The sequence below is a fragment of the Cryptomeria japonica genome, chromosome 7 (assembly GCF_030272615.1).
Source record: "Cryptomeria japonica chromosome 7, Sugi_1.0, whole genome shotgun sequence".
NCBI lineage: Eukaryota > Viridiplantae > Streptophyta > Pinopsida > Cupressales > Cupressaceae > Cryptomeria > Cryptomeria japonica.
Window position 1 is genome coordinate 418,922,784 of NC_081411.1, and position 72,089 is coordinate 418,994,872.

The 72,089-nt window shown below is 36.5% G+C and overlaps 1 protein-coding gene across 1 annotated transcript; it reads right to left on the bottom strand.

Moving 5' to 3' along the window:
- Positions 1–1,009: 1,009 nt before the first annotated feature.
- On the bottom strand, positions 1,010–39,822 carry LOC131856808 (protein ZINC INDUCED FACILITATOR 1-like). Its single transcript, XM_059208738.1, has 8 exons — positions 39,655–39,822; positions 4,707–4,832; positions 4,450–4,537; positions 3,119–3,204; positions 2,843–2,950; positions 2,304–2,446; positions 2,121–2,169; positions 1,010–1,108 (listed from the first exon to the last, which is right to left on the bottom strand). Exons 1-8 carry the CDS (start codon positions 39,820–39,822, stop codon positions 1,010–1,012), a joined length of 867 nt encoding a protein of 288 aa, XP_059064721.1.
- Positions 39,823–72,089: the final 32,267 nt, after the last annotated feature.

A 72,089-nucleotide genomic window follows, 5' to 3' on the forward strand; every position in this document is an offset into this window, starting at 1 on the left:
TTGGCGGTCACTGAAAACGTAAAACGCTTGCCCGGCGGTATGTTAATCGCCTCGCCCGATGTAACCGTAACCGTCACATTGCGGTGACAACGGCCGGGAAAGTGTTAACCGCGAGGAAACTTTTCGTCAAACGCAGAATGGCAACATCATCCATGTCATCGCACCCGCGAATTCCTCCATGTCATCTGTGGGTCCCAGGAACGTCACTCTGATGGTCCTGACATACTTGAATGGTATGCCTTCGGCATGATATCGAGGCATGCCGTTTTGGAGCCAGAATAGCTACAGCCGGCTGTTGCTACATCCTCCCATCGACCATACTAGTGCACGGGGTTTTTTGACAGTGCTTAAGGCAAACTGCTGTATGTGACACTGGTGGCATACTCCTTTTAAATTCCGTCCGCTACTTTCATTTCAGGATGGTAATTTCATAGAGCTTATGGCTTTGAAGCTTCTTCTTGGTTTGGCAATGGACAGAGGAGTGGAAAAATTAAAGGTCTTCAAGGACTGTGAGATTGTCTTAAACTGTATAAAGGGGGTATATGAAATGGAAAATCTAGACCTCCAACCTCTATTCCTCCAGATAAATCAAATGCTGCATTCTTTGCTGACATTCCTTTCTTTCATATTTACAGGGAGCTGAAAACCGTGGCTGATTCGCTCTCCAAGGAGGGGTTGCCTTTGATAGCAGAGCTATGGGTCGTAAATGAATATGATTTAGGGGAATGTGTGAAAGAGTTATATCTTTCTGTGCTGGAAGTGTAATATGGACCAGGTTTAAGGAGTTCTGGGGTGTATGATCTTTTATACATCACAGTTTGTTTCTGGTTTCTTCATGCGGTGGACGGACTGCAGTTACACATTTGGGTTGCTTTTCCAGAATGTGGCAGTGTGGAGGTCAGGGTGGTTGTGACCATTGTATTCATTTTATGGTTTTGTTACTTGGCGCTAGTTTTTCTCCTTTGGGAAGCTCCTGATAGCATTTACGATATTTAATTTCCTATATTCATTAATATGCAGTAACAAGCTTCTTCCAGTAAAACAATAGAAACTTCAAATGTGCACCTGGAAGGAAATCTGTATTTTGTCTCTTTTGTCCCCATGAAAACTGCAAATACATCATTGATAAAAAAACCATAAACTACATTTCATATTTGAGATGAATAAGGTTTAAATGAAAAGAAACATATATCAATTTTTCATTTATATCCCTATTCACTAGAAAAAAATGCTTTAATCTATAGTTAGTTAAGAATATTCTTAACTAATTCTTGTCTTCAATAATCAAATTAAAAATTAAAAACTATTTCATTTTTGTACAATGGAAAATTCTTCGTACCATTCTCTGTAATTCATAGAACTTCCATTATATATTATAAACACTTTATGAATTCACAGAATTACGGCCTTGAAGAACCTATGGTTAGTTCAGGTAGGATCCATTGTGAGTTTCTTTACAAGTGTTCGAAATATTATTGAACAATGACATAACTACGGAACTCCAATGGAAGCTTATCATATTAAAGTTGCATTTTGATTTTTACAATTTAAGTTATGACCAAGCGGAACATCAATTTCGCATATGAGGCCCCATCTCATAGAATCCATCCACATGATGATTTTTTTCCATTTACCTTACATATCTTGTTTAGATTTTGTATCCTTAGTGTTTGACCTCATGTAACGCTCACTTGAAAAAGACAATCCACCTACACCTAGAGTATATACTGCATCATATTATGTAAGTCTAAAAAGCACTATATTATTGACCTTTATTTTGCAGCAGAGTTATTAATTTTCTAACTTAATAGACTATCTTTGTACTTGTACTTGTCTAACAACATTGAAGCAGTAGAAAATAAGCTTTTCATAAAAACTAGTAGACTCTTTCCCCAACGGTTTGTTTTCTAATATTTATGGACTGAAAACCTTATATCTCAAATATTGAATTAGTTATGTTTTATCATATGACATCAGCTTTTTATCTCAATTATTGAAGTCTTTTGGATTTTGAAAACTAACGTGAGTAGGAATTTTTTGCTTGAAAAGTTACTTTGACATGGCAGCAACCAGTTTTTCCTTTTACCTAGCAGAATGCCTTAAATCCTATAATTACAAACAAGCAACAGAGCTATCTTGAAAACAATCAAATTCCAGCAACAACAGAAACTGAAACCAACAAACAAATTTCTGAGGAATTACTAGCAAATGCTTCAAAAGAAGCAATAAATCTACGGTAGCACTTCAAGGCATTTGCTGATATATGGAAATGAAAAGCAGTGCCAAATCTCATAGGTACTTACAGAATGCCTGCTGCTGCTGGTCCTATTGTCTTAAAAAGGGACATTGCACTCATCTGAAGCCCATTTGCTGCTGCTCTTTGATCTCTTGTCTGTAAAAGTGAAGAACTACATTGTTTCAGATTAAAAAAGAAATGAACAGCTGTCTGCATATATAGAACATTCAGATAGAGTTCATACCACAGCATTGTCATCACCTGTGGAATGTCTAGGATTAAGGATTAATTTTGAAATAGTTTTTCTTCTTACTTGTTACTGATCATGCAAATGCTACAGCTTTGAAGAGACTATCGGTGGCCGCAGAAATAGGGAAGCAAAACTCTACACTTTACGCCTTAAGATATACAATTCTCATCAATATAGAGAATGAGTTACAAAAGTTGAGTGCTCTTATAATTAGTAATATATTTTGAACATCATATTATCTTTTGTAAGGAAATATTTGTAAATTTTCAACTATGGATAAATTTTGCAGTTGGTGACATAGAAAACTCTATATACTGTATTGAATCGTGGGCAAATGAAGTCAATGATATACTTACACAAAAAATATATTTTAGTGATGATGCACAGTTAATGATAATCCATAATGCTCGATCTCTTAGCAGGGCTATAAATGGGTATGCTGTCAGTAATGGTATAGATATTATCTGCAATAGACAAATCAGTGTCCATAAGCATCATATGACCCACAGTAAAATCAATCTTCGTTTTCAAGAAAGACTCGTAAAAATCAGAGCAAAGTATCAATCTAACTCAAAATAGATATGTGGTATTGAAAAATAAAATGATGAAATATCAATGGATTTTTGACTTACAGCTGATGTACGAGTGACATGGATGGGTCCAAAGAGCTTAGCCAATGGTGGGAAAGTTGTAATTTGAAATACAAATAGTGCCAAACCTTCACATCTCCACAGATTATTCTCAAAAATATTTTCTCATGATATAACAAACATGGTAAGAAAATAATTGATAGAAAAATTATTTTTGAGCAAAACATTTGATCAAATAAAATTCAATTTTTTGAGACTTTAAACTACAAGATCAGGTATCAACACTGAAGTAACAAGGTTTACTTTCACATTCTATTTCAAAAGTAACAAAAGTTAAGAATATCAAGTTATTAACAAAACTGACAAAGACATTATAACAGTGTTAAACATAAATATTGTCAATTGGTTTTTGGTCCATTGGTGTTTTACCAAGCATTTCTATATCACTCTAAATATTGTTGAATGGATTTTGGTCCATTAGTGAGTTGACCAAACATTTTTATATCACAATAAATATTGTCAATTAGGTTTTGATCCATTAGTGAGTTGACCAAACATTTCTATAGCACATTAAATATTGTGAATTGAGTTATGGTCCATTGGTGAGTTGACTGGCATTTCTATATAACATTCAATATTATGAATTGGGTTTTGGTCCACAGGTAAGTTGGCCAGGCATTTCTATATCATACTAAATATTCCCAATTGATTTTTGGTCCATTGGTGAGTTGAGCAAGCATGTTTATATCACACTGGTGCTCCGCTCCGGCAGAAGGCTAGAATCTTGGCATGTGGAAAAGTAATAGGGCAGGTTGCAAGTCTTGGGTAAATTTAGCAGAATGCAAGTCTTGGATAAATTTAGCAGAACAATTAGCCCTTAGACAATGGGGTGGTTATTCATAGAGCCCCTAAGAGGACTGTTTCAAAAAGCTTCCACAGAAGGGGAGAAAGGTGAAAAATAGTCACTGCTTGAAAAGCCAAAAATAGATTTGATTAAAGTGGATGTAGGTTGGGCCTACATCTTGAACCTTATATCACTAATAGTTTCTTCCAGAAAAATCTGGAAAACGAGCTCAACACAAATTTGAAGCCTACCAAAAAGATGAGCAACAATGAAATGAGGAGAAAACAAGATATATTTCTTCATCAATATTATATGTTTTCTTTGTCTTCTTTTATGATATTATGCTTTTTCCTTCCCTTGGTCATTGTTAGACCCAATATAAAGTGAATATACATTCATTCATGCATACAGATTAAGACACACTGAAGGATTGGTGACTTGTCCCCATGGAAAACTGAGAAATATATTCAAAAGCTCTAAAAATAGCTTTTACAATAAAAAAATGATTAAAATGAATAACATAACATACCAGAGATGGCAAGGACCACACCAACTTGACTCGTAGTAAAACCCAATCCTCCTTGTCTTTTTGGGCTTACAGCCCACAGAGAGAATATCTAAAAAGATTAAAACTCTGTTATATACAGCAAAGTCATAAACCCAATAATTTCAACACAATTGTGCAAGTTTTACCTCTGAATATGCAATGTCATGAACAGAATAAATACAATTTATTATGATTGTTGACATTACTGGCCAGTTGTTTATGATTGACTTCAAAGTTACCATCTTTCCTTTCTTATATTCTTTCATGCATGCATTTTCATCTCGTGGCTCTTTCTCAATATCAATGCCAGCTGCATTGACGTCACAAATTTCCTCTTCCCTGTGAGGATGTTTATGTAATGTCTCCTATCAATGATAAAATAGACAGTTATTTCACTCTTTCTATCCCTGTGACATTTTTGCAAATAAATCCTTGATAGCTTTCCCATAAATGTCCTAATCTTCAATTATCTATTATCAATGGAAGTAATTTAAAATTACTTAAGTAACCACAGTATGGCAAATCATTATTTTATTTTTTTCAATAAAAGTGGATTATTCCACTAAACTTTTTTATTAATATTTTTTATTTTTTTACATAGGATTCAAAGAGCATACGGGAGGAAAGAACCCTAGGAAGAAAACTTTTGGTCACAGCTCATAAAATAAACCTATAGTATCTAATGGATCATTTTATACACCCCACCCAAAACCACATACAAAATGCGGTCACAACACATAGAATATCAGTTTTGCATAGAGCCCATATGACAATTTGCCAAAAAAAAACCATCGGATAATTTTCAAATGTAGACTCCACAGCTGCTATCAATGGAAGAAGACAGAATTTTCCAAAACCCTGTGCCAAATCCCATGAGCGAAAAACCTTTTTGCCAAAAAAGAAAGTATCAAAAAACCTTTGGAAAAACACTATTGTATCAAATACCATGAACTCGAACTCTCCTCCAGACAACAAACATGAATACTTGAAATGAAAGGGGAAAGCGGGAATAATTATCATCATAAAATTTTACATCAACATTACTCAAGAAAATCACATAACTATTGCTGCAAACTTTCCCATACCCTAGAAGGAATTTCCTCAAAACCCACATCTCGCTGATTAGCATTGCTATCAATGGCTAAATTTGCCAAATAATCCGCAATCTTATTAACTTCTCTGTAACAATGGGATACCAAGAAAGATTCCAACAATTCTAATTTTTGTAAAATGGGATCAAGTATATACTGCAAATTCCAACAATTCGATTTCTTTTTCATAACACATTGAATAATCAACATAGAATCACCTTCAATTAGTAAATCCTTAATTCCCAAAGAGATTGCCATATCCAATCCAAAAGACAAAGCATGAAATTCCGCATAGTTGTTAGTTTTAAAACCAATAGCATGACACTTAGCTCGAATAAAATTTGCATTGTGATTATAAATTACCATGCCTACCCCAGCTGGCCCAGGGTTACCACGAGAGGCCCCATCAAAATTCAGTTTAAAGTGCCCCTGCGGAGGAGGTTTCCATTTAGCAGAGCATCTCTTACCTATTGCATCATTCTTTTTTAAAATTGAACCATGAGAGGGTAAAACTGACAGCATCTTCCAAACTCTAGTAACTCTACTATCCCAGTGCGAAAAAAGAAGTAAGATTTTCCAAATTCTTATAAATAAATGACAAAGCAACCTCAGAGATTGAAGACTCAATTTTTAATAGAACCTCAGACACAGGAGACCTTGTTTTTTTAAATATCTTGTTGTTTCTCTCTAGCCAAACATTCCAAATCACAATAGATGGAGATATGATCCAAAGGCATGCATAAAAAGATGAGGCAAACATAAAGGGCCAAGATCTAAAATGGGAAATGAGATCCTTACCAATAACAAAGGATATATTTAACTTCTCAAACAACCACTGCCAACATTCATAAGCATAATCACAATGTAGGAACAGGTGTGAAGAAGATTCCAAATTTTTGTTACAAAGGACACAAGGGAAAACAACAGTAATACCAAGCCTGTCTAGTCTCATACCTATAAGGACTTTGTCCTGAACTGCCAACCAAGCAAAGGCTCCATCTTTAGGAAGACAAGCCGAATGCCAAAACAACTTATAAGGCCAAGATGATAAATCTTTAGCAACCACAAGAGAGTTGTAACCATCTTTAACAGTGTACTTACCAGAAATATTCTTTGTCCAAATAAGTTCATCCTCAGAATTAGAAAGAAATACAATTCTATCCCCCAAAATCTTCTCAAAATCTAATTTCATACTTTGATCAACATCTAAGAAATCAATTGACTTCCATCTAGCTAGCCTAAGGGGTCCACTAGTCACAATTTCAAAATAATCTGCTACAAAAACACCCCAAAGAGAGGAAAGAACAGTGATCAGATGAGACCAATCTCTAATATTCACCAAAGGTGTGTGTCCATTACATACTTCATCCTAGAATCTGACCTTTCTACCATTATGAACAATCCATGAGAGATGAGGCAAAATAACTGATCTACATTTACAAAGGAAATTCCAAATAGCAGAACCCGAAGGCAAATTTGAGACTTTAAAAATGTACTCTCTCAGTCCATTATTTAAATAATTGGCAAACATAATTTGTGCCCATAAAGAGCTAGGCTTGTCATATAATTTCCAAACCAACTTAGCACCTAAGGCTAAATTCTGATTCTCCAGACTCCGAATTCTTGTTCCCCCAAGTTCCTTAGGCAAACATACCTTATCCCATGCAACTAAAGGGAGTTTCTTCTTGCCATCTTTATTATTGTTCCAAAGAAAATTTCTAAGAGTATCCTGTAAACTAACAATAGCTGCTTTTGGAGACTTCAAAACAAACATGAGATATATGGGAACAACATTCAAAACAGACTTGATAAGAACAATTTTACCCGCCAAAGTTAACCATCTATGATTCCATGAGAGAATTCTTTTAGAAAAACCTAACTTCTCAAGGAATCCCAAGGTAAGTACATGGAAGATTTCTAGTCTCAAATCCCCAAAAGGATTGCAACCTATGCTGAACCAGTTGTGATGTATTAAGAAAAAAAATCTTTGATTTATCACCATTCACTTTCTGACTAGAAAACGATGCATAATTCTATATTATTCATTTAATCACTTTTGCCTCAACTAACGAAGCATGTCCAACTAACAGAGTATCATCTACAAAGAGACAATGAGAAATACTTTGGGGAATATTCTGAATCCTTATACATTTCCAAAGCCCCCCCACTTTAGCAGCCCTAATAGCCCAACTAAAAGTTTCAGCTAGGAGAATAAACAAAAAGGGAGAAAGGGGATCTCCCTGTCTCAAACCCCTAGAGGAAGTGAAAAAACTACAAGGAGAACCATTAATTAAAACCGAGAATTTTGCAGAAGAAATACATGCACGGATCCATTTGACCCAGGCCTTGGAAAAACCTAACTTCTCAAGAACAACACATAAAGCCCCCCACTCTACTCTATCATAAGCCTTCATCATGTCTAGTTTAAGTATCATGGCCGGGGTTCTTTGGGTGGAAATAGAATGCAGCACCTCATGTGCTACAATTGCACCCTCTGTCGTCTCCCTTCCGGGAACAAAACCACCTTGCTCCAATGAAATGATCCTAGGTAGAATTTTTGCCAACCTAAGGGAAATTGCCTTCATAAATATTTTATACAAAGTGTTACATAAAGCAATGGGGCAGAAGTCATCAAAAGTCTTAGTATCCTCTTTTTTAGGAATAATTACAATTATTATAGTATTAAGTTCTTTTAAAATAGACCCATTTCTCCTAGCTTCCTCGAGAGCCAATAAAATATCATTTCCCACAAAATCTCAACATTTCTGAAAAAATAAAGGAGTAAAACCATATGGTCATGGAGCTTTATCTGGATTCATGGCAAAGACATCACTCTTAACTTCTTCTAAGGAAAAGGGAGACATCAACATCTTATTGTCTTCCAAAGGTACTAAAGGAGGAATATTAGATATAATATCATTGCTGAGATTTCCATTTTCTGAAGATAATAATGACTTAAAAAACCTAACTGCCTCTGAAGCAATGTCCTTTGGCTCTGTCAATAAATTCCTATTCTGACACTGAATACAAGATATCCTATTCTTACATCTTTTAATTTTAGTTGAAGAATGAAAATTTTTTGTGTTCTTGTCACCATCTGAAAGCCATAACTCTCTAGATTTTTGTCTCCAATAGATTTCCTCTCTAGCTAACACCTCTTCAAACTGTAATTTTAGTGACTTCAATTCATCAAAAACTTGTGGCACCATACCATGTTGAAGCACATAAGTATTAAGACACTCAATCATATCTTGAATCCTTTGTTTCTCCTGAAAAATGCTCTTAAAATGCGAGATATTTCATTCCCTAATATTCAATTTCAAATAACTTAACTTCTTAGCAATTTGAAACATATGGGACCCAGAACAAAAAGGAGCAGAATTCCACCATTTCATAAGTAGAGGCAAAAAGGAAGAATCCCTAAACCACATGGGCTCAAATTTAAATGGAGATTTAAAAGAAGCCTTATCCTCAATAACTGAAAGGGAAATTGGAAAATGATCAGAACCCAAGACCAGTAGAATAGAGGAAAAGAATTCAAAATCTTAATCAATCCAACTCTCAGATAACAAAAACTGATCTAATCTCTCAGCAATCTGAGAAAAATCCCTTCTCATGTTTGTCCATGTGAAAACCCCATTCTGAGACTTACAATAAAAAAGGCTCATATCAGAAATGAAATCCCCAAAGTCATCCATAATCCTTTTATTAGGGAAAACACCTCCTCTTTTCTCATCTAAATCAGTGATAGCATTAAAATCACCCCCAAAGATAATAAAGGAACCATGTTTTAAGGGAGAAGAAATCTTCTTTAATTCACCCCATAACTTACTCTTCCCTTGAATTCTTGACGGAGCATAAATGTTAAAAAGCCAAAATTTAACCTTCGAAATCTTGCTTATAACTAAAGCCAACATCCAATTTGTAGTAGATGCCACTAACTGTACCTCAATATTATAATTATTCCAAAGCAGTGCCAAACCTTCTGAAGCACCACAAGCCAGAGAAGAAAGCAAATTTCACCTTCTCCAAGATGAAAAAACCAAATCAGCAAACTCCTTTGACAACTTTGTTTCTTGCAACATAAAAATATCACACTTAATTAAGTCCATCTGGGACTTAATTAAACATCTCTTGTTAGGGGCATTTAAGCCCCTAACATTCCAAGAAATAATTCTCATTGTCCTCAAGGGGAGGCCGAAGCTCCCCTCTTCCCATTAATTGGAGAATTTTTGGTTTCCCCAAAGCAACCTTGCAAATTACGTTTCACAGCCCCTGATCTTGTCACAGGAGGACTAGTCACAAATCTTTTACTCCTCTTTCTTTTTACACTTACAGGAGTTATGCATATTTTCTTAGGCCTACCAAGAGAGACCGAATGCCTCCCTTGCCCATCGGCAGGAGAAAGGGACAAAGTCTTTTGAATTCCAGCATCAATTTCCATTTGAGTCTTAAGATTATTTGGAAGCCTACCTCTCCTAGGAGAAACCACCGATGGTGAAAAAACTGGAGTTGTTTGGACAATTGGTAAACTCTTGCATGACTTTGGAGAAGCTAAGATAATTGGATTATCTTCAAAACCCAACTTTGTTGTAGCCAAAACCGCAAAAGGATTAGCAGATGCAGAAATTGGAAGGGTTGAGTTTATATCCCCCAAATCATTCTCAATTGAACAAACAACTCTATCAGTAATACCTTCATCTATTTGATGTGCATGATTGTTAAAAATATCATTTACTTGCTGAACCAGATTCTCATCTGGCATAATAATAGGGACAACCTCTGACGGATTACTATTCCCTAAGGAAGATTCATTAGCCATATTAATTTCAACATTCAAAGGGGAATTATTAGACACCAAATTCTTAATTTACTGAATTAAAGAAGCATCATTAGGAAAATCTATGGCAGGTACCTGTTTAATAGTTTCCATATCAACCACTGCATTTTTATCTAAATTCACATTCTTTGAAGAATCCAAAACCTCCTTTTGAGTGCATGAAGACAAATTGTCGTCCTTACCCTTTCTGTGATTATTTGGCATCTTAGGGCAATCTATCATCAATGGATGGTCTACTCCATTCATCGGGGGATTACCATCCACTATACCCCCGTTATTAGAAAATGTCTTCAGTAAAAACGAAAGTGAGACCGAACCCGAAGTGTGATCATTTGGTTTCCCAGAACTACGACACAATGGATTATTTTCAAGATTAATGTGACTTGTTTCTACCAATTTATGCGAAGAGACATTTCCACATCCTTCAACCGAAGGTCCCGCCAACAAACTATCTTTATTAAGGGATTTAGGGATAGAGCCAACAACCTGTTGGTTTTTCTTAAAATCCATAAGTAACGGAGCATCCAAAAGTAAAGGAGACTTAAGAAGTTCCGTATCTAATTTCTCAATTGACTGGTGCCAAATACCATCATGAGACTTGATATTACAAGTATGGGGGCAAACATTGTTAGGGTTAATAAGAACACAAATTTTTACCAGAACCTCCCCCTCCACAAAGTCCATTTTAGATGTTAAAAAAGTACCAATAGTATTTCCAATTTTCTCAAGAACCTCTGTGATGAAGAAACCCTCGGCAGAATAGGATCAATAGGTATCTTACTTACCTTTTCCGGGCTAGCTTCCTTGAGGTTCACATTTACTTTATTTCCCACCTGCTGTGAAGAAACAGTACCCTAGCCGCAGTCTCCTTATTTGCCAAGCCAACAACCCTAGCAAACATTCGCTGATTGCCCAGATCCAAAGACCATTTCCTCGAAAAGCCCTTGATTTGCTTCTCAAGATTCCCTTGATTCGCACCATTATTAAAACGCCCTTGAGTGAATCTCCTTCAATTGTTATTATGCCTCCATGCCACACTGTGTCTATTCCAAAGAAGCCTTGAAAGTATTTTGAAACTGGCCGAAAAACCTTGTTATTTCTGCTCTGGTTTACCTGTATCGCCATGTCCTTCCATCTGTCGTTTGTGTAGACCCACTGCGGAACATGAGGCAGGTCTTCCCAGCCCACATCTGCCCATGAACCCAAATGTCCTCTATCAGCCATGTCCGATCACTGTATTAAATTTCTACTGAACCTGAGAGATAATGATTGAATAAAAAAGCTCTGAAAATCTCTAAACTCTGTTGGAAAAAGTTTATCTGCTCCATAAACCCAACTCGGCAATCTCTGTATAAGGTTTCTTGAGTTGTATACAAAGTTAAATATGGCAACTTTCACAGCCTCATTGATGAAAAGACCGGAGGCATTATCAATAATTCCCTAAACAGTCTCATTAGAGATGCCATCACCAACAGGAAACACATCCAGAGGAAGACCATCATGGCTAGATGTTGTCTATGTCCTAAAAGACAAGGCATATTACTGAATAAGGAGGGGTTTTATTTTAATCTTTCCATCAGCATTTGCAATGTCCCAAATAAAGTCATATTGCATATTGTTGATCTTGTCTTTGACAGTTGTTGTCATATTTATCCTCCTGATAATGGTTGCCGCGCCCTGTCTGGATGAAAATTTTATTGAGAGGTTGGAAATAGTGCGAGTTGCTGGTATACATCCCTCAGACTGTTGGGAATGTGAAGCCCAACGCAGACAAAGCCTGATTCCTGGTTACCAATGACCGTCACCTGCAATTGGGTTGGATGCCGTCAAGGATCTTCAGATCTGTACAACTAGAATGCCAATCCAACTGTGAAAACACTTTGATTTTTGTTTCTAGCAGGGTGGCAAGGAGTCTTAGGACTGTAGTAACCTCACCCTTGCTGATTCTTGGTCTTTGAAGAAGTCTTCACTAATTGCACTCAACACCAAGATGGGTCACTACATTTGTTCTGCTACTGTTCTGATGCAGAGCATCCTGCCTACCTGTGGCAAAATGGGAGCATCGAAATAGAGTATGGATAATGGAGAGGGGAATTTATTTGATATTTAAAATGGGGAATTAAAGCAGTGAACCTTTTGTCAGAATGCCTCAACGAAATGGAATATATGTGCAGATTGGATTTGTAAAGAAGGCTTTAAACTTGGCAGGCATAACACCAAATTCCACAACCATTGCCAACATCCTTCGTACGTTTTGAAAGTCTGTGGCTGGCAGTTTGTAATGGAAACACCAACAATAGAAGAGAAATAAATCAAGGCAGAACAATAAAAGATTACAGAAGATGGCATGGAAGGAATAGAGGAGGGTGGGTCTGCATAGAGAGAATATAAACTATAAGTTGGAGCTGCGCGTGGCAAATGAGTAGATTGGGGGTAACATAACATCATTGAATGAAAATTTGAAGAGCTGCAGATAAATCTAAAATAAGAAGATAGGGTTGCGTTAATAAGAGGGAGGTGATTTGCATTGGAGGGGAGGAGGACTAAGGGAAGGCACCGGCCAATTTGTTGTATCAGCGAAGGAAGTAGAATGTGTGGGGTTTGGCATCGAGAGAGAAGTATTGTGAGGTTTAAGGGAGTTTAAATGAACATAGAGAAGACTGTGTTGACATGGGCCATTAGAATGTGGACTTTTGGCATGAGAATAGAGTGAAAGCAAGTGCCATTGCAAAGAACGGTACCTGAGGCTTGTGCTTAGTTTATGAAATGTTATGTAGGGAGGGAAAGAAGCCAATAGAAGGCCAATGCTTGTAAATTTGTGTTTGCAGAATTAATAGAAATAAAACTTTATTAGTTGTTGCAATCTAGTTTCTATTTTATGTTTTGTGTTCTTGAGTCTTAGACTTGTAGAGTTGAGGGAGTGTTTCCTACTGCAACATGTTCGCCCTTTTCACAGAATATACCCACTCAAACCGTGACCTGATCTGTATGATCAGCTGCAAAACTTGTCAAGAACAGTACCCTTGATTGACAATCTCCTAAAAATGGTGGCCAACAATTAAAAAAATACCTGTGCTGGGATAAAAAAATTCTGAACTAAAATGCAATCTTGGAGGGAAAGTTGATTTGTTGTCATGGCAAGCCAACTTATGAATTAATTCCCAAAAGCGTTTGAACAACATTAGGCTAGGGTTTCATGGAAGGCGGCTTTCTAAAAAATAGAATGGGTGCTAGTTTTTAAGAATTTTTTAAAGCGGGTGGTCCCATGAAATTTGTAGCTCTGCGTAAAAATTTAAGCTCCTAAATTGAAGGACGCTGATGGTCCCATGAGCAACAGTGAAAAATGAAATAATTTTTTTTCCTATTTTCCCTCTAAAATTTTTGGTGGGACTCATCCTGCTAAAAAATGGAAGCCTAAAAAGTAGGAGCTTCTATTTTTTTTGGAGCAAATTCCAAATAATTTTGTAGCCCAAAAAGAAAAATCTCCATTGGACACATCTCTTCCTTAAAAATAGAGCTTAAGCTCCCACCATGGGACCCTTACCTTATATACTTGTTAGCATGCTAGGACCCAAAAAATGGCACCTGTGTGTGTGAAAAGTGGAGTAAGAATCTGTATCTAAAATTCACAACACTTCAATTAAGTCATTAGATGCATGGTTAATAAATCAATAATCAATGAATAATAAACCATTACAAAGCAACCCATTGTCTTCTAGTAAATGCGAGTTTAGAATTGCTCCCAGATTTGTATAAGCAAATACCAGTGACTAGACTACACCTAAACGAAGGATTTAATGTATATGAGCATGAGCATGATATTAAGCTAAATGGATGCAAGATGGATGAAAGATTCAAGCAATATGGATTCAAGCAATCATTATTAAACTAAATATGCAAAAAGAAATTAAGCTAAGATGCAAAAATCTCAAAAAAGCACAATATATTCAATGACTCCAGAGCAAAAACTGTATAATAACAATAAATCTCCAGGATGATTTGAATGAGAGCTGAAGGTTGAATTTATAGATAATCAAAAGAGAGATCAAGAAAAAGCACAATGTAGGATTAACTGAAATAATTGAGAAATCGGGTTCAGTTAACCTGGAAATAGATTCTCATTATAGTTTAATTGAAATCCATTCAGATTATAAGTTTGAGTTTGCATTGGAAATAAGAATTAATTAATTCCATGCGCTTGAGATAAAAAAAGATAATTTCATGCAATATCTCTTTGATTTATTCAAGGAAAGAGTCTTTTCAATGCAACTGAACTTCTTTTTCTCAAAAGCTTTGAGTTCCAATTTTGGAGAATGATTAATAATTCAATTAATTGTTTTTCCTATTTCAAGTTATCTCAATTTAGAAGAAAGAAATAATATCTCAAGTTTGATTTCTCTTAGTTCAATTCTTTTATTTTATTTTCAATTTAACACTTGCTTTGTGATTAATTCCTCTTTTGTAATAAATTAATTCCTTTTTTTTATGATTAAATGACAAATTTATTAATTAATTAAATATGCTAGGATATTTAATAAATTAAATAAGATAATTGATCAAAATGATATTCTTGGAAATGATTCAATTAATTAAATAAATATTTAATTAATATTGAGTAATTGATTTGCCATGTGACATTTAATGATTGGAGGATTAATTAATTATGCTCAAGATTGATTTAATTGCCTTGGTTAGGACCTTGGTGATGTTGTTGAGATTAGGGGCCCATGGTTTAGATGACCAATTTTAGGGTATTACATTTACCCCTCTTTAAATTAATGTGCGAGCAGTGCGTTGGTTCAAAGAATAGTTAACGTCTAGGAGATACTAGTTTTGAACTTGATTGATCACTAACCAGATGAAGAGCAAGGTGTTTAGCTTGATTTGAAGCGATGAAACTGAACAAAGTTGATTAAAGCAATACTGATCCCAAACTTGATTGAACTAGGAACAATAGAGAGCAAAGATATCGAACTTGAACTTGATTGATCAAGAAGCGGATCTTACTGATCTAGAACTTGATTGAACTAGACACAGCGAGCGAAGATAAAATCGATCTTGAACTTGATTGATCAAGATATGACGAGTGAAGATAAACTGTCCAACTTGATTCGATGTGATGAAACTAAACACCTGCTTAGATTGAGCGTGTGATCAAAGATACCCTATAAACTTTTGATTATGTTTAAACGAATAATCAGCTTGATGAAAAGAGATGAAACTGATTAATGTTAACAAACTGATTCAGATGAAGACAATATCAGCTTGATTTAAAGTGATGAAACCGATATGTCCCTAGCGATTGATTCGATTCAGATGATCGAGAGATCTCAACTTGATATGAAGCGATTGATTCAACATTTTTTATACTCCAGTACAACATTTCTATAAATTCAGCCTTCAACTCTCATTCAAATCACCTTGGAGATTTATTGTTATTATACAGTTTTTGCTCTAGAGTCATTGAATATTGTAGTCACATAAATCTGTCCACTTAATTAAATGAATATTTAGTATTTATTTGATTATTTAACCATCAATTAATAATTAATTAAATTAATATTTAATTAATTCATCTTAACGCTCTTCTCCTATTAATTAAATAAATTATTCAATTTATTTGATTTAATTCACTTAACCAAATTCATACCATTAATTAAATAAATAAATCATATTTGTTTAATTAAATCTTCTCTCACATTTAAATAAATTAATATTTATTTAAATCCCCCAAAATCCCACCTCTCACATTTAAATAAATTAATATTTATTTAAATCCCCCAAAATCCCACCTCTCACATTTAAATAAATTAACATTTATTTAAAATCACCTTTATCCTCTACCCACTTGCATTTTCCTACAAATGCAAGTTGCACAATTATTTTAAATAAATAATTTATTTAAATCACCTTTATCCTCCACCCACTTGTATTTTCCTACAAAAGCAAGTTGCACAACTATTTTAAATAAATTATTTATTTAAAATCCTATTTATCCTCACCCACTTGAAACCTTTAATGGTTTCCCTTAAAGTAGTCAAACTTGATGGCTTTAAAGTCTTCAAACTTGATGGCTTCTTTCTATAGTCTTCTTAAGACTTTAATGGTTTTCCTTAAAGTCTTCAAGCCTTTAATGGTTTCCCTCAAAGTCTTCAAGCATTTTAAATGCTTTATCTTCATTTTTCTCATTTAAATAAATTAATATTTATTTAAATATTTATCCAAATTCAACTTACACCATTTAATTGAAATAAATGATTTTATTTTAATTGAAAATACCAAAATTTCTCCCACTTGCATTTTCCTACAAAATCCACTTGTATGCCTAAACCCCTTCTAGATTCTTCTAAACCCTTCCTAATTAGCCTAAATCCATCCCTTAAATATTGTCACATTCCTAAGCAAATTGGAGTCACTTCTCAAAGACTCCAAAGTCTTTGAAAAGCAATTAATGCTTTGTGTGTTCAACAAATTAACCCTCAAAGTCTTGGATAACCTTTGAAAGCTTCCAACCTTCAACCACTAAATGGCTCAAAGTCTTTGATAACCATTGAAGGCTTTCAACCTTCAACCACTTAATCCCCAAAGTCTCCAATAACCATTAATGGTTACCTCAAACCCTCCCACATGGTTAAAACATTTGTTTTGACTCAACCTCTACCCAACCCAAAGGTCTCATCAGGCCATTAATGCTTTGACCATGATTATCTCTTAAACATTTGCACAAAGGTTTATCCTTGGATTAACTCTTAATCCAGTGGGTAATCTTAATTTAGACTTGACCCTTGCCTTCTAGATAACCATGAGGTCTTCTCAGGCCTTTAATGCCTCCAACCTCTTCTCTCAACCCAATCCTATGTTGAAACTTGTCACCATTTTATTGGTGCCAATTGTGCACATGGATCCCCAACTTTCAATCCTAACCCTTGTTAAGATTGCTCAATCTTAACCCTTCATTTCCCCATTTATTCTATAAATAGAACCCTTCTCCTCAAGCAAAGGAGAAGCATTTTAGAATATTGTTGTTATACTGGCATTAGCATAGAGCTTTTTCATAGCATCACTATCTACTCTTGCATAGTATTTGCTTATCATATTCAACCATCTTGAATCTCCATATGGCATCCATGGCTAGTGCTAAAAGCTGAGAGCTACACTCATTTGGGACTTGGAGAGGAGAGGAACAAGGGAGAAGCATCAAAAGGCATCATGGAAGCATCTTAGGGAGGCTCTTCTCCTTTCTTTTATTTTGTTAAACTTCTTTCATGCTTTTTGAAATCTCTCTTGATATGTTTGGAATGGTTTTTAGTTCTTTGTTTTGTTTTTATGGTTGAAACTAACTTATTAACATTGAACTTTGTTGTTGCCTTGTCTCCATTTCCATGACATCATTTGGTGAACCTGACGTGAATCCAAACACCAAAAAGATCATTTTTTTTTTTTTTTTAACCAATAACATGTTTGAATGTTGAAAATGTCACACAGGTTGCGATTTTGACACTGTTTTGGTGCGTTTGGCATTATTTTGGCGCTATTCCCCCTGTTTCAGTGCTTTTCCCTTCTCTGTCTTTCCCTTTCTTTTAATACGTTTGTGTTAAATAGTGCCTCTGTTCAAACGCAGACTAGCGCTATTGTAACAAAACGTTGTACAAATCACCTTGTAACCAAAATAAAAAATAAAAAATTTAGGCTTGTAGAAGCCCACCAAATAGGCAGATTTTACTAACTATTTTTCTCTTTTGTGCAGATTTAAATTAGATTAAAGAGTAGATTTATATTTTTTACTAACTTGTTTTTGAAGTTGGTTTTAAAAATGAATTCACTTTTTATTTTGGTTTAAAATTAACTTCACATTTCAAATTTGGGCTTTTGAAAAAGAATCACACATTTGTTTGGGGCTCTTAAAAAGAATTTCATTGTTCAAAGGTAAAAAGAACCACAAACTTATACAAAAACAACTTTATTTTTTTTTTTTTTTTGCAAGTTAGAAAACAAACTTCGTTTTGGTGCTTAAAATCAACAAGGCAAATTTTATTTCTTGCATCAAGATAAAACTCACAATCCACACTTCCATTTTTGGTGCAAATAAAATTCACAATCAACTTGTCTCATTTTCAAAGCAATTTTACTTCATGCAAACGTGTTTTTCATTAAGTTGACCAGGATTTTCAAATTCTAGTTTACTCAAACAATTGCCTTTGAAAATTAAAAAGAACACCATGATTGTTGGAGCAACATCTCCAAATAGTTAGATCACATTGCAATGATAGATTAAAAAGAACAAGTGTTTTTCGTGCTTGGCACACTTGTGCAAAGAGTTGGTCGAGTGGTCCTACCTCTAACACACACTATCCTCTCCCTTGGCTCTCGTGGTCCTAGGTGCAAGAGAAAAGTGTTAGTAACACTCAAATTTTATCTTTTTAAGAGAGGCCTGCCAAGGGATCGATACTCTTGGGAACGACCTCGAGCGGTAAATCCTTCGAGCCGCTATAGAAATCAGGTGAGAGCGAAAGCTGTAGCCTTGGGTATAGCTGTTCCTACAGTGTAACTGGCCGAAAGGACAAATGGGCCCCACCACCAGTTACAAGGCTCTTAAGTGAGTCACTGCAGAATGAACTTATGTCCAAAAACATCGAACATGACTAAACACCTTTAAGTAGTAGCCCACCTGTTCTATTGATTGAGGATATTTGAGATATAATTTAGTGCAAGAGCATAGATGGTTTTGCTCCCAAGATACTCACCATACATATTTCCTTGAGTAGAAACATAGCTTTTTGAAAAGTCACTTGTGGCTTGATAAAAGTGGTGACTCCCCCATCATAGGGATCATCTATTTGTTATGCTCGTGCAAGACTTAGTATATCACATCCTTACCTGCCACGGCGGGATTGATAAGGTATGTAGTACCAAAGTCGAAGAAATATCAAGATGTGGGCTAAATTTATCACAACTGGCCATTTGACCTTAGGGATAAAGAGTGTTTGAAGTGTGTTCGTTTTACAGACCTAGAGCAAATTGAGCCGACTTCAGGCTTTGGAAATACACCTTAAAATACATCTAAAGGAAGGGTCAAAAACAAGTCCAAGAATTGGGTTGATCTAGACCCATACTCATTTGTGCCTTTGAGGCTACATTCTTGTGTTTGTGTGCTTGCTTTGTTTTCTTGTCAAAGAAAAATCAGAAAATCAATCCCAAAAACAAAGTATTCATCCAACATCTGTCAACACAACCAAAAACATCAAAAACAAGGTACAAACAAACAAAGAATCAAAAATTTATGACCATTCTTCACATCTTGCGAAAGAAGAAGTGTCATCAGAGTATCACCTTGAAAAGGAGACCACTAAGCTCAAAGGCTTTGATCAAAAGGAGGAAATTCTTCTATCTCAATAGACAAATCTTTGTCTCACATAGAGTCTTTCTACATCGCATGCATCTCTATCTTCAAGGTAAAACAAACGAGTTTGATTCAGAATCATTGAACCGCAGAGCTTTTATGCAATATAGAGCTCTGAGTTATCATAAAAATCAAGGAGGAAAGATTAATCCCAACTTCTTCCCAAACATCTGTATCACCTACAACACAGCTCGAGAAGTGCCACCAACGTCTGAAAGGGAAGAAGAAGAGTTTGTCCCATTTGTGACACAAAGTTTTTATTGAAAGTTGAAAACATTTTCATCCATCATCTCACTCATACATCATCACTTCATCATCAATCCGTCCCAACTCTCAAAACATTAAGAGATTCTTGTCCCAAGTTCTCTTTTAGATATTGCTTGAAATCAAACACATCACATCACTTTTTAGATTGTTTCTACATCTAGGATAAGCTCATCCTAAGAGACACATCTACGCAGGTTAAAACTAGTTCATGAGTGAATCCTCTCATTGCTAGGTAGTCAAAATCTGTAACACATCTCAGATTTCTCTACACCTTATCACATCAAATCTTATCACACAAACAAGCAATTCAAAGAAGGAATTTCGGTTGCATCTACCTTAAAGTGCTAGAGATCTACATACCACCAATCCACTAAAATCATCAATCCTTCATAAAACAACTCATCATCATCATCAATCAACTTCAAACATAAACTTGCAAACAAAATGGCTCAAACCCGATCGCGATCAAGGCAACGAGAAATAGAAATTGAGGAAGAAGAGGACAACCTCAATGAATTTCAAGAAGCACTTGGAGGAAATGGGAATGATGAAAACCCAGGTACACCCACTCCTTCAACAATCGAAAGGGTTCAGCATAATCCTCATTTTAACAGATTATTTGATGAAATACTAAGGAGCAACGCAGATGCTCACTTCTTAAAACTCGCTCAAGAAGGAGCCAAACTCCCCTCAGACTTTGATCTTGCCCAATTAAGACAAGCATCAGAAAGACAAAGTCGCCATGAGGAAGAAAGGCGTAGAGATCCCATCAGATATAACATCCCTCGAGGTAACCCACCACCTCCTCCTCCTAATGAAATGGAGATGTTGCGGCAACAAGTCGAGAATCTCGCCCAACAACTTCATAGTGGTGTTAAGACCAATCAATTCTCACTTAACGACATCTGTCCCTATCCGTTTGATAGGAATCTTTATATGCCACCCTTTCCACGCGGATTCGAAACACCAAAATTCGAAAAATATAGAGGAAAGGGAGATCCCCGCGATCATGTCCGAGAATTTCATTCCGCTTGTCTCGAAGTTGCATATGAAGACACATACTTAATGCGCCTTTTTCCCCAAAGCTTGGGAGGAACAACCACATCATGGTTTTCCCGACTACCAGGTGGCATTAGAACATTTGAGGAACTCATCCAGAAGTTCCTATCTCATTACTCTTATAATATTGAACGCGACATCACCATGGCTGATCTATGTAACACCAAACAAAAACCAGGTGAATTATTCTCAGTATTCCTGCAACGATGGCGCCAAATGTCTAGCAGACGTTCTCTTCAGTTACCTGAACGAGAACTAGTGGAAATTTTCATTTCCAACTTAAACGAAGAAATGGAATTTCACCTGGATGTCAAAGACACAGACTCTTTTAACGATATGATCACCAAGGGTATAAAATGTGAAAGGGCACTCATCAAAAAAGGACTCATCAAAATCTTTAATGAACCCAAAGATGGTCCTCGCCCGCGCTTCAATAGTGATAAACCGAACTTCTGGAACAAGAATAAGAATATCGTCAACGATGGAGTTGTGGATGCTCGAACTATCCAAAATGCACAACCTGTGGTTCGGTTTGCAGGACAAAATCCTCCACCTCAAAATAACACAAATGTTCCTCTTAATCAAGGTCGCATCACATCTCATGATGAACCAAGACCTCGTCCACAAAAACAAAAACGCACATACACTCCCTTAGGGGAACCCATTGAAACAGTGATGCGACAACTCATTTCTCAGAATTTGATCACTTTACCTAAGTTATCAAATTATGAGCCTCAAGTCAAACCAGCATGGTGGAGAGATACTGAACATTGTGAGTTCCATCAAGGAAGAGGACATAAGACAAGTAATTGTCATCGATTGAAAGATCTCATTCAGGATCTTATTGACCGAGGAGAAATTGAAATTGAAGGACATGACCCAAAAACAACCAATAATGATCATCAGATGTTCAAGAATCCACTTCCATCACAAGATCAAAGGGGTCCTTCCACTTCCAGACGAGGTCCTGATACCACTGATTATACGCAAGCTGCGTATAACTACACTGTCAATCACCTGTATGATGCCAGTGAACAAATTGCAACTATCACCTTCAAAAATCCCACCTCAAATTGCAATGTTGTTACGCGTCATGGCAAAGTTACCATCAAGGCAGCTCCACAAGGCACCACCTCCATCCCAAAGCAGTACAATCTTGTGGAACAATTAGACAAAACCCCTGCGCTTATATCCATCTTGGAGCTTTTGCGTCTGTCACCCTCTCATAAAACAATCTTGGATCAAGCACTCCAAGAGGCGTCAGTCCCTGCAAACCTGAACACGGACCAATTTCAAGCCATGGTTGGAAGTCTAAAGTCATCACCTTGTCTCACTTTTTCCGAAAGTGATAACTCTTCCTTCCAGCAACCTCATAACGCCTCACTCCACATTGAAGGCTTTGTCAACCAACACAGGATCAAGCGAGTCTTGATTGATAATGGAGCAGGCCTAAACATTTGCACACTACAGTTGGTCACAGCATTGGGCTATGCAGTAGAATCAGTGGATCCTCGCAAGAAGATCACCATCAAGGCCTATGATGATGCAGAGCGTTCATCCAAAGGAGCTGTGGTACTACCAATCCGAGTAGGCCCTGTGGTAAAGCACATCATCTGTCAGGTTCTGGACCTTCCTCTGCCATATAATCTATTATTAGGGAGACCTTGGATACATGCCATGCAAGCCGTTCCATCTACCTACCATCAATGTATCAAGTTCCCACATAACGGTGTAGAGATCACAATCCTGGGCGATGCAAATCCCTTTGCATTTTGCCATAATATCAGCCATCAACCAGAGATTACTGTTCCTAATAATAGGGAAGCCATTTCCTCCACATCATATGTAAATCCTGCCTCTCTTGCCAGTTCGAACACCCCTATGCCCAAGCAAGAAAAGCTAAAGATGAAAGTAGCAGAGGAAGGTCCTGGAGAATATAACTTGAGTCAGCTCTTTTGTGTGGGACAAATGCCCACTTCTCCTAGAACACATGGTAAACCACAGCAGTTGCTCCAGCAACCACTAATCACGCCTGCATGTGCCTTAACGCCTTTCATTCTTGGAAAGAGTCAAGAGGAAGAAACACAAGATGAGGACCTAGCGGAATGGATCTATAAAGATCCCATCACCACTGACATACCGCGAGTTACACTTCCTACAGAACAGTATGGCAAAGGCCTCCTCATTATGCAAAGAATGGGATATGATGGTCAGAGTGCTTTGGGATACTGCAAACAAGGACGACATGAACCGCTGCTGCCAGAGTTCAAGCCCAAAGGTAATACAGGCCTAGGCTTTGAAAAAGAGATCCTTCCTAAACTCAGATTTAAAGGAAAACCTAGCAAACCATTTTGCCCACCTACTGTAAAGAGGACACCTTTCATAATCAAAGCACCATCAAGCAATATTGTCACTGCCCCATCGAGGCTCACAAACCCACCGCAACCATCATCAGTGCCAAAAATCCCACCAATCGAACTAGTAATCCCATCCACAGCAGTCATCACATCAATAAAACCATTCATAGCAGCAACTATATTGGAACCCGTAGCAGCATCTATGGCACCAGCCGTTCCAATAGAAGCCACTAAATCAACACTGTCGATACTTCCAGTGACAAAACCTTTAAACCCCATCACAGTTCCTGCAGCACCGATCACCTCAAAGGTACATAAACCAATCACACCTGCAGTATTCAACTCCAGCGACATCCCAGTATGGTATAGCAATCGGATGCTGGAAAGTGATTCAGAGACCGACTCACATGAGTGGGAATTTGATTCTGTACAGCTTAACACTTCAGATGAGGAAGACACGTCACTACCTCCGCCACGCAAAGACATTCCTGTTTACGGAGAAGCACAGATAAAGACCACTTGGGTACCTGAGCTGGAAACATCTTCCACAGACCCTACGTCTCATCCTACGCCGGATTCTGATAGGGAGAGTACCATCAACGACCTCCACCACACTGTCTTAACCCTCACTGATACATCTCCCGCACTTAACTTAATCGATGAAGTAATGCCCATTATCCACCCTGAACTCATCGAATGGAACCAACCAAATCCCCCATGTCTTGACCTCTTCCAAAATGATGAGGCTATCATTGACTTTTTGGAATTAAGGGATAATCTACCAAGCGGGGATCACAAAGCTGGATTCGCCATTGAACTTAATAGCGCAGCATACTTCGGGGCGGATGCCAAACCCTTCAGCTGCAAAAATATAACATTAAAACATGGATCTTCCAGTGAAAACCACACTGTGGCACTGTTTGATCCAACAAAAGTAAAAAGAAAGAGCGTATCCAACGGTGAAAACCTCTCTGAGGCACTTGAGGATGAAGGGTTTGACATTCTCCCTGCTAGTACACAACAGGAACGATCGACGATTCTCATTGAGGAGACTAAAGAATACAATGTGGGGACTCCTGAAAACCCTCATATCATACATCTGGCATCTCTTCTCACTCCAGAGGAACAGCCTCAATTTATAGAGTTCTTCCAACAGCGTCAGATCAACTTTGCATGGTCATATGCAGACATGCCTGGGCTTGATCCTGATTTAGTCATGCATCATCTCACAGTAGCAAAAGGAGCCAAACCTGTCAAGCAGAAGCTTCGTAAGATGCATCCTCAGATTGCCGTGCTAGTCAAAATAGAACTCAAGAAACTCCTGGATGTTGGTTTCATTAGACCAATTGATTATGCAGAATGGATCTCCAACATTGTACCAGTTGGCAAACCAAAAGGGGGCATCCGCATTTGTACAGACTTCAGAGATCTGAATAAGGCATGTCCTAAGGATGACTTCCCTCTACCAAATATTGACATCATAGTAGATTTGACAGCAGGACATGCCATGCTTTCACTCATGGATGGCTTTTCAGGATACAATCAAATAAAGATCGCACCAGAGGACCAACATAAGACAGCCTTCACATGTCCATGGGGCACATACTGCTGGAATGTAATGCCTTTTGGTCTAAAGAATGCAGGAGCGACCTATCAAAGAGCAATGACCACCATCTTCCATGACATGATGCATACTATGATGGAAGATTATGTGGATGATTTACTAGCAAAATCACTTACTAGAGAAGGACATCTTCACATCTTAGATAAAATCTTTGATAGACTGGAACAATACCATGTTCGACTCAACCCAAAGAAATGTGTCTTCGGAGTGACCTCCGGGAAGCTTCTAGGATACATTGTCTCAAGCAAAGGTATTGAGGTCGATCCAGCAAAGGTTAAGGCAATCATGGACATGCCACCTCCAAGGAATATCAGTCAGCTAAGGACACTACAAGGACGGCTTCAATCCATCCGCAGATTCATTGCACAATTGGCTGATAAGTGTCACCCCTTCACACACCTGCTACACAAGAACATCCGCTTTCAGTGGGATGCCCGATGCCAGCAAGCATTTCAGGCGCTTAAAGACTATCTCATGAATCCACCATTGCTGATGCCACCAGATCCAAGTAGACCATTATTGCTCTATATCTCAGCAACAAGTACAGCATTGGGTGTACTACTGGCACAACATAATGCAGAAGGAAAAGAGTGTGCTATTTACTACATCTCTCGCACACTTGTGGGCTATGAACTCAATTACACACCTATTGAGCGAGCTTGCCTAGCAGTAATCTTGGCAGCCACTAAACTGAGGCACTATCTGTTAACACACAAGGTGCAACTCATTGCAAAGATTGATCCACTCAAGTATTTACTCAGCAAAGCAGCATTGACAGGCCGCTTGGCCAAATGGGTGATGATTCTAAGTGAATTTGACATTGAGTATGTGGACCGTAAAGCTATCAAAGGTCAAGTTATTGCAGATCAGTTGGCCGATGCACCACTCATAGGCGATCATCCCCTCATTTCCAATTTTCCAGATGAAGAGATATTCATGCTCACAGAAGTACAACCATGGAAGCTATATTTTGATGGTTCATACACTAGGCACGGCTCGGGGGCAGGCATTCTGTTTATCACACCTCAAGGTGATAGCATCCCGAAGTCTTACAGGCTCACATTTCCATGCACAAACAACATAGCAGAGTATGAGGCCTTGATCACAGGACTCAGATTAGCCATACAATGGAAATTAAAAGAATTGCAAGTATATGGCGATTCCCAACTAGTCATTCGACAAGCAACAGATGAGTATCAGACCAAAGATGATAAACTCATGCCATACAAGCAAATGGTGGACAATCTAAAGACATCATTTACTACTATCACTTTTGAGCAGATACCAAGAGATCAGAATCGAGCTGCTGACGCCATGGCTACCATCGCATCTCTACTAGATCTTCCACAGAATTCAACACGCTACGAGTTCTTGGTAGAACAACTTTGGATCCCCACTTATGATATCCCCGAATCTGAAATGATATGTTGCCTTGTTGGTTCTGAATCCCCATGGTATGGTGAGTTCTACACCTATCTCCGCGATCACACCCTTCCTCCCAACCAATCAAATAACCAACGTAAAACCTTCATTCGCCAAACTGCTCGATATACCATTATTGCCGAAACCCTATACCGACGTGGTCTTGATGGTACTCTCCTTCGATGTCTGGAACAAGATGAGATAACAAAGGCTTTGGAAGAGGTACATGAAGGAATTTGTGGGACTCACTCAAGTGGTCCATCACTATCCAAGAAGATCATTAGAGCTGGATACTATTGGCCATCTATGGAAAAGGACTCCTATTACTTTGTCAGAAAATGCAAGAAATGTCAAGTTCACGGTGACCTGATACATGCACCAGCCCAGGAACTGCAACCAATCACAACACCATGGCCTTTTTGTCAATGGGGTCTTGATCTTGTGGGTAAAATCCATCCATCTTCATCCAATGGCCATAAATTCATTATTACCGCCACCGAATATTTCACCAAGTGGATCGAAGCTGTTCCACTTACCCAAGTCACTGGCAAGCAGATCGCCTCATTCATCCTCAACTACATCATCTGCCGGTATGGTGTACCCATGTCCATTGTCACAGACAACGGTCTTCCTTTCAAAAATCAGGATGTCCGTGAACTTTGTGAGAAATTTCATATCCAACACCGCTTTTCCACTCCCTATTACCCACAAGGCAATGGTCAGGCCGAAGCATCCAATAAAAACATATTGAGAATCCTAAAGAAGACAGTCAATGATGCCGGTCGTGATTGGCATGTTCAATTGAATCCAGCATTATGGGCATATCGAACTAGCATTCGAACCCCTACAGGTGCAACTCCTTATTCATTGGTCTATGGTGCAGAAGCTATCTTACCTATTGAGGTTGAGATACCATCCTTACGGGTTTCCTTGCACAATCTCATCGATGAGGAATCATACAGAGTCTCACGTCTTCAGGACTTAGAGTTACTTGATGAGAAGCGACAAGCTGTATACAACCATCTCAAAGCCTATCAGCAGCGCATGAGCAGAAGCTACAATCACCGAGTTAGACCTCGTACATTTGAGGTAGGTGATCTTGTTCTACGAGAGAATCCTCGCAACCAACCAAACCGAGAACATCCGGGCAAGTTTGAATCAAACTGGCTCGGCCCATATGTTGTCACTGTTGTATTCGGGTCCGGGGCATATCAGTTGGCTACATCAGACGGAGAACCGCTCGCAGATCCAATCAATAGCATGCACCTCAAACGGTTTTATACCTAAGGTGTACAGAGCATCAGGCTCCCCTGCATATCAGAAAATACCAAAAACATTCAGAAAAATGTCCTAAAGAAAATACAAAAAACATTCCATAAAAGTAAAGAAAAATCATGCATCCAAACGGTGAACAACCACTCCGGTGGCACCTTGGGTAAGTGCGATGGTGAAAACCTGGCAAATAGGCGCCACTCGTAAGGGCTATGGTTCCATTATCTTTTTAGACTTGTTGCGATCACATTTACTTCATACATACATCCATCCATCCAAAGCCATGGCTTGTTATTCATCTATCATTAAGAAAGTACTCCATGCGTCTAGCCTCCCACCTTTTCATAAATCATGTCCAACTTGGGGGCAATGCCCTTACAATCTAGATGATGGAAGTGGATTCTACATTACTGGTGATTCATTGGCAAAAACATTCAAAAATGTCTCGCAAAATCCAAAAACATTCAAAAATGTCTCGCAAAATCCAAAAACATTCAAAAATGACTCACAAAATCCAAAAACATTCAAAAATATCTCGCAAAAATACCAAAAACATTCAAAACAATTCAAAATCCAAAAACATCGACAAAACCATTGAAAAATCACACAAAAACATGGCAACACATTGTACATACCCATCTGAGTAGATCCCAAACAAACATTGCGACATACTTAACAAAATGACCATTTATCAATCAAAACAATCAACATCAACAATCAAACTGTCTTTTAAACAAGGATGCATCCTTCCTTACCAAAACAAAGACAAGATGACGTTTTCTTTGACAAGAAAATTATGTTAAGCTATCAAATACTTGGTTGATTTGTGAGTACAATCGTTCGTTTATCTATATCGGGATCTTTCAGCATTGTTTTGTATCATTTGCGCATTATTTCCGATGAAGTTCTGGGGCATGTACTAATGGTGTCTACGTGGGAAGTTCACTAAGCTACGTGATCTTATGCAAAATGCAGTCATAGATCACTACAGCTTGCTGACTACAGCGTATACCTCGACCATATGAGCATGAACCATTACCAAGGATCCATATTCTTTTATTCTTTATGTATATACTATTTGTTTATAGGTACAATGCTCATTCTTTGGTTCCTCCTCATCCAATTTGGATAAAGGTTTTTATTTCTTAGTACGGTATGCACTTGTCTCAGGATATGATCAGCCTAAGATCAAGGAGGACGATCCAAGTCATGCATGAACGGAGATAATCTTTGTCTGTCCCGCAAGCAATACTCAGGTCAACTTGATCCATTATATCAAGTTGCTTGTATTAACTTGCTATATCAAAATCCATGTAAGAAATACTCTGGTCATCTTGAATCTTTATGTCAAGTTGCTTGTATTTTCTTACAACATTTTAAAGCTCAATGATGAAAAATAAAGCACCATGGATCGTCATTCCATCTCATCTGTATATATTGCATTTCGTTGCATTCCATCCATCCATACATTCATAATAGCTGCATATCATGCATACGTAGTCATAATAATGCATACTCTATTTTACTCATCTTTTTCCATAGGACTCGATCCTAGTCCTCCATATCTTCTATCTAACATCAAATCCCCCCTCACCCTCCCTATCTTGATCATCAACATTATCCTAATCCCTTCATCACTTCCCATCCTCACTCATCCACAAAATTAAGCTAGTTACTCTGTCTACACAGATACATCGACTCCCACACACCTAGACTATCAACAGATACTCTGATCAAGTATCTTCGGGTCTCAACAGGTAATCGATTATGGTAATCCTAGACTACATCAGGCATTTATCATAATGACCTAGTCTCAACGGGGCTACCATGATTCCCCACAACCATCCATCACACACACATTATCAATTGATTAGCCAATCAAACACAATCCAATGGACAATTACATCAATTGTCTAAGTCTCAACGAGTATTTTGCTTCATATACCTTGACTTCATCGGACAATTACATCAATTGTCTAAGTCACCATCAGGTCACTTTGATTCACTTACTCAGACTTTATCATGTTCAAGCGACCAACTGACATCAACTGTCACGCTTTGACTTGACCGGGGCAATTAAACCGATTGCACCAGATTGTCCAACCAATTTTGATCAATTGTATAGCATCAATCAAAACCCCACACTACATCTGCTATGTATCTCTTGCATGACCTCAGGGTACTCGCTGGCTTGTTGTTTCTTCATATTCACTCCATTTTCTCCCATTCTTTCATCATTAGTTCTAATTTCTTCTATTCTACCTCCCCTCCACTTTTCATTCTTTTTCGAGAGATCGCCCGATTTTTCAAAAAAAAAAAAATAAAAAAATTCGGCCCATCTCTCGAGGGGGCATACCACCCATTAAATTTACATTTTATGGGGCATTTCTTCACACCTATTTTTCTTTCTTTGAAACGATGCGATAAACTGCACCGTCTCAAAGAGGGGCAAATGTAGTCACATAAATCTGTCCACTTAATTAAATGAATATTTAGTATTTATTTGATTATTTAACCATCAATTAATAATTAATTAAATTAATATTTAATTAATTCATCTTAACGCTCTTCTCCTATTAATTAAATAAATTATTCAATTTATTTGATTTAATTCACTTAACCAAATTCATACCATTAATTAAATAAATAAATCATATTTGTTTAATTAAATCTTCTCTCACATTTAAATAAATTAATATTTATTTAAATCCCCCAAAATCCCACCTCTCACATTTAAATAAATTAATATTTATTTAAATCCCCCAAAATCCCACCTCTCACATTTAAATAAATTAACATTTATTTAAAATCACCTTTATCCTCTACCCACTTGCATTTTCCTACAAATGCAAGTTGCACAATTATTTTAAATAAATAATTTATTTAAATCACCTTTATCCTCCACCCACTTGTATTTTCCTACAAAAGCAAGTTGCACAACTATTTTAAATAAATTATTTATTTAAAATCCTATTTATCCTCACCCACTTGAAACTTTTAATGGTTTCCCTTAAAGTAGTCAAACTTGATGGCTTTAAAGTCTTCAAACTTGATGGCTTCTTTCTATAGTCTTCTTAAGACTTTAATGGTTTTCCTTAAAGTCTTCAAGCCTTTAATGGTTTCCCTCAAAGTCTTCAAGCATTTTAAATGCTTTATCTTCATTTTTCTCATTTAAATAAATTAATATTTATTTAAATATTTATCCAAATTCAACTTACACCATTTAATTGAAATAAATGATTTTATTTTAATTGAAAATACCAAAATTTCTCCCACTTGCATTTTCCTACAAAATCCACTTGTATGCCTAAACCCCTTCTAGATTCTTCTAAACCCTTCCTAATTAGCCTAAATCCATCCCTTAAATATTGTCACATTCCTAAGCAAATTGGAGTCACTTCTCAAAGACTCCAAAGTCTTTGAAAAGCAATTAATGCTTTGTGTGTTCAACAAATTAACCTTCAAAGTCTTGGATAACCTTTGAAAGCTTCCAACCTTCAACCACTAAATGGCTCAAAGTCTTTGATAACCATTGAAGGCTTTCAACCTTCAACCACTTAATCCCCAAAGTCTCCAATAACCATTAATGGTTACCTCAAACCCTCCCACATGGTTAAAACATTTGTTTTGACTCAACCTCTACCCAACCCAAAGGTCTCATCAGGCCATTAATGCTTTGACCATGATTATCTCTTAAACATTTGCACAAAGGTTTATCCTTGGATTAACTCTTAATCCAGTGGGTAATCTTAATTTAGACTTGACCCTTGCCTTCTAGATAACCATGAGGTCTTCTCAGGCCTTTAATGCCTCCAACCTCTTCTCTCAACCCAATCCTATGTTGAAACTTGTCACCATTTTATTGGTGCCAATTGTGCACATGGATCCCCAACTTTCAATCCTAACCCTTGTTAAGATTGCTCAATCTTAACCCTTCATTTCCCCATTTATTCTATAAATAGAACCCTTCTCCTCAAGCAAAGGAGAAGCATTTTAGAATATTGTTGTTATACTGGCATTAGCATAGAGCTTTTTCATAGCATCACTATCTACTCTTGCATAGTATTTGCTTATCATATTCAACCATCTTGAATCTCCATATGGCATCCATGGCTAGTGCTAAAAGCTGAGAGCTACACTCATTTGGGACTTGGAGAGGAGAGGAACAAGGGAGGAGCAACTATGAGCATCTTGATTAGCTATTTCATTCTATGTTTATATGCTTTCTATTTCATGCTTAATATCTCTCTTGATATGCCTGTTTAGGATAATCTTTTGTTGCTAACACTAACGTTTGTTTCTTGTGCTCTTGTGTGTGTTGCCATCAAACAGATTTTCTAATCCTTTTTGCAGAGCATCATTTATTGTGTTTTTTTGAGATTTTTGCATCTTAGCTTAATTTCTTTTTGCATATTTAGTTTAATCACGATTGCTTGAATCCATATTGCTTGAATTTTTCATCCATATTGCATCCATTTAGCTAAATATCATGCTCATGCTCATATAGATTAAATCCTTCATTTAGGTGTAGTCTAGTCACTGGTATTTGCTTATACAAATCTGAGAGCAATTCTAAACTCCCATTTACTAGAAGGCAATGGGTCGCTTTGTCATGATTTATTATTCATTGATTATTGATTTACTAACCATGCATCTAATGACTTAATTGAAGTGTTGTGTATTTCAGATACAGATTCTTATTCCACTTTTCACACACACATTTTTGGCACCCACTGTGGGCCCAAGACTACTTTTTTTTCGGCCTCCAAGACTAACTTTTTATTTTTATTTTTTTCGGATTTTTGACTTTTTCGAATTTTTCCGTATAGTTTCTACGTAATATCATACGACATTTCTTATATCGTACAGTTTCTGCGCAATGATTGAAAAGTGGTGGATGCATCGGTCAACCCAAATGGCATGACCAAGAACTCATAGTGCCCATAGTGACACTTGAAATTTGCTTTGTGCTCATCCTCGTCTCTAACTTTTATTTGATGATGCCCTAATCGTAAATCAACCTTGAAGTGCATCACACCACAAAGCTCATTGTTGACCAAAAAATAGTACAAACATCAGTCCAGAGACTTTAGACTATAAACAAAAACAAGGTTCCAAAATGTACAACTTAGAAGATAGGATATTCTTTAGGGTTACTAAGGGAAACATCCCATGTAGAAGATATGTGAATTGGAGACATATGTATTCACCATAATAGATGAGATATATAAGAGACATAAGATATAAAGGAGATATAAGGAATGAACTTGACATATATTGATATATAAATATAAATACATTTTTTTTGGTCTAATCTATGTATTTGATGTTTCTTTATGATTTAGTACTTAAGTAGAATTTGGAATACTCTATTTGTTGCCTCAATAGGAGTGAATCCAGGGTATTAAGACTACAAATGCATAAATCCTTTGAAAATAGATCTTTGGTCTATATCCCTCAAATTTCTTACTAACATTGGTTATGTTGTTAGGAACCTAGTTAGGTTCTATTTGGGTTTTACTAGAAAAAAATTTCAAATTTTAAGAACATTACCAGATTATAAAAAGTTAGGAAATAAGAATAGAAATATGATTAATAAAAAAAATTTCATCTTGACATCTACCTTGTGAGAGGGGTTAGGCACCAAAGGGATGGGAAATGGAATGGGGGAAATGGTCTAGAAAGACTTATGAAAAGATGTGACCATTAGCTTAACCAAATGGATAACCACCATGGGATGCAACATAGGAGAAATGCAATACCAAATCATAAACACCCATGAAAAAAGGTGATAACAAGAACACAAGAGGGATCAAGGAGAAGATTGTAACGAAGAAGAAAGACATAACGACCAAACTTGATGGAGAAGAAAGGAGACTAAGAAATATAATGGAGAGAGGAGAAAGACATAGAAGAAGGATTGAATGTGCCAATGAGGGTGTTTCTAAGCACACCATTGCAGGTGTTGTCATAAGAAGAGAGAAAAGAAGTGGAACTAGAGAAGAGAACATCCCAAAAAGTATAAGTTCACATTTTGATAAAGTACAAGGGTTAGTAAGTTGTATATAAATAACTATGGATGGACATGAAAGGAAGAGGAGACTGTTGTTAAGGGAATGTAGTAGAAATGGGGCTCGTACCCTACCACAACTCCCTAGGAAAGACTTTAGTAATATTACAATCAAATTGTATGATAGATTTAAGGAGTTCCTAAAAACTTTGGAAAGAATCGCATCCACAAGTGATGAATATCTGGAGAAAATAGTTAATATGAGTATAAGTGGATTAAGGGAAGTACAAAATGAAAGAGAAGAAACCACACTTGTGTTACTACATGGACCAAAGATAGAGAATATCATTTGTGTGGTCACCTCTACACTTGTGTTACTACATGGACCAAAGATAGATAGTATGATTTTTGCATGTATATACAACTATTCTATTGGACACTAACATTGGTAATACAAACCTAGTACATCAATCAGGAAAGAAGACTAGAAAACCAAGGATTGGGATAAGGTCTGCAAAGATTTTACCTACAAAATCTCATTTTGGCATGATAATGAACAGATACATTAAGCATTGCATAACATTAACAACATCATATTTAAACAAGTACTAGTGAACATATCCTTAGAATCTAAACCGCCACCCTAGAGCCAAGGAGTATGGAGGGTGGAGCCAAGGAGTATGGAAGCTAGTAGAATGGTTTAATAAACAAAAACAATAGGTGGAAAACTGATGTTATAAAATTAATAAGGATGAAGAAGAGACATATCCTAAACTAGAAATTTAAGTAGGAGAAGGAGAATGAGAAAGGGAATTGAAGAAAGAATTTGGGAAACACTATTATAATCAACCATGGAATTGTGGGGAGGAAAACATAGTTGCATCTGATAGCCTAAAGATGGAAAAAATTGGAGACTATTGGGATGAACTGGTTGTTGGAATCATAATTGAACTCCTCGTAGACTATGAAGAACTCTTTCCCAAGACCTTCACCAAAATTAAGGGCACTAAAGAGGAATTTTGGACCATGAAGATTTAACTAAAGTAAGGAGTTAAACATGTCTAGAAGAGACCTTATAGACTGAAACCTAATATGAACAAAAAGGTAAAAAAAACCTAGAAAAAATGTTGGCAACTAGTATAATCAAACAATCATATGATTCAAAATGGATAAGCCTCATGGTCATACAAAACAAAATGACAAGCAATATCCAAGTGTACGTTGGTTTCTAGGAGTTAAACATGGCATATATACACAATGCCTTCCTCACACTATTTATAGAAAAAACCTTAGAATCTATTGTCGAAAGAGATATTTATTCATTCACTTATGGATTCTCATATCAAAGAGAAGGATCATCCTAAAGCAACATTTTTTATAGAATGGGGCTCATTTATGTACACTATAATGCCATTTGGCCTTTAAAATGCCCATGTTGTCTTCAACTAGATCATGGTGGATACCTTTAAAATATCATTCATGGTTTTTTTGACGAATACCCAGATGATTAGACTATATACAGATTGGTGAAAGACCACATCCAAGCACTCTAGACAATATTGGAGAAATGCAAGAGTATGTGAATTCCCCTAAATCTAAAGAAATGTATTTGCGTAGTTCCCTTTGGCACCTTGTTATTGACCCCATAAAAATTTCCCTAATCATGAACGTCCCACCACCAAAGACAACCCTGTTAGAAAAGAAGAGGTGGAAAACAATAATAGAAGCTTCAAATCAAACTATAAATAAGATCTAACAATGTTTATCATATGAAAGAAATCAGATATAACATCAAAAGATAACACCATAAAACAATAAACGCATAACATCGTGATTACATAGAGAAATCCTTTTCGGAAAAAAGAAAGCACCAAGAAAAGAGGGCAAATCTATATTACTTCCCAAAGAGATTGCAATAAAAAAATATTTCCTCAATCTTGCATGAATTCAACAACATCTATGTACCTATAAAACAACTTATTTTGTCTCCAACTCAACCCCTCAATATAGAGAGCCTTGAAGGTTCAATTTATCACCATAAAACATTACCATGGGCCAAAACAAGGTTCTGAAAAAATATGGTAAAATTTTATACAACCCTTACATGCCAAACATAGCCTCTTACATGACATTACATGATGCAGCCATAAATGGTAAAACCCTCAAAAAAGAATTAACCAGCTTATGCAGCAAGAGTAACATAATGAAAGCAACAAGAAAACATAACAAGATCACTTTATTGTTTTAGAACCTCCGACAACCAACTGGTTATCATCATACAATCATCATAGAACATCCGGTAGTTAACCGGTTACATGTAGGCTACAAGCCAGATACAATCCAACCAGGACTCTCAGAATCAACAGGATCACTAATCACCAATCTCAATCCTTATTTTGATTTCTACTTCCTCTGTCCTACAAATTGATTACATAGTACCATATATATACCCTCCAGAACATATTTGGGTCAGCCTCAAAAGATTACATTTACCAATGCAGGAAAATGAAACGTGTAACTAGATCGGCCCCATGAATGAAAGAAATCCATCCAAAAAATAATAACCAAGAAGTGTGGATCAACAGGAAGGTTGGTCACATGCCAAAGAACATCGAACAAGAACCAGAATAGATCCACACACCAAGAACCACTTCAGTAATGAAGGAAAGTTAACTGGTAAGCACAAGAACTGTCTTGGAACCCAGAAATAGTCAACTAAGAGTGATAACTAGATGGAAAAGAATCCAAACAGACAGAAAAATTTGGAATTAAGCACACGAACCAGCCTGCAAACTAAAAATAGGATCTACAATGAAAATAAAATAACTACCAGTAAGAACACAGATTACTGCACACTAAACTGAACAAGAACCAAACTAAAAGGAAATATTTTTGGTTGATGAAAGATTGCTCATAGACCTGGGATGCTCCTGCATCAGACACCCCAGGTAGAAAGAGATGTTCCATGAGAGGCAACTCAAGAACATCTAAAAGGATTTGAGATAAAGGCCCCATGCTCATTTCTGAACCAAAAATATTCCTTATATGCCATCCTCTTCTTTAGCTCCTCCAGGATCTCAACTGACTTCTCTAACCCCTGACTCTCTTTGTTTCTCTTCCTTTGCGTCAGATCTGCACATTGTCTCTGCTTACTGCTCTCTTTCTTTTGCAACTTTGATTTATTTTTGTCATGAGACTTCATCCGGTTTGTCACCATAAGCTTTATGTCATCCGATTCTATCTATCCATCAAGCTTATTTATTAGATCCTTTTGTAGAATCATGACATCTTTTGGTATAACCTCTGCAACTAGTTTCTCAGTTTGCAAATTTTCTCAAGACTCATATTCTTCACCTCCTTCTCTTTCTCCTTCAAATAAGTCAGTGTGAACTTCCGCCCATCTTTCTCAATAGTGATTAGGTTTCTTCTACAGTCCTTAATAGCTCCTTATCAAACTACCAAGGTCTTCCCAACAAGACATGACAAGCACTCATAGATACAACATCACACAAAACCTCATCCTTAAAAGGCCCAATATTTAAATTCACCAAACACTGTTCCATTACTTCTATCTTTTGATCATCTTGTAACCAACCTACCTTGTGTAATGGGGTGAAAAGTGAATGATGGAGAGATCAAGAGGAAGGCTTTTCTTCCCTCCAATGAGAGATGAACGTTTCACTATGGAATTCCCTTCAATCACCTCACACACATCACATTTAAAAGAGGGGGAGATAATTCACTAGATCCAATCTTTGAGGAGAGAGATTGAATACTAAATGAATTGACAGTGGTATGAAATGATAAGCTAACCCCTCTTTTAGAATGAGTAATGGTTGAATTATGTATTTTGGGACTAAGTGTAAAAGTAGCAAGGAACTGATTATAACTCGAGATAGAAGCGTGGGATGAAGTTGTGCACCTGGATCTGGTTATAATATGTTGAGACTAAGTCACCCTGTGAATTTGAGGAAAAGTTGTCGGGACTATGTTGAAAGTACACATGGTCCTCCGAAAAATCCAAAAAATGAAAAGGGTTTTTCCGACTCTGCAAATGGAGTTCAAATCTAAAAATATAGTTGCACACCTACAACCTACACACAAAAAAGAGAGGAAAAGGGGTTAGGATTGGGGGTTTGCCTTCAGGTCAAACCCTAGTTTTGGAATTAACCAAATGATGAAAGAAAGTACTTGCAAGTAAATGTAAACAAAATACTAAAATGTAAATCACCTCAAGGGAGGTTGCAATAAGAATATAGATAGAATTGCTTGAATGGAATTGAATGTTGAAAGGGATCTCCTCTTCAATGGTTGAATCTTTGACTTGAATGCAACACCTAGCCTTGAAGGGAGACTTGAGAATGCTCAATGCTTGAAAGGAATGCTTGAATGCTCTTGAATTCCTTAATGCGTGATCTCATGTATTTGAACTTATGCACTTATTCACCTTATCCAACTTATGCAAATGGGAGGGAAAATGTAACATATATATTCGTCAATTAGTGTTATTGGACTGATTTTTTGTCATAGGTTGGCATAGGGAAATTTTTCTTGCTCACAAATTGCAAAGACCAATGCATAGTTTGAATGAAGGGGTCCCAGGATAGGGCAAGGACAAGGGCACCATGCCCTTATACTAGGGGGACAGGCCCTTGTCCTGCCCTTAACTCAGGACAACAAGTAGGTTCAGGCAATGCAGAGGGCAAAAAAAGGTACATTTTTGAGGGATGAGCAATTCTCGGGTCTCCAATCAGGCTAGGGGATTTGATTCGCCAATGTGAGGACCCTAATGTGGTCGAAAATTGCAAGGGTCACAATTTGATGACACTACACCTTGTAAGGACAAGGATGCACAAGCCTTTTCAATCCAAGCTTCACTACCATCTATTCAGATACCGAATTATCAGTAATTCCACTATCCACAATAACCTTGCAACACTTACCACCTGATTTGCACACAGTCTGAAAAAGACTATTTCTTTGAGTAGATCTCGTACCCTCACTGCTCTGCTCCATCAGGAATCTTCTAAACATAAGGGATTCTCCTTGCTCCAGTGTACAGTCAGTTCTGGTAACTTCACCTTTTGGTTCCTCATTTGTCACACAACTTCTTGTCATTCCTTGCTTACATTCATAAGATCTATGTCCAATTTCTCCACACTTGAAAAATTTGTGGAAATTCTCTACCGGTATTGCCACTACCTTTCCTCTATGTTTTATGTTCCAGTTCTTTACTCCACTTAGGTTTTTATTCTTCCTCAAAATTTTTCTTCTCTGTACTCATCTTCCCCTTGAATCTATCCTTCCCTCTAGGGTTATTAAATTATCTTATTCTCACATTCTCCTCAGCCTTCAAAGCATACTAGTAAGCTTCTTCAACTGTGGAAACCCTCAACATGCGTATCTCATCCTGAATGTTAAATGCAAGTCCATTTATGTACCTCGGCACCTTTTCTTTGTCCATCACTCTATATCCAAATCTAATCATCACCTTGTAGAATTCATCGGTGTACTCTTTCACAGTCATGTTTCAGGTCTGCAACTTCTTGAACAATTCCAACTCATAGTCTCTCGGTATGAACTTGGCCTTCAATCTTGCAACCATTTGTCTCCACCAAGTGATCTTCACTTCACCATTATCCACTATGTCTTTCTACAATTATTTTCACCATAAGGCAGCATGCCCTTTCAACTTAGTTTGTGCCAACTAGACTCTCTGCAGGTCCTTGACATCCTCAAACTCAAAGTAATTCTCCAACTCTCTAATCCAATCAATCAGATCCTTCGGGTTCAGCATTCCGAAAAAATTTGAAACTTCCACTTAATGAACTTTACTAGCTTGCACCATTGCTATCAGGAATCTTTGCTCTCTTCCATCTTCTAGTCCTTCTGGCTCTTCTGCTTCAAGCTCTTCACCGACTTCTTCATACTCATCCTCAGATTTAGGGTTCCTCTGCAAACCAGCCAATGCATTCTGGATTTTGTTCTTCACTTCATTCTTGAAGTCCTCCATCATCTGCTCTACCCTTTGGGGGTTTGTCCTTCTAGACGACGTCTCCTCTTTCGATCTGGTGAACTGCCTCAACTTGACAATCTGACTACCTATTTCAATTGCCTCTCCTTGGTGATCTATTGAACACATGTGCAACCTGCCTCCAATTGGTGATCTATCCACCCAAAGGAATGCCTCAAGGTTCACAAACATCTCTTTCATTAACCAGTTCATAACCAGCTCTAATACCAATTGATGCAGCCATAACTGGTAAAACCCTCAAAAGAGAATTAATCAGCTTATGCAACAAGAGTAACACAACGAAAGAAAAAAGAAAAGATAACAAGATCACAGAAACATATCATTTTATTGTCTTAGAACCTCTGGAAACCAACCGATTATCATCATACAATCATCATAGACCATTTGGTAGTTAACCGGTTACATGCAGTCTACAAGCCATATACAATCCAACTGGGACTCTCAGAATCAACTGGATCACTAATCACCAATCTCAATCCTTATTCAAATAACTACTTCCTTTGTCCCACAAATGATTACGTAGTACCATATATATACCCTTTGGAACATATCTAGGTCGGCCTCAAAATATTACATTTACCAATGCAGGAAAATGAAACATGTAACTAGGTCAGCCCCATGAATGAAAAAAAACCTTCCAAAAAATAACAACCAAGAATTGTGGATCAACAAAAAGATTAACCACATGCCAAAGAACTTCGGACAAGACCCAAAATAGATCCACATGCCAAGAACCGCTCTGGTAATGAAGGAAAGTTAACCGGTAAGCACAAGAACTGTCCCGAAACCTAGAAATAGTCAACCGAGAGCAATAAATAGCTGGAAAAGAATCCAAATGGACTGAAAATATGGAATTAAGCACACAAACCAACATGGAACCTGAAAATAGGATCTGCAATGAAAATAAAGCAACTATCGGTACCTACTGGTAAGAACACAGAAAACTGCACACTAAATTGAACAAGAACTAAATTGAAAGGAAATATTTTTGGTTGATACAAGATTGCTCATAGACTAGGGATGCTCCTGCATCATTACACTTTCTTACAAGTTGTCATAAGAATCTCCCAAATATAGGAGATACTCTTGCATGCATCATAGGCTATTAATAACAAATGTAAGGATTCTTTTACGCATGTCATAATAAATGATTCTCACATCCAAAATGATTCACTCCACTTTTAGCCCTTACAATTGTCATACAATCTATCACAATATCCCTTAAAATAGGTCTTACATGTTATACCACTTGATAGGCATCTTTTGACAACTAAAAAATTGATATTTAAGGCACTAACATGTGGCAAAAGTAACAACTAATAAAACCCACACCCCTTTATGTTGGAGCACAACTATTTAATTACATGAATATCAAATAACCATGGAAAAAAATAAAATAATAATAAATACATAATCTAGAATTATTAAGGTTGAAACACCTTAATTTCCAACAAACCTCATAAGTAAAACCTTTCCTCAAATACACCAACTACCACAAGAAATTTATCAAAGGATATGCCTCCATTGTTGCACTCGTAGAAGAACTTTTTTAAAATTAAAAAACCAATAAAGCCATTAATTAGATAAAATAATGTCAACAATCCTTCGACACCTTAAAATAGAAAAATAGTAGAAGCACCTATTATGACCAACAGTGAATTTTTCCAGTAGAAAAATATCACAAGTCAGAATAAATTGTGATGCTCTGCAAAAAGGGCAAGTGTTAGACTAAAACCTATGGTCGTATAACACACAAAAACATAAGAAACAAGCGTTAAGGTTAGTGTTATTCAACAAAAGATTAATCTAAGCAGGCATATCAAAAGAGACACCAAGAACAAAGTGAAACATTTAACTACGAATATAAATGCAAGAAGGCATCTCCAAATGGCCTTCTACCATACTCTTGGCTCCTTCTCCTTTGTTCCTCTCCTCTCCAAGTTCCAAACTAGTGTAGCTCTCAGCAGCTTTTTGCACTATGGATGCTTATGGAGGTTTGAGATTGAAGTATTTGCTCTAAATGTGAATGAAAAGCTAATACTATGCTATTGATACTAAAATGATTTATTTTAACCAAAATGACAAGATATTATGCTAAATGCTCTCTAAAATTGCCTATAGATTAAATGCATTCAAGTTTTCAGGATCTGGATTATGAAGAAATGGGCTCTATTTATAGGAAAAATGGAGCAATGGATGGTTGAGATTGAGTAATCTCAACAAGGGTCGGGATTGAATGATATTCAATCCATGTGAGGGCTTTCAACCCAATCCTTGGATGACAAATGTCAATATGAGATAGGTTGAGAGGAGAGGGAACAAGCATTAAATGCTTGACATGACCTGGGAGTCAACTTGGGGGTTAAGGTCAAGGTTGGGTTGAATGAATAAATTCTTTATTCAAAAAATAAAGCTTTTATCCAATGGATAAATTCTTGTGCAAGGGTAAAAAGGATAACCATGGTTAAAGCAATAAATGCTTGAGGAGACCCATGAGTGCAAGTTGAATTAACCATAAATGGTCATGTAAGAGCCATTAGTGGTCATGAAAGACTTTGGAGGTTAAATTGTTGAATACACAAAACATTAAATGTTTTTCAAAGACTTTGAGGTCTTTGAGAAGTGACTCCAAGTTGCTTAGGAATGTGACAATATTTAGGGGATGGATTAGGTTAATTAGGAAGGGGTTAGAAGAATCTAGAAGGGGGTTAGGATTGCAAGTGGATTTGGTGGGTGAGGAAAAATAGGATTTTAATTAAAATATTTCAATTTGTGTGTGCAAGTTGCATTTGTAGGAAAATGCAAGTGGGTGAGGGATAAATGATTTAAATAAATGTTAATTTATTTAAAAGAGAAACAAGGGGGATTTAATTAAATAAATAGAATTTATTCATTTAATTGATTGTGAATTTGGTATAATGAATTAATTAAAATAAATTGAATAATTTATTTAATTAATAGGAGAATATTTTGGAGATGAGTTAATTAAATATTAATTTAATTAACTAATGGCTAGTGGATTTTTAATCAAATAAATAACAAATATCTATTTAATTAAACATGACAGATTTATTTGACTACATTTGCCCCTCTTTGAGACAGTGCGCTTTATCGTGTCATTTAAAAGAAAGAAAAATAGGTGTGAAAAATGCCCCATAAATGTTAATTTAGTGGGTGGTATGCCCCCTCGAGAGATGGGCCAAATTTTTTTGAAAAATCGGGCGATCTCTTGAAAAAGAATGAAAATTGGCGGGGTGCTAGAAGAGAAGAAAGTAGCAATACTGGTGAAATTTAGAAGAAATCTGAGATAAAATGGAGAAATGGGGGGCTCAGGAAGTTCACAGGGGCCACGGCGGTGAGTGGGGGAAAATTAGGGTTACGGCGAAGGGTTTATATGGGGAGAAAGGGGTGAAAACAGGGTCATTTGAATCCGCGATTGTAGTAAAACTATAGCTCTGACAGTGACATTTTGAAGGAGCTAGCAGTAGTCAGGATGTCGGTACCTATTGCAGAGCACTGATTTGAGCGAGTCCGTCGATTCCAGCAGCCAGACGACTATGGACCAATGGTACGCAAATTTGAAATTTTGAATTCGATGCATTTTTTATACGTTTTTCGCTGAGTCTAAGTTGAGTTAGGACAATAGTGCTGAAACTATGTTTTGGCGTTGTTGTCCAATTAACTAGCACATTTGTGCCGCAATGGCGCTATTGTGTTGTTGTTTGAGCGCTTTTGAAATATTCTAGCGCTATTGCATGCATGTTTAGGCGCTTTTGTTTGTTTAACGCTTTTGTGGGGTCAATTGAGTGCTATTGTCTTTAAGCAGCGCTATTGTGGAGCAGTTGTAGTGCGTTTGTAGTTTTAGCGCTTTGGCATAGCTGATTAAGTGCTTTTGTCAGGGGTTTAGCACTATTGTCTTTAAGTAGTGCTATTGTTAGGGTTTTAGCGCTATTGTTTGCAAGATAATAGATGCCCCAGTTTGTGTGAACAAAAATTTCCCGATGTCAATGATGGATGGATGGCGATGCAAAGTGGGAGTTGTTTTGAACCATAGCAGCCTAATGAGACTTAGGTCATTAGGATAAATGTCTGTTGAAGTCTAGGCGTGCCATGATTGCTTACCTGTTGAGACCCAAAGATACTTGATCAAAGTATCTATTGATAGTCTAGGTTTAAACTTAAGAAAGTTTGAAACAAAAAAACTGATGATGATTGATGCATGTGTGCAGGAGGATCTACGCGTCTTACAGTTGCGTGAGAAACATCTGGCTACACAGGGGCTACGAGATCAACTGACGGAGGTCGAGATTGATTGCATTGTAGAGACTGGGCTGTATGATGTTATGCATATGCCCATGATTCAGATGAATCACAGTTTGATTACAGCCTTGGCAGAGCGCTGGCACAGTGAGACATGTGCATTTCACTTAGCATAGGGGGAGATGACTGTGACACTGGAGGATGTGTGGCACATCCTGCATATTCTGATTCGGGGGGAGTTGGTCATATATGACAGATCATGGGGGACTCTAGCGGTGCAGAGATTCTTTGATGAGGACGTGTTCATTGATGATGGCTCGATTGCTTGGGAGGACGTCGCTGCTTTATACAAGCCGTTACTAGCAGTTCTGTCAAGCATTGTGGGAGGACTATTGTGCCCAGATAGGCGATCACATGGTCTAGCCATTGGTTGGGGGTAGGTGATCGAGATGATGATGACAGAGGGGACCCGATTTGCGTGGGGACCGTGCGTGTTGATGCACCTATATCAAGAGCTGCATGAGGTGGTATACCGCGGGAGGGGCTCACTAGTAGTGGGAGTGACGTTGCTGCACATTTGACCGTGGGAGCACTTACCAGTGACCCGATTGGTAAGTTTGAGATTTTGAGCAGTCGACCAGCCCTATATGTTTATGTACAGTGGTATGATGAGTTAGCCCCACTTGGGGAAGTTAGAGTGGTGGCGGTAGGCATTGGATGATCTGGAGACCCTATCTAGATTGCGAGCTCTAGGATGATGATGTAGAGGTGCTGCCATATGTTTTCATGACCCGATTCCTCATTGGGAGGACATCTTATCATGTAGAGAGACAGGTGCCAGGTAGAGTGATGAGGCAGTTTGGGCGACAGCAGGGACTGCCTAGGGGATCGAGGGAGTATGCCAGAGTGGTCTGAGAGAGGTATGCTTGGGGGCCAGTACTTCCATATGATCAAGCACTAGCAGAGTTTCGGATGATGCAGGCGAGACCTTGGGATATACGGCCGAGGGTGGTGGATGCAGGGGTATCAGATGAGTATACACAGTATATGGCGGCTCATCTGATTCCTCGGATATCAGATCCGACAGAGTCAATGCCAGATTTTGAGGATGACAGGGGGCGGAGACGGAGGAGGAGAGGAGGTCGAGGACCTACAGTTGCTGCACGAGGGTGAGGGGATGGTGGAGATGGAGGAGGAGGAGATGATGGAGGGGATGGAGGAGGGGATGGTGGAGGAGGAGGAGGAGGTGGTGGATTTGGTGGTTTGGGCAGTCAGATCCAGCAAAGAGGGAGAGGTGGATTGCCATTGTAGTTATCTCAGGGACCATTGATGCCAAGAGGAGTCCGATTAGGTGGCCGAGGTATGGAGAGGGAGATACTAAGGGATAGAGGGGAGGAAGCCACTGGAGAGGGAGCTACAAGTGATGCACCCATGGATACAGGAGAGGGATCAGGTGGAGATATTTAGGAGCGACTGATAGTACTTTTGCAGTCTTGACTTGAGGCATCTGAGGCATGGGCGGAGGATTTGGAGGCGGAGGTGGAAGCTATAAATGTGCAGCTTTTTGCACGAGAGTCAGAGCTGACTGTAGTGCTGTAGGAGAGGGATAGTGTGGTGGAGAGGTTAGCGGAGCTGCAAGAGAGAGTCCGGTTTAAAGTAGGAGCACAGGGTCCTACGAGGCAGGTGATGAGACAGTTTGGACGAGCACATGCTGAGATAGAGTATTAGCGAGGATTATATGAGCAGGTGGTACTAGCTAGTCAGCAGGCATTGAGCTATTCCCAGATGTGGCAAACCAGATCAGAGCAATCTCAGAGGATGCAGAGCAGTGGGGGTGTGATGGGTCCTCTATGGAGAGATAGATCAGGGGATGCATGAGTTAGTGGGGGTTTGATGGGTCCTCCACAAAGAGACAGATCAGGTGGTGCAGGGACCAGTGGGGGAGCAGGTGGAGATGGGGGTGCAACATCTAGTTAGAGTGGCATCTAAGAGAGCACTTTGTATGTATTTTGATATTTTTGTCATTTTGGACTGTATCTTGGATGGCTCTTGGTAGCCGATTTTTTGGACTTCATTGTACTCTGATACATGAGATGATGTATATATGAGGAGATCCCATATTTTTGTGATGATATGCATGTTGATATGTATGGATGTTATGTAGGATGATGATTTATGCTTTATGCTTAGATGGATACTTGTATATGTATGCATTTATGAGATGATTCCTATATGTTGTTTTTACATGCATGTTTTATGATGATTTATGATGATGTATGCTTATATGATGTCTATATGTACGGTTTATGATTGTGATGTTTAACATATGGATGCAGGTTTTATTTATATGCATGATTTGTTAGATGTATTGCTTTATGTATGTAATGCCATGATGATGATATATGCATATGATGACATAATGTTATAGATAGTATCTTGTATGTGTATATGATTACAAGGATGAGATAATGATATGGCAATGATGTAATGCTTGTTTAAATGAATGAGTTATGTGTATGTAAATGTATCTAGATGGCTTTAAATGAATATGAGATGGATAATCAAATGTAAAGTACAAATGTTATATGATGATTTCTAAATGAATGCATATGTATAATGTATGAACCAATGTTGAAAAACAAATGGTTTTTATGATGCTAAATGCCAAAATAGGATGAAGTAAAATGATAATGAAAATGATAATGCAACTTATGGTTAATAACTACACCTTAATGCAATTAAAAAGGGACAATGAAATGCAATCTAAATGAATTATAGGTGAAAATAAAATGAATATAATAAGACACATTAAAATGGATGAATGAATGCACCTTTTAACTAATGGATAGATAAATGAATGCATGTAATGATAACGGATGGTAAATGATGATTGGTAACTAATACTAGATGAATGCATAGTAAATGTCTAATACAATCAAGGACAATTTGACCATATGAATGAAATCTAAACATCATGATTTATGCAATGATGAAATGATATGAGAAGACTAATGTCAACAAATGATAATGCAATCTATATGCTATTTAAACAACTAAAATGATATGAAATGCACTTGATGTAAATGCAACTATATGTAATGATGAGGACATGATCATGATAAATGAATGCAAGGTTGTTTACACCTTGCATGATGTACTGATGATGTATCAGAGTACTCGGTCGTGATTATATCCAAGACCAGCTCAATTTTCACATAGCTGCTCATATTAACCTTATTCACAAAAATAATGAATGAGTAAATGGATGGGCGATATGCAACGGAATGCAATATATATAGATGAGATGAAATGACGATCCATAGTGCTTTATTTTCATCATTGAGCTTTAAAATGTTGTAAGAGAATACAAGCATCTTGACATAATGATTCAAGATGACCTGAGTATTTCTTACATGGATTTTGATATAGCAAGTTAATACAAACAACTTGATATAATGGGTCAAGTTGACCAAAGTATTGCTTGCGGAACAGACAAGGATTATCTTCTTTCATGCATGACTTGGATCATCCTCCTTGATCTTGAATTGATCATATCCTGAGACAAGTGCATACTGTAGTAAGAGATAAAACCTTTATCTAATTGGATGAGGTAGGAGAAACCAAACGAAGAGCATTCGTACCTGCAAACAAATAGCATATACAAAGAATAACAAATAAAGAATATGGATTCTCGATAATGATTCATGCTCAGATGGTCAAGGTATACGCTATAGTCAGCAAGCCGTAATGATCTATTACTGTATGTTGCACGTGATCACGTAGCTTAGTGAACTTCCCACGTAGAAACCATTAGTACATGCCCTAGAATTTCATTGGAAATAAATCGCAGAGGATACACAAACAATGCTGTAAGAACCTGATATAAATAACCCATAAATCAATCAAGTATTTGATAGCTTAAACAGAATTTTCTTGTCAAAGAAAATGTCATTTTGTCTTTGGTTTGGTAAGGAAGGATGCATCCTTGTTGAAGACAATTTTGAGTTGATGTTGATTGTTTGGTTTTGATTGATAAGTGGTCATGTTGTTGAGTATGTCACAATGTTTGTTTGGTATCTGCTCAGATGAGTATGTATAATGTGTTGCCCTATTTTTTTATTGATTTTCAATGTTTTTCTGATGTTTTTGGTTTTTGTGAGACAGTTTTGAATGAATAACCCAACAAATCACAAGTAATGCATAATCCACTTCCATCAATAGGTTAAGGGAATTGCCCCCAGTTTAGACATGACTATGGAAAAGCGAGATGTAAGATGCATGAAGTACTATCTCTTTATTGCATATCAATAACAAACCATGGTTGGGACAGATGGATGTGTGTATGTAATGAATGTGATCGCAACAAACTTGAAAGACAATGGAGCCGTAGCCTTTACAAGTGGCGCCTGTTTGCTAGGTTTTCACCATTGCACTTATCCAAGGTGCCACCGGAGTGGTTGTTCACCGTTTGGATGCATGATTTTTTTATTTTTTTTTACTTTTTTGATGTTTTTGTATTTTCTTTAGGACATTTTTCAAAATGTTTTTGGTGTTTTTGCAGTATGGATGGGAGCCGGATGCTTTGTACAACTTTTAGGTATAAAACCGTTTAAGGTGCATGTTGTTGATCGGATTTGCTAGCGGTTCTCCTTCTGAAGTAGCCAACTGATATGCCCCGGACCCAAATACAGTAGTGATAACATATGGACCCAGCCAGTTTGATTCAAACTTTCCCTGATGTTCTCTATTTGGTTGGTTACGAGGATTTTCTCGGAGAACAAGATCACCTACCTCAAATGTACGAGGTCTAACCCGATGATTATAGCTCCTACTCATGCGCTGCTGATAGGCTTTGAGGTGGTTGTATGCAGCTTGTCGTTTCTCATCAAGTAGTTCCAAATCTTGAAGACGTGATACTCTATACGCTTCATCATCTATGAGATTATGCAAGGAAACCCGTAGAGATGGTATCTCAACCTCAATAGGTAAGATAACTTCTACACCATAAAGCAGTGAGTAAGGAGTTGCGCCTGTAGGGGTTTGAATGCTAGTTCGATACGCCCATAGTGCTGGATTCAGTTGAACATGCCAATCATGACCGACATCATTGACTATTTTCTTGAGGATTCTCAATATGTTTTTATTTGATGCTTCAGCCTGACCATTGCCTTGTGGGTAATAGGGAGTGGAAAAGCGGTGTTGGATGTGAAATTTCTCACAGAGTTCACGGACATCCTGATTTTTGAAACGAAGACCATTATCTATGATGATGGACATGGGTACACCATACTGGCAGATGATGTAATTGAGGATAAATGAGGGGATCTACTTGCCGGTGACTTGGGTAAGTGGAATAGCTTCGATCCACTTTGTGAAATATTCGGTGGCGGTAATAATGAATTTATGGCCGTTTGATGAAGATGGATGGATTTTACCCACAAGGTCAAGTCCCCATTGACAAAAAGGCCATGGTGTTGTGATGGGTTGCAATTTATGTGCTGGTGCATGTATCAGGTCTCCATGAACTTGGCATTTCTTGCACTTTTTGACAAAGTAGTAGGAGTCTTTTTCCATTGATGGCCAATAGTATCTAGCTCATATGATCTTCTTAGCTAGTGACAGGCCACTTGCATGGGTTCCACAAATTCCTTCATGTACCTCTTCCAAGGCCTTTGTTATCTCATCTTGTTCCAAACATCGAAGGAGAGTACCATCAAGACTACGTCGGTATAGGGTTTCGGTAATGATGGTATATTGGGTGGTTTGGCGAATAAATGTTTTACGTTGGTTACTTGATTGGTCAGGAGGAAGTGTGTGATCGCGGAGGTAGGTGTATAATTCACCGTACCATGGGGATTTAGAACTAACAAGGCAACATATCATCTCAGATTTGGGGATATCATAAGCGGGAATCCAAAGTTGTTCTACCAAGAACTCATAGTGTGTTGAATTCTGTGGAAGATCTAGGAGAGATGCGATGGTAGCCATAGCGTCAGCGGCTCGATTCTGATCTTTGGGTATCTGCTCAAAAGTGATAGTAGTAAATGATGCCTTTAGACTATCCACCATTTGCTTGTAAGGAATGAGTTTATCATCCTTGGTTTGATATTCATCTATTTCTTGTCGAATGACCAGCTGGGAGTCTCCATATACTTGTAACTCTTTTAATTTCCATTGTATGGTGAGTCTGAGTCCTGTGATCAAGGCCTCATATTCCGCTATGTTGTTGGTGCATGGAAATGTGAGCTTGTATGACTTCAGGATGCTATCACCTTGAGGGGTGATAAAGAGAATGCCTACCCCCAAGCCATGCCTAGTGTATGAACCATCAAAGTATAGCTTCCATGGTTGTGCTTCTGTGATCATGAATAGCTCTTCATCTGGAAAATTGGAAATGAGAGGATGATCGCTTATGAGGGGTGCATCGACCAACTAATCTGCAATAACTTGTCCTTTGATAGCCTTACGGTCCACATACTCAATGTTGAACTCACTTAGAATCATCACCCATTTGGCCAATCGGCCAGTCAATGCTGCTTTGCTAAGTAAGTACTTTAGTGGATCGATCTTAACAATGAGCTCTACCTTATGTGTCAATAGATAATGCCTCAGTTTTGTTGCTGCCAAGATTACTGCTAGGCAAGCTTGCTCAATAGGTGTGTAGTTGAGTTCATAGTCGACCAGTGTGCGAGAGATGTAGTATATAGCACACTCTTTCCCTTCTGCATTGTGTTGAGCCAATAGCACTCCCAATGCTATAGCAGTAGCCGAAATATAGAGAAATAGAGGCTTACTCAGATCCGGTAGAATCAACAATGGTGTATTCATGAGATAGTCTTTAAGCATCTGGAATGCTTGCTGGCATCTAGTATCCCATTGAAAGCGGATGTTCTTATGTAGTAGGTGTGTAAAAGGATGGCACTTATCTGCCAGTTGTGCAATGAATCTTCTGATGGACTGTAGCCACCCTTGTAGTGTCCTTAGCTGACTGATGTTCTTTGGAGGTGGCATGTCCATGATTGCTTTGACCTTTGCTGGATCGACCTCAATGCCTTTGCTAGAGACAATGTATCTTAGAAGTTTCCCTGAGGTTACTCCAAAGACACATTTCTTTGGGTTGAGTCGAACATGATATTGTTCTAGTCTATCAAAGCTTTTCTCCAATATGTCTAGATGACCTTCTCTTGTGAGTGATTTTGCCAATAAGTCATCCACATAATCTTCCATTATAGTATGCATCATGTCATGGAAGATTGTGGTCATTGCCCTTTGATAGGTTGCACCTGCATTCTTGAGACCAAAAGGCATTACATTCCAGCAGTATGTTCCCCATGGACATGTAAAAGTTGTCTTGTGCTGATCCTTTGGTGCGATCTTTATCTGATTGTATCCGGAAAAACCATCCATGAGCGAAAGCATGGCATGTCTTGCTGTCAAGTCCACTATGATGTCAATGTTGGGTAGGGGGAAGTCATCCTTAGGACATGCTTTGTTCAGATCTTTGAAGTCAGTACATATACGGATGCCCCCATTTGGTTCACTGACAGACACAATATTGGAGATCCAATCGGCATAATCAATTGGTCTTATGAAACCAACATCCAAAAGTTTCTTAAGTTCTGCTTTGACAAGTACTGCAATTTGGGGATGCATCTTTCAAAGCTTCTGATTGACAGGTTTAGCTCCTTCTGCCATTGTGAGAAGATGCATGACTAAATCCGGATCAAGACCAGGCATGTCTGCATATGACCATGCAAAATTAATCTAGCGCTTCTTGAAGAATTCAACAAACTTGGGCTGCTCCTCTAGAGTCAAAAGAGATGCTAGATGTATGTGGTGAGGAGTGTCAGGAGTCCCCACATTGTATTCTTTGGTTTCCTTGATTAGAATTGTTGATCTTTCCTGCTGTGTACTAGAGGGGAGAATGTCAAACCCTTCATCCTCAGGTGCCTCTGAGAGGTTTTCACCCTTGGATTCACTCTTTCTTTTTACTTTTGAAGAATCAAACAATGCCATAGTGTGGTTTTCACTGGAAGATCCATGTTTTATTGTTATAATTTTGCAGCTGAAAGGTTTGGCATCCGCCCCAAAGTATGTTGCGCTATTAAGTTCTATGGCGAATCTAGCTTTATGATCCCCACTTGGTATGTTATCCCTTAATTCCAAGAAGCCAATGATTGCCTCATCATTTTGGAAGTGGTCAAGGCATGGGGGATTAGGTTGGTTCCACTCGATGAGTTCAGGATGGATAATTGGCATTACCTCATCAATTAGGTTCAGTTCGTGAGATGTTTTAGTGAGGGTTAAGACATTATGGGTAAGGTCGTCGATGGTACTCTCCCTGTCAGAATCGGGCACATGATGTGACATAGGGTCTGTGGAAGATATTTCTAGTTTAGGAACCCAAGTGGTCTTTATCTGTGCTTCGCCATAAACAGGGATGTCTTTGCGGGGTGGAGGTAGTGATGTGTCTTCCTCATCTAAAGTATTCAGGTGTACTGAATCAAACTCCCACTCATGTGAGTTAGTTTCTGAGTCACTGTCCAGGATCTAGTTGCTATAACATTCTAGAATGGTGTTCGAGTTAAATGCTACAGGTGTGATTGGCTGATGTATCGTTGTAGATGTAACGATCGGTGCTGCAGGAAGAATTATGGGGATCAATGAATCTAATATATGAAGTATTGATGTTATTGATTATGCTGCTTCTACTGGAATTGTCAGTTTGGTTGACATGACTGGAAATTCAGATATAGTGGCTACTGCTAAGGATGCTATTATTGTTGTTGTTGGTGGGGTTGGTGTTTTAACTGGTGAAGTGATGGGTGGTGTTGCTTTGATAATCAAAGGTGACCTCTTTGTAATAGGCTGATATAGTGATTTGCGGGGTTTTCCTTTGAATATGATTTTAGGAAAGATCTCCTTTTGAAAGCCTAAGCCTGTATTATCTTTAGGCTTCATTTCTGTCGGTAGTGGCTCATGTCGGCCTTGCTTGCAAAGTCCTAAGGCACTTTGACCATCATAACCCATTCTTTGCATAATGAGCAGGCCTTTTCCATATTGATCTGTGGGAAGCTTAGCTTGTGGGATGTCTGTGGTGACAGGAACTTTATAGATCCACTCTGCTAAGTCCTCATCTTGTGTCTCTTCTTCTTGACTCTTTCCAAGGATGAAAGGTGTCAAAGTGCATGTTGGTGTGACTGCTGGTGTATGAAGTACCTGTTGTAGTTTACCATGAGTTCTGGGGGAAGTGGGCATTTGTCCAACACAAAATAGTTGGCTGAGATTGTATTCCCTAGGACCTTCCTCTGCTACTTTCATCTTGAGCTTCTCTTGCTTGGGTATAATAATGTTCGAACTGGAAAGAGAGGCTGGAGTTACATATGAGGTGGATGGGATGGCTTCTCTGTTGCTGGGAACGGTAATCTCTGGTTCATGATTTATGTTATGACAATATGCAAAGGGGTTTGCATCTCCCAGGATTGTAATTTCCACACCATTATGTGGGAACTTGATACATTGATGGTAAGTGGATGGAATGGCTTGCATGGCATGTATCCAAGGTCTTCCCAACAATAAATTGTATGGTAGAGGAAGGTCTAGAACCTGACATGTGATGTGCTTCACCACAAGGCCCACTCGGATTGGGAGTATAACAGCTCCTTTGGATGAGCACTCTGCATCATCGTAAGCTTTGATTGTGATCTTCTTGCGAGGATCCACTGATTCAATTGCATATCCCAAAGCGGTGACTAGCTATAGTGTACAAATATTTAGGCCTGCTCCATTATCGATCAAGACTCGCTTGATCCTATGCTGGTTGATAAATCCTTCAATGTGAAGTGAGGTGTTATGTGGTTGCTGAAAGGATGAATTGTCACTTTCAAAAAAATGAGACAAGGGGATGCTTTTAGACTTCCAACCATGGCTTGGAACTGATCTGTATTTAGGTTAGCAGGGACTGACGCCTCTTGGAGAGCTTGGTCCAAGATTGTTTTATGCGATGGAGATAGGTGCAATAGCTCTAAGATAGATATCAGTGCGGGTGTTTTGTCTAATTGATCCACAAGGTTATACTGCTTTGGGATTGAGGTGGTACCTTGTGGAGCTTCTTTTATGGTAACTTTTCCATGTCGTGTAACAACATTGCAATTGGAACTGGATGGGTTCTTGATAGTAATGGTGGCAACTTGTTCACTGGCATCATATAGGTGGTTTACCGTGCAATTATACGCCGCTTGCGTGTAATCAGTGGTATCAGGGTTTCTTCGGGAAGTGGAAGAACCTCTTTGATCTGGTGATGGAAGTGGATTCTTGAACATTTGATGATCATTGTTTGTTGTTTTTGGGTCATGTCCTTCAATTTCAATGTCACCTCGGTCAATAAGATCTTGAATAAGATCTTTTAATCTATGACGATTGCTTGTTTTGTGTCCTTTGCCTTGATGGAAATCACAGTGTTCAATATCTCTCCACCATGCAGGTTTGACTTGAGTTTCATAGTTTGATGTTCTAGGTAAGGTAACCAGATTCTGAGAAACCAACTGATGTAACATTGTTTCAATGGGTTCCCCTAAGGGAGTGTATGTTCCCTTGGGTTTTTGTTGACGCTGTCTGGGTTCATCTTGAGATGTTATGCGTCCTTGATTTGGAGGAGCAACTATGTTAGTCTTGGGTGGGGGATTTTGTCCTGCAAATAGAACCACAGGTTGTGCGCTTTTGATGGTTCTTGCATCCACAACCCCGTTGTTGACGACATTCTTGTTTTTGTTCCAGAACTTTGGTTTGTCACTATTAAAGCGTGGGCGAGGGGCATCTTTTGGCTCATTGTAGATTTTGATGAGCCCTTTCTTGATGAGAACCCGCTCACACTTTAAACCTTTTGTGATCATGTCATTGAAGGAATCTGTGTCTTTGAGGTCCAGGTGAAATTCCATTTCATCATTTAAGTTGGAAATAAATATTTCCACTAATTATCGTTCTAGTAATTGAAGTGAACGTCTGCTAGACATTTGACGCCATCTTTGCAGAAAGACTGAGAATAGTTCACCTGGTTTTTGTTTAGTGTTACACAGATCTGCCATTGTGACATCCCTTTCAATGTTGTGTGAGTAGTGTGATAGGAACTTCTAGATTAGTTCCTCAAAGGTCCTAATGCCACTTGGTAATTGGGATAACCATGATGTGGTTGTTCCTCCCAAACTTTGGGGAAAAAGTCGCATTAGGTATGTATCCTTGTATGCCACTTCTAGGCATGCTGAATGGAATTCTCGAACATGATCATGAGGATCTCCTTTTCCTCTATACTTTTCAAACTTGGGTGTTTTGAACCCTCATGGAAAAGGTGGCATATGAAGATTCCTATCAAAGGGATAGGGACAAATTTCATGAAGTGAAAATTGGGTTGTTTTCACGCCACTGCGAAGTTGTTGGGCAATATTTTTGACTTGTTGCCGCAACATGTCTATATCATTAGGAGGAGGAGGTGGTGGTGGATTACCTTGATGAAGGTTATATCTAATAGGATTTCGTCTTCTTTCACCGTCATTGCGACTTTGGCATTTTGATGCTTGTCGTAGTTGTTCAACATCAAAGTCTGAGGGTAGTTTGGCTCCCTCTTGAGCAAGTCTTAAGAAGTGAGCATCGGCATCGTTCTTGAGTATTTCATCAAAAATTCTATTAAAGATAGGGTTGTGTTGTGCCCTTTCTATTGCCGCAGGAATAGGAGTACTTGGATTTTCTTCATTCATGTTTCCTCCAATAGCTTCTTGGAATTCATTGATGTTTTCCTCCTCTTCTTCTTCCATTTCTATTTCCTGTCGTCTTGATCGTGTTGGGGTATAAGCCATTTTGTTTACAAGTTTTTGTTGAAGTTGGGTAAAAAATGATGGTGAGTTGTTGATGAAATGAGAGATTTATGTTTTGTGGAGTTTTTTGCATATGAATCTCTAGCACTAAAGGTAGATATTACCAAAGTCCTTTCTTGAATTGCTTGTTGCTTGATTGACAAAGTTTGGTGTGATAAGGTTTAGAGGAATCTGAGATGTGTTACAGATTCAACTACCTAGTAATGAGAGGATTCACTCAAAGACTAGTTTTAACCCGCGTAGAAATGCCTCTTTAGGATGAGTTTATCCTAGATGCTGAGACACTCTAAAAAGTGATGAATTGTGTTTGATTCAAGAAATATCTAAAGAGAACTTAGGATAACAAACTCTTGATGTTTTGAGAGTTGAAATGAATGAGATGATGTGTGAATGGGGTGAAATGTTTAACTTCAATAAAAGCTTTGTGTCACAAAAGGAACAAACTCTTCGTCTTCTCTTTTGGGTGTTGGTGGCATTTCCCAAGCTACATTGTAGGTGATACAAATGTCCGGAAAGAAGTCTGGGTTTATCTTTCCTTTGTTTTTGTGGTAACTAAAAGCTCTATATTGCATAAAAGCTCTGCGGTTTAATGACTCTTGATCAAATTCGTTTGATTTTCCTTGAATATAAAGGTGCATGTGACGCAAGAAGGCTCTATTAGAGACAAAGATTTGTCTATTAAGATAGAAGAATTTCCTCCTTTTAATTAAAGCCTTTGAGCTTAATGGTCTTCTTTTCAAGTTGATATGTTGATGAATATTCTTCTTTCTATTCTTCTTTCTCAAGGTATGAAGAATGGTCATAAAATTTAATACTCTTGCTCTTTGTTTTTGATCTTTTTGCTGGTATTTGAAAAATGTTTTGTGTTGGACGAATCACTTTGTTTTTGGGAACTGATTTTTGATATTTCTTTGACAAGAAAACAAAGCAAGCACATAAACACAAGATTGTTGCCTCAAAAGGGACAAATGAGTATGGGTCTAGATCAACCCAATCCTTGGACTTTTGATGAGCCCTTTATATGTATTTTAAGGTGTATTTCCAAAGCCTGAAGTTGGCTCAATTTGCACTTGGTCTTGAATAAAAACAAAAACACTTCAAACACTTTTTATCCCTAAGGTCAAATGGCCAGTTGCGATAAATTTAGCCCACATCTTGATATTTCTTTGACTTTGGTACTACATACCTTATGAATCCTGCCATGGCAGGTAAGGATGTGATATACTAAGTCTTGCACGAGCATAGAAAATAGATGATCCCTATGATGGGGGAGTCACCACTTTAATCAAGCCACAAGTGACTTTTCAAAAAGCTATGTTTCTACTCAAGGAAATATGTATGGTGAGTATCTTGGGAGCAAAACCATCTATGCTCTTGCACTAAATTATATCACAAATATACTCAATCAATAGAACGGGTGGGCTACTACTTAAAGGTGTTTAGTCATGTTCGATGTTTTTGGACATAAGTTCATTTTGTAGTGACTCACTTAAGAGCCTTGTAACCAGTGGTGGGGCCCATTTGTCCTTTCGGCCAGTTACACTGTAGGAACAACTATACCCAAGGCTACAGCTTTCGCTCACACCTGATTTCTATAGCGGCTCGAAGGATTTACCGCGCGAGGTCATTCCCAAGAGTATCGATCCCTTGGTAGGCCTCTCTTAAAAGTATAAAATTTGAGTGTTACTAACACTTTTCTCTTGTACCTAGGACCACGAGAGCCAAGGGAGAGGATAGTGTGTGTTAGAAGTAGGACCACTCAACCAACTCTTTTTGCACAAGTGTGCCAAACACAAAATTCACTTGTTCTTTTTAACTTGTCATTGCAATGATTTTCTATCTATTTGGAGATGTTGCTCCAACATTCATGGTGTTCTTTTTAACTTCAAATGCAAAGGTTTGAGTAAACTAGAATTTTGAAAATCCTGGTCAACTTAATTTGAAGCACGTATGCATGAAGGAAAATCGCTTTGCAAAATTTGAACAAGTTGATTGTGAATTTTATTTGCACCAAAAAAGGAAGTGTGGATTGTAAATTTTTTGCTTAAGTTTGATGCTAGAAATAAATTTGTCTTTGTTGATTTTTAAGCACCAAATGAAAAATTAAGCCTAAACTTGCAATAAACAAAGTTTGTTTTGTTCAGTTTTAAGGCACCAAAAACAAATGATCCTAACTGGAAAGCAAAGAAAAGTTGTTCTTGTTCAATTTTTAAAACACCAAAAACAAAATTTTTAATTTTAAGGAAGTGAGTTTTGAACCTGCACAAAAAGCAAATAGTTAGTAAAATCCACACCTAAGGGGGGCTTCCACAAGCCCAAAATAAATCAAATTTTCGGTTACAGGGTCTTCCTTACAACAATCTGTTACAATAGCGCTAGTCTGTGTGAAAATAGAAGCGCTAGTTTAACAGAAACACATTTTTACCAAGACAAAAGCGCTAAAAGACTAAATTGACAGAAAAAGCAAAAGCGTTAGAAAAAGTTCAAAAGCATTGAAACAATAACAATAGCGCCTAAACAATCACAATAGCGCTTAAAGAAACATCAATAGTGCCAAACTTGGTACAATAGCACTATTGTAAGAACAATAGCGCTAGAATGTCAAGTTGCAATAGTGCTACAACATGATCAAAAGTGCTAAAGCGCAACCTATGTGTCAATTTCAACATTCAAACATGTTAGTAGTGTCAATAAAAATTGTTTTTTAGGTGTTTGGATTCACGTCAGGTTCACCAAATGATGCTCTGCAAAAAGGGCAAGTGTTAGACTAAAACCTGTGGTCATATAACACACAAAAACATAAGAAACAAGTATTAAGGTTAGTGTTATTCAACAAAAGATTAATCTAAGCAGACATATCAAAAGAGACACCAAGAACAAAGTAAAACATTTAACTATGAATATAAATGCAAGAAGGCATCTCCAAATGGCCTTCTACCATACTCTTGGCTCCTTCTCCTTTGTTCCTCTCCTCTCCAAGTTCCAAACTAGTGTAGCTCTCAGCAGCTTTTTGCACTATGGATGCTTATGGAGGTTTGAGATTGAAGTATTTGCTCTAAATGTGAATGAAAAGCTAATACTATGCTATTGATACTAAAATGATTTATTTTAACCAAAATGACAAAATATTATGCTAAATGCTCTCTAAAATTGCCTATAGATTAAATGCATACAAGTTTTCAGGATTTGGATTATGAAGAAATGGGCTCTATTTATAGGAAAAATGGAGCAATGGATGGTTGAGATTGAGTAATCTCAACAAGGGTTAGGATTGAATGATATTCAATCCATGTGAGGGCTTTCAACCCAATCCCTAGATGACAAGTGTCAATATGAGATAGGTTGAGAGGAGAGGGAACAAGCATTAAATGCTTGACATGACCTGGGAGTCAACTTGGGGGTTAAGGTCAAGGTTGGGTTGAGTGAATAAATTCTTTATTCAAAAAATAAAGCTTTTATCCAATGGATAAACTCTTGTGCAAGGGTAAAAGGGATAACCATGGTCAAAGCAATAAATGTTTGAGGAGACCCATGAGTGCAAGTTGAATTAACCATAAATGGTCATGTAAGAGGCATTAGTGGTCATGGAAGACTTTGGAGGTTAAATTGTTTAACACAAAGCATTAAATGCTTTTCAAAGACTTTGAGGTCTTTGAGAAGTGACTCCAAGTTGCTTAGGAATGTGACAATATTTAGGGGATGGATTAGGTTAATTAGGAAGGGTTAGAAGAATCTAGAAGGGGGTTAGGATTGCAAGTGGATTTGGTGGGTGAGGAAAAATAGGATTTTAATTAAAATATTTCAATTTGTGTGTGCAAGTTGCATTTGTAGGAAAATGCAAGCGGGGGGGGATAAATGATTTAAATAAATGTTAATTTATTTAAAAGAGGAACAAGGGGGATTTAATTAAATAAATAGAATTTATTCATTTAATTGATTATGAATTTGGTATAATGAATTAATTAAAATAAATTGAATAATTTATTTAATTAATAGGAGAATATTTTGGAGATGAGTTAATTAAATATTAATTTAATTAACTAATGGCTAGTGGATTTTTAATCAAATAAATAGCAAATATCTATTTAATTAAACATGATAGATTTATGTGACTACAAATTGCACTACCACAAAATGAGAATCCCTCACCATGGTCTACACCTTGCACAAATTTTAGCACTACTTACCATCAACTCCATTTACCTTCTAGACTAACCCTGAACAATTAAATTTTCTACTAATAAACTAGTGATACAAGGGTGTATATGCAAATGGATTTTTCTATTCCATGAGTTTTATTTGAACATTATGGTCAAACCAATAAGAAACAATCAAGACTTGGACTATTTGTCTAGGATTGACATAGGAGAAGATCCCTAGGACATGTATGAAAAAGATCTATCAAGAACATATTTGCTTAGGATCATAGCAATTTTGGAAGAATTCCATGACATTGTTGAGCTACTTTCAACCAAAAATTACCCCTTGGATATGAATGGCCACAACAAACTATTCCTAATACAAAAATAACTAACCTATACTTTAATGGAAGAAGTTCTCTATAAGAGAGGAATAGATGATGTACTCTAGAAAGTTGTCTATGTACATGAATGCGAAGAACTTATAAGAGAGGCTCATGAAGGTATAATAGGAGGACACAATAGTAGAGATGATACAACTCACAAAATCCTATGATTTGGATTATGGTGGCCAAAAATATACAAGGATTACAAATACTATACAAGGAAATCTGACATTTTTTAGTAAACTCAATGCCCCACATCTTGGGATGAGATGCTATTACAACAATTCCTTGAAAAAAATCCATTTGAAAAGTGGGTAAATTGATTTCATCTGCCTCATTGACCCCCTAGATAAATTATCAAAAGAAATATTTATCATTACTAGAATCGATTACCTAACAAAATGGGCAAAAGTAGAACCAATCAAATTTTGTATCGCATACACAATAACTAAATTCCTTTGTATCAAATTTTGTATCGCATTACTTGATTCAAGTGCCCCCTAAGAATGACAAGTGACCAATGAAATAATTTTATCAGCAAAACCATTAAGGAATTAGTGAATAACTTCATGATCACACACAATCAGAGAACTCCCAACCATCCAAGAGCAAACAAAGAAAGTGAAGCATTAAATAAATTCCTAGGAACAACTCTAACTAAGATGTGTAATGCATACAAGATTGATTGGGACTTTAAGATTTTGGCAATACTTTGGGCTTACCCAAAAACATATAAAAGGGCTACCTCACATTCACCTTTTTAATTAGTAAATAGTCTAGAAGCAATGTTTCCCATCAATTTCATTATTAACAATCCCAAGACAACACTAACATTTTGATTTTCCAAAGGTGAACCTATTAAGGAATGAATCGAGAAACTAGACAAATGAGAAGAGGACAAATAACCGGTTGAAGGTCACCTATTAGTAGAAAAAAGAAGATAGAAATCCGAGACTGAATGAAACCTAAGGACAAATCAATTTGATCTTGAAGACAATGTACTCTTATATGACATCATGTTCAAAAAGCAAAGCAAACTAAAAATTTAATGGCTCAATCTCTACAAGATCAATGACATTCTGGAAACTAGAGCAATCTAATTGGAAACTTTGGATGACAATATCCTAGAGTTCTATGTTAATGGAGAAAGGTTAAAACATCCCATGTATAAGATATGTGTATAAGGGATAGATATATTCACTAGAATAGTTGAGAAATAGCAGAGAAATAAGATATAAATGAGATATAAGGAATGCACTTGACATATACTAATATATAAATATAAATACATCTAATTTTGGATATATTATATGTATCTGACGTTTCTTTATGATTCAGTACTTAATTAGGATCTAGAATACTTCATTTGTTACCTCAATAAGACTGATTCTAAGGTATTGAGACTCCAATTGCATATATCCTTTGGGAACAAAACTCCGATGTGCATCCTCATATTTCTTGTTTATTGATCTTGGGTATGGAGTAGTGATTCTTGAATTTTTTTGTTAAGGGCTCTATAATAAATGTGCATCCTCAAAGTGTCATCTTTTTTCTTGACCAACACCATAGAGTAGCGAACGAGCTTGAAATAGGGTGTTTTAATCCCATGTGCAGCAACTCCTTAATTTCCTTCTCAATCTCCTTCTTGTATCTCCTAGAATGTTAATGTGGTTTAGTGATGATGGATTTTGTTCCTTCTTATAACCTATTTAAGTACTCAAGCACTCTATTGTATAAGCTACTTGGTCTCTATGAAAATATCTCTCCATCCTCTTAGCTAAAACCATTGTGGGACCCCCGTTGAAAGGCCATGAAGAACTACCTCCTTCCCATCAAATTTGAATTTCAACTCCAAAGTCCAATAATTCTATGTGTACTTTCAAAGTGAGTGCAACTTTTATACTCCCAATACCAAATACATCTCACCAATGCCAATCACATAGAGGGTATCTTGTATTGTGTGCCCTCCTAGAGTCAACTCCAACTATTGAATCCTTCAATTGTATGGAATAGTAAATCCCTTAGCCACTATAACATTAAACCTCTCAATTTTATTTTTTTTCAATCCAATCTTAGCCACCAATCCCTTATCAAATAATTTGTGGGTGACCCCACTATCAATCAAAACTATCACCCTACATCCATGTAGGACTCCTCTAATTGGAGTGGGTGATATCTAGGTGCTCTAAAAAGTATCACAAACATGCCCTTTAAATGGTCTCTTCCTTTATTTTCATGCTCAACCACATCCACAACAATCTAAAGTTCAAATTTCTCTACCTTAGAGTCCTCATTGGAATCCACCTTGATTTAGTGTATTTGCCCCTTTCCCAAACACATGTGACATAGTTTTCATGGCTCTCTACAAGTGAAGCATATTTTTTTCCTTTGATCTCATTATTTGATTCCTCAATTATATATGGTTTTGGGGATAGTGTCTTAGGTTGAGAAAAAATATTGTAAAGATACTTCTTGTGTAATAACCTACTCTACATAACCCAAGAATTTTTGACTATTTTTTATTTATTTACTTATTTAGTCATTTGTGTTTGATTCAATCGCATACTCTGGGCATCTATCCATTTGGATTAGGCATTCATCCATCTGGGATGAGCATCTAACCATACGGGTTAGGCATCTGTCCATACTAGATAGGAGGTTTCGTCTATCCAATATGGGACAAGCATCTACCCAAACGGGGTAGGCATCTATCCAACTTGGGATAGGAGGTGCTCTGGCTAGAGACTTAGACTCATTGGGACCATTCGGGTCATGAGTCACTCACTAAGAACTACACTCCTTTAATAGGTGTGCACCGAGGTCGCTGTCCTTAGGAGCAAGTAAAATAATAAATTACAAGCTTGAATTCTGCCTCAGAATTTGGCCTAAAGCCTCGAGAAGTCAAGCGAATCCATACGGGATTCCTTCCGAGTATGTGTTGAATTACTTTTTCTTTTATTACACTTATCTTTCAATTAGGAGACTTCGTGATCCATCTACTTTACCAAATCCTAGACCCCATCCTCAAACGCCTGAGTACTAGGGACAACTTCGTCCCCAGACTGCCTACATACCCGTTTCGGCATGGGATCAAGGCGTAAAGTATGTAGTTCTATTTTCTAATCTATGGTTTAATGTAAACTATTTTGGTGGGTACGCAACCCTTTCTAGGGTCAATGTCCCAGACAATTTCTCTGCGGTTGCTACTCACGATGGTAGCTTTAAGCAAAGGCTCAAGGTGGCCTATTGCTTGTGGCCTAAAACATCTAGGTCCTAACGCCTGTCATAAGCGTCACCCTTGACCCAATTGTCAATTGTCAATAATTATTCGAGATTAAGCCAAGTTTATAAAAGCATTTCTCTCAATCAACCCTAAAGGGATTTACTAAGGTTTAACTAGCGGATGTAAATTCATTCAAAGATTATCTTATTAGATTATCGATCTAAGGGGGATTACCCGCCCCTTGGATTTTAACTTCCAACTGACCCTTATTTCTCCTCGGTGATTTATAGGGATGATGCCACAGATGTCGTTAGTGCAACTTTATTAGGCGTTAAGTGCAGTAGTTCAACATGATGGCATTACCCGTAAGCGTGACCCAAAGGCACCATAGATACTGAACACTGCTAAGGTTTTGGTTTCGTCTACTCTTGTTTAGTTGTCTAACTAAGAATTCTAATTTTGAAATCATGAATCTTATGTAAAGCAATATACTAACACAATCATGAAAAAGAACTATAGTATACAAAGAATTTTTTGCTTGAAAACTTGTAAAATTATAACTTAAGAAAAACTTCTTGGAAGGTACTAAATTGCTTAAAGAAAATCCAATGCCTAGGTAGAAGACCTTAGAAATGAATTTTAACACTTACTTGATTGAAGGAAAAACTTAATATTAATAAGCTTGAAAGTAACCGCAGTATTGATAACCATCTAATTCTTTCGCTTGAAGCAACATAAATTCTATCCTTAATTATTTCCCACAAATGATAAGCTTACTTTAAATATGAATCTTAATGCTTGAAAGGCACTAATTTGCTTAAAGAAGATTAAATTATCTAATAATAATACTTTGAAAATAAATTTAATATTCACTTGTTTGAAGGAAAAAGAAAAGAACTATTAACAATAAGCTTTAATAACCACAATATTTTAATCACTAATTGTTTGAAAATAAGATTAGAAGAGAGTCTAATACTTGCTAATCAACTAACATAAAATAGAGACCCTAAGAAAATTTGAATCAATCTTCTTCTAGTTGTTTTACAACCAGTGTCAATTCCTTTGCAATATTATAAGAGGTAACTAACTAATTATTCCACTTGAAGTATCGTTTTACCCTTAGATATTTTCTACAAAATAATAACCTTATAATTTCCATTTTCTTTACTTCAATTTAATTCTCTAAGTGATCATAGGATACGTTTCTTGAAAACTCATTTTCTTGATAAGGATAAGGATCCAATAATCTAGAACAATTAATTCTAACTTAATTAAAACTAAGTTCATTAGACATATACAAAGAATATGATTACTTGATTTGAGATTCACAAGATAAGTCAAGTCTTATGTTAAAGGATTTCAGGTTTGATTCTCTTTTGTTTTTTCAAGTAAAGTTTCTCCACTTGCTAATTAATATTAATGTTCTAACAAAATAGATTTTACTATGAAGCTCAACTATGAAAATCGCCTCTACCTTAAATGTAACTCTTCTTTTTACTAGTCTTATGTTCCCTTAAAGTTAGGAGATAAATTTGACTACTATTAGATTTAACTATTATAAATGCCTTGATTATTTAAAAATTCAACCTACTACTACTAGATGAGAGTACTATCCAAATTGAGAAAGGCCATATTATCTAGCTTCTTGTAACTTGTATAATAACATCAGTTATGTCACTTGCATGATGCTTGAAGTAAACAATTGGTCAAGGGCTATGAACATATTAAATTTAAACTGACGATCATAGCGATATATACTAATAATTCATATTAAATTGAAATGCCAACTAACAATCCCAATAAATCTCATCTAACTGAATGTTTCCGAATTACAAGTGGGTTGTAACCAAATAAAAGTTTACCAACCCAAAATTTGCTTAGAAAGTAAAGTTTTCAAATTAATAATTAATAGGTAGTTCCAAAATAAATTGAAATATTATTTATCGATAACTCCAAACTATGAAATTCTAATTGAAAGCATTGATTGTCGATTATAAACCCTTATGATCATTCGCTAGCAATATAATTAATTGTCAACTATAAAAATAATCAGATCAATTTCATATTATAATTTCTTAAGGTTACTAAGCCAAATTATAACTTAATCAAATGAAATTTATAACAAACTTTATTTAAATCCACTTATAAATTATAAATAAGTCATCTAATCCAAATTATAGTTTATGTATTTACTAGGTAAATTTATTATTATTATTTATTTATTTTCTTTGAATTAACTTATGGGTACCACTTATAACCATATACTTTATTGATTATTTTAAATTTGTAAACAAATTAATATAATCAAATTTTACTATATTATTAGAGTTATAGCTTTATCTTCTTAATGACAAACAAATTTCAAAAAAAAGATAAAAGAGTTAATAAATGGCAACTCATCTACAATTACATTTATTAAATTGCATGTTTGTGTAAATGGAGAATGGGAGGGAAGTGGGGAGTGGGGAATGGGCCCGCGGGCGCCCCCCCCCCCCCCCCAACTTCCCACATAAAAAGGTTTTCTTTAAATAATAATAAAAAAGAGAACTCCCTTTCATAGAAAGGTAGAAACATATTCGAGGTGGATTTTTACAAGAGAAATTCGCAGAGTATTTTGATTTCATAGTGTTAGATTACAACAGGAAATTAAATTGTCATATATATATTTATATTGATTTCACAAAGAATTAAATTATCATAGAGGATTATATATATTTTGAGATGAAATTATATGTATTTTTCAGGAATAAGATTTCACAGAGCCGGAGTTTTAGGAAAATTGTCTATATTTATGTTTGAGATAAATTGAAACTTTGAAAAGCAAGATCTTCTTTTTCCACGAAGGATGAATTTTTTTTTTTTTAAAAAGGCATCTACTTATATCATTCTAATTTCTACTCCTAAGAATCTGATTTTTCCTTTTTAAGAAAAGATAAAGTTAAAAAAAGAAAAGAAAAAAAAAAAGAAAATTGCTCATGCATATTGAAAGAAAACTTTTGGTAAATCTTCTACATATATTTTCCATTATCAAAGAATTTTGGAAAGAATCAAAAAAGATATATTTAACTTAATCTATCTAAATAATTGAGAGAGGGTTATTTGAAAGAGAATTTATGTTTAATTTAATCTATCTAAATAATTGAGAGAGGTTTATTTGAAAGATAATTTTCATATAAAAAAAATCTAAAAGGAAGATAAGAATGATAATTCAAGATTCAAACTTGCAAATAAGCAAATGAAGTAGGAGAACCTGGATTGGACGAAGCACCTGCTGTCGAATTCATCCCAATCTTCATGCTAACCTACTTCAATCCTTACTGGAGCTTCGTGAGAATTCTTCATCTAAACTGAAAAATCCTTCTATCCAACATGACTAATAAAATTCTTCTACTACTAACAAGAATAATCAAGAGCTTTAGAAAACTACTTTTCCATCCAAGGCTATGAACTCCCCCTTTTCGAAAATTTAGGACTCAATATATAGAAGAGAGAGTCATTTTCCCACTACAAAAGAATTAATTGCTTTCCATATTCTTTTTCCCAAAATAATTTCATGCAAAATGATTAATTGTCATAGTGGGGGTTACATGCAAAAAAAATTGAATTTGAGATTCTCTTCTAGAACCCTCTTATTTCCTCCTACAACATGTGCTAAATAACATATTGAGAAAATAAATATTTTCTAAATTAATTTATTGCAAAAATGATTGTTGTCATAGTGGGGGTTATATTTGACCATGCATTTAAAATTCGAATTTGAATTCTCCTCCATTTTATCAAAAATAAATTTTGTAACTCCTTTGTCATAAAAAGAACTATGAATAGCATTATTCTTGTCATAGAATAATTTATAACTTCCATGTCATATATTTTCTAAATATAATATTTATTTCTTGATATTTTGAATTTGAAAATTGCTTTTCTAGAATCTTCTTATTTCTCCTACACCATGTGCTCAATTAGAATATTGAGGAAATAAATAATTTCCAAGTAAATTATGACCTCACGAGTTTGTCACCACTATTTAATTCTTCTTTTTATTTAAAAACTTCAACCTCGTTTCAATTTATCTTTTCTTTCTAACATTACTCATAAAATTAATATTATAATAGTAGTAGTAATAATAATAATAATAATAATAATAATAAGTCATATCAAGTTCAAAAAAGAGGGTTGTGACATCTTGTATTGAATCAATAATGCATTCTATGAATAGAATTTTTTTTTGTCACTAAATCCTCTAAATTTAATGCTCTCATAATGCCCTCTCAGTCAAATTCCCTTACAAAACCCTTGAGTGGTTCAGATAAACCCTCTACAAAAGCACTATGAGTCTCCTTTTTGTCACATCTGGGACCATTACTAAAAGCCTTTGAAAATTTTCCACATAATACTCAATTGCACTATCTTGCTTCAACTATGCTTTCTCATTGAAGTGAATCTCTTGATCCATTTTATCAAACCTTTCCATTAATATCTAGTTGAAATCCTCTAGGGTAGTGATCGAGGCATGTCCTTGGGTCACTATGACATATTACTACCGATCATGAGCCACAACCTCTAGGTAAGTGTTGTTTAATTGATCAAACTGGAATAAGCTTATCTTGCAAATTTGGAGATCCAAATCTAATGTGCAATCCCAACTTACAAGTTGGAAGGTCCTGCATGTCAAACACATAATTGAAACTCACCTCAATTTCCTCCACCCTCAAGCATATCTTTTTTTGCCAATATGAAATCCATCAAACATGCTCCGTAGTTTTGTCCCTATGATAAAAAAAAATTGTCTACCTTCTTCTCCACCCTTTCCACCTTTTCCCATACACTTGGTCATAGAAATATATTCTCTTGTGAACCTCCACCTCTCACAATTTCATCATCCACACTAGAAATCATGTGATCCTCAAGTTTATTTGGACATTTGTCTCCAACACATTCTATTCTCATCAAAGTGAGATTAAATAGTATGATCTAACTTGATTCTTCGTATTTATAACATACCCTTTGTTCTTTGAAATCATTTGTGAGTTGATTATGAGTTGCTACATATCATTCACAATCTCCTCTTAAAGCTTCAAAAGATAGAGGGAGTTCAAACCACGTATAAGGGTTTTAAATATTAGTTTAGTTAGAGGAAACAATTCAAAAAAAAATTCAAGATTGCGATTCCTCACTAGTTATAAGGGTTTTAAATATTAGTTTAGTTAGAGGAAACAATAAAATGTCTAGTGTCTAAATGATTTCAACTTTTTCTTCCAAATCTATGATCTCTATGTTTGGAAACTTTGCACATTATTTAGGAAATACTATATTTTGCGACTAGTGGGGCTTCTAGATCTTTGTTTTATGGATATTTACTATTTTAGTACTTTCTCTTTATTTTCTAAGGTTATTAGACCACCTGTTATTCTTGAAAAGAAAGATATAGGGTTGCATAGAGGAAAAAAATAGTAACTATCAAAGGGGCTGTTAAAACAAAAATACAATAAATTAATATAATTTAAAGCATTTTCATGCATATATTAGTTCATTAATTATGTTGTTTACAATTGTTATTTTGATATTATTTGTAATCATTCATTACTTCATACAATGTAAAAATTTCTCTATTTTGAAGAATATAATTAATGTGCTATTAACATCTATCAACCTATATATCACTCTATATGATAAAAATGTAGATTTTGATGATTAAATAATTTTAGGTGAAGAGTAGTTGGAAATCCCTCAAAAAAAATCAATGTAGAAATACTTACTACATGAACATTTAGAATATATGGATAAAATTTGAAAACACCACATGCTTACTATATGTATGTAGGTGATGAAGAAAATCGATAAATTATTAAATCACTTCACATTAGCTATGTGTGAAAACAAAATAGATAGATTTTGATTATGTTTATATTTTTATGATGTTTTTAGATTTAGATAAAATTAATGTTCATCTCTTTCCAAATAGATTATACAATCAACTTTTTTAATATATTCAAATCATATGTCTCCTTGAAGATGTCACTAACACTACAACAAAATCAAAATCTTTCACACTTAGTAAACGTAAGTTTACATATGTTTATATTAGACTTATTGGTGCATCAATTGCATATTCAACTAAATTAATAATTAAATATGAACTTGAACAAGATACAATCCATTTTAAATAATTAAAGCATATGCACGAAATTCACTTTAACTAGAATCGCAAAGGTCGATATAACAAAACATGGCAAAAGATATGGGAATCTACAAATTCACATTTCACATTTTGTGAGAAAAAAATACAAATATGATTATGGGTTCACATAAAAAGAAATCTATAAAATTAAAAACTCCAAATGCAAATGAGAAAATTTACCTCCCTCAAAGAGAATTTTCTAAGAAAATATATGGATATTTTTGTGTAGGCTGTATCCAACATAAAACAATAACCATTAATAGTTGATCTTGAGTGAAAGTAATCAAAATAATAAACCAATATGTCTTTTAAATACTATATTATATTATATCTTAACAAAAAATTAGATTAGTTTTTACTCATAATTGAATAATTAAATTCATCAATCAATTATTATTTTAGTTTATTTAATTTATTATAAATTATTTAAAACACATGATTTTGTTTAATTTTTAGTAATTAATATACAATATTTATCTCTATGTTAATTAGATAAAATAATTGAAATCTTCTTACCATAATATCAAATTAAGTGGTTTTGAAAGGGCCTAAAATATTTCACATTTGAAAAAGAAAAGCTAGCAACACCAATGTTAAGGAACTTATGCTAAAAGAGTTTACAACTCATTAAAAAAAACTAAGAGAATGTTGAAAGAAAACAACAAACATGTAGTCAACTAACAAAAACATTAGCAAAGCACAACCAAAGACACATCATTTGCTAGATAGTATGAAATGGTGAATACTTGTTATTATATGGAGCCTAATTAGACTCAGAGGTTAAATTTTCTCCATTTTTATCGGTGTAGTTTCCCCCCTAGTTTGTTCAATAAGGGTTTGGGGCAACACACTCAAGGCGGGGTCAAGAGGCAGTGCCCCTGGCTTGCTCTCTATCATGATTCAAGGTGAGGTCAAGGGGCAGCGCCCCGCAGGCCCAAATGACTTTAATTATTTATAAAAGGGTTGGGTGCTATTTTTATATTGGCTAACATATTGTAACCCTAATTTGGTAACCAACATAAGTCTTGATAAAACGAATAAGGGTTAGGGTTTTCTGTAGAGAATTTATGTAGCATTTTGCAGTGGAATTGAGTGACAAGGGATTGCTGGTTGTAATCGGTTCGATCTACTAGATAATAATATTGGACTCTCTATTTGGTGGACGTAGCTTGAGTTTGCGTGAACCACGTTAAATTTTTCTCCTCTCTGTTATTATTTCTGTGTTTTTCATTCCTCTGTTTAATCTTAATTTGCATATAATTGAAATTTTATGTAAGCAATTCCTAGAAATACTAATAGCCTCCCACTCATCCTACAAGAATTGCAAAATATCCTTGAGAAAATCATTCTCATTCCTTAAACAAAAAAACCTTCCTTTGAGTTTGGCTTCTATCTTAACTCAATTTCAATACTCCAAATTATTTTTTCAAATTAGGGGCAATTCATGGCTAGTTTACATTTAAGAGAGTTCAACCTAACCTTGAACCTACAATTATCTAAGAAGAGCCACTTCAAGATCTATTAGGTTATAGACCAAAGTTAGTCTCCACCATCCGACTCTATCTTGCTCAATCTCAAGCATAAATTCAAACAACAAAGACCTATTGAAAGCATGGGGGTTCGAACATAGTACAAGGAAACTCATCCTACAAGTTCTCCATTCTCAATATATATATGGCCCTATCACGCATCAATTTATCTTTACCCTTATATAAATACTTGCATAACCTTGTAGGATGCCTTCTCAGTAGTCCAAAATTCTAGTTGAGATTTAAACTTTCACAAATCATCATATGAAAAAGGTAAAGGGATAAAATAATTAGGCTAGGAAGAAGCCTCCCCAATAAGGCATTATTAAATACATCCAAGGCATCTATCTCATACTCTTTGACCAAGTTAAGATCATGCACACCTTTGTTAACTAGATAATTTGTAAGCTTATTGGCCTATTAATAAACATGATTATTGTTGATCTCTTTGACACCTATTAGAATATCCAAGACATACATTATTTGGATACTCCTTTTTAAGGCATTTTATTATTATTAGCAAGTCCCATTCAATGAATAGGTGTGAAATTTACATCTCTCTATAACTAGTAGAATACCCTAGAAGGAATAATTAGCTATTCCCATCTAGATGATTTGTCTAAACTCCCAAGCCCCCCCCATAAGAAATCAAGACCCTCCCATC

Coding starts and splice junctions, on each gene's coding strand:
- LOC131856808 (XM_059208738.1), bottom strand. CDS start 39,822: ATGGAGGACTTCAAGAATGAAGTGAAGAACAAAATCCAGAATGCATTG. Junction 4,833..39,654: donor AAAGATTCCTGATAGCAATG/GTGCAAGCTAGT, acceptor TATCATTGATAG/GAGACATTACATAAACATCC. Junction 2,951..3,118: donor ATGTCACTCGTACATCAGCT/GTAAGTCAAAAA, acceptor TGTCTATTGCAG/ATAATATCTATACCATTACT.